This window comes from Euprymna scolopes, chromosome 7 (genome assembly GCF_053919585.1).
Source record: "Euprymna scolopes isolate OS-2025 chromosome 7, ASM5391958v1, whole genome shotgun sequence".
Taxonomy (NCBI): domain Eukaryota; kingdom Metazoa; phylum Mollusca; class Cephalopoda; order Sepiida; family Sepiolidae; genus Euprymna; species Euprymna scolopes.
In genome coordinates this window covers 12,133,659-12,205,747 of record NC_136488.1, presented here as the reverse complement: position 1 = coordinate 12,205,747, position 72,089 = coordinate 12,133,659, and positions in this window count along the sequence as shown.

The following is a 72,089-nucleotide window of genomic DNA, read 5'->3' as shown; positions in this document are numbered from 1 at the left end:
GGTCGGTTTTGTTGTACAGAAGGAGGATAGGAGACGATTTATTTTTATTATAGTTCTATTCATGCGGTACCAATTTATCCAACTTTTTTGACTACCTCAACTGCTTTACATGGCGAACGGCTGTTAAGTGATCGACCTCGAGTTCAACAGTAACTTCTGTGATTTTGCGAGAATGGCTTCAATTAAGGCTTTCTAATGTTTGTTACTATCCGCAGTCGGCCGGCCGCGACCGTCTTTGAGGTTCTCGACACCATTGTGAAATTTCCTGAACCGCCGTTGTGTCATACGTTCATTAGTGGTTCCTGTGCCAAACGCATCATTGATACTACGAGCTGGCTTGGAAGATTTTCGGCCTAGTTTGGACTGAGACAGAATAATAGTGCAGATTTTAATTTTGTCCACGCTTTTGAAAAGTCTGCAAAAGAAAAAAGATTGAAGAGTTTGAGAACGGTAACAAATAACACGATTTAGTAGAGCAAAAAACGTGCTTCAAAATAATATATAACATGGCTATATATATAATGAATTGATTCAGAAAATAAAATTAAAAAAGTGACAAAACGATATTGTTTTTGCACCAATCTCATATTATGACGTAGCAATCGCATGCAAATCGGAATATTTCAAGTTACAAAATTCGGTGCTAAACAGCCTACCTACCGTAGTATTTATGCTTTTTTTCCGCCTTTAGGTAACCTGCACATTATTATTATTGCTTATTAATGATGGATCAAAATTATTTTAAAACATTGCATATTTGGAAATTAATTTTATGTACCCTAAATTAATTGATAAAAATAAATTTACTGAAGAAAATACTCCAATAAATGCCATGCTGTGAATGGAATAAATTGAAATTTCGGAAATAGATGTACAATATGAAATATATTGTTAGTAGTGAATTTGGCATAAACTTCCATTCGTAGTTCGTAACACATCTATCTATCTATATATATATATGATTGCAACGTCTTGTCAGACGAGTGCCACTCCCTCAGACATTTAAAATCGATGAGCCCAAATGTCTGAGGGAGTATCTATACAAATATGATGTTACAGAGTCTTAGCTTTGTACGACAGCTAAGTCTCTCTCTCGGTTCAAAATGTTGAGATCCAGCAACAAGCAAGAGCAAGATAGCCAGCAACAAATTAAACTGCAGACCAGCTTAATGCGGGTAATGATCTTCCGCTTTATGGTTTTTAAATCAGAGATTTGCTTCTCCCAGAAAGGTTGCCTTCACCACGGCTTAGGGGAGCCTTCTCTACCCCAATACACATATACACACACACACACACAAATATACACGGTGCTAGTTGGCCGTTGACCCAGAAAAAGAGTTCATTCGCCCTTTGTATATATATATATATATATATATATATATATATATATATATATATATATTCATTCGCCCTTTGTATATATATATATATACATATATATATACCTCTATATATACATTTATATATATATATATATATATATATATATATATATATATATATATATACAATATATACATGGATATCCGATGCCTCCATTTAGTCTCGAAAGACAAAGGATACCCCCGTAGGGGCAGCTGCGCGTGTTATTGTGAGGCAACGATTGCGAAATCTCTAACCACACCTTTCCTGAATCAGCACTAAATTCAGTAAATTTGTTAATTTAAGGGGAACGGCTTAGCAAGGACTTGTTTACGTTGGAATTGAAAACAACCATATTGTAGTCAGATGGAAAGCAGGAAAACGGAAGACTAAGAAAGACGCTTTGTTCATGGAATCTAAGTATAGGTTTAGGCACAGATAAAGAGTGGGGGAATTATTGATAGTGCTTTCAACTAGACGAGTGTTTCTTGTGTAAGTTTGGTGAGGGGGACCATAGATTGAAGTTCAGTCAAGCACTTACCATGAAAAAGATAAAGCAAAGACAAACTCGCTACATCTCTTCTGTGAGATAGAGGTTGCAGGGAAGAAAAAAGGGCATCTCTCATGAGGCTACGAAGTCTATTTTGAACGCTACCAAGGCAGGATAAGTCCTTTCTAGCAGCTCCTGCCCAGATGTGGCAACATTACTCCATCTTTGGACGAACTTGGATCTTCTATAGATAGAGAATTGCATCAGCACTGAGATATCTTCTGGGTAGATAGAAGGATCCCACTATTTTTCCACTGGTTTTGGCAACAGATTTGATGTACGTGTTCCATTTCAGATCAGGAGTAAAGGCCAAGCCCAGAAACTTGTCAAAACTTGGGGCCTCCCCAAGACGCGAACTATTCATTTACAATTGGTGTCAGCCAGATGGGGATCAGAGCGTTGATGATGAAAAGATAGGAGCTTGGTTTTAGATGCATTTAAAGTAACCACCCACTCCTTTCCCATACAGTAGACCGCAGGTTTAAACATGGCGTGCTCAAGATCAGAGTGGAGGGAATCGGATATAACTTGGTCGTTTACGGTCTTAGATGTGCTACCATAGATGGCAGTGTCATCAGCATAAATGTCTACTAATGATCTAAGGATGTTATATGGAAGATCATTAATGTAAATCAGGAAGATAGTTGGGCCCAAGATGGAACCCTGAGGGACTCCAGCATTAATACTGTGAGCTTCTGATTTTTACCCATCAACTACTACTCTTATGAACCTATCAAAGAGACATGATTTAATAATTAAGCAGATATTTCCAGCCATACAATAGCTGGAGATCTTATGAAGTTAAGCTTTATGCCATACACTATAAAAAGATTTTAATATGCCAAGAGCAATTGCCCTAGAAAGGTTGCCTCCGTCCATAAATTCGCTTATCCTATGATATATAACTGTAAGCACATCTGCTGTAGATCTAGCAGAACAGAAACCATATTGTGTGTCATTAAGAAGGTTATTTTTGCTGAGATGGTTGATTACTTCTCTATTTAACACAGATTCCAGCAACTTACTCATGACGCAAAGGATATTTATTGGCCTTTACTAAGAGGAAGATGACCGATCACCTGAATTCTTAAATACAGGGCAAACTGATGAGATTTTCCAGAGTGATGGGAAGCAATTCTCCTTAGGACAACGTTTAAAGAGTTTTGTGAGCATGGGCGCTAGTTCTTGTTGAAGATTTTTGAGTACTATGATTGGAATACCACCAGGGTCGGTTGCTTTACTGGAATCAAGGTTTTTGATTATCTTGGAAACATGACGTACAGGTATCTGTATATCACATAGCATGTTTTCTGCTATATGAGGAAATATTGGAGGTTGATGGCCTTGGTCGCAAAGGGTAGAATTAGCTGCAAAGTCCTTGGCAAAGTGTTCGGCTTTGTCTGATGCTGACGAGATTACCTCAGGTCCATTGATGATAGTTGGGATAGAGCACACGTTTCTGTTCAGGATTCTGTTTGCTATTTGCCAAATCTGGTGGGAGACAAGCCGCTTCTCAGCTACTTTGGACTTGACAAACTAAGCATACAGCACTGTGCATTCTTTACTAATTTCTCAGAATTGTTGCTGGCAGTTCTGAAATCAGCTTTAGTCTCAGTACATCTATTATGTTTGAAGCAATGGAAAAAATGATTTCTGTGCGTAATGGCAGCAGCACATTCTGGAGTGAACCACAGCTAGCTGTTAGGTTTTTTTCTGGAACATTTTCGAAGGTAGGAAACGGTCAATACCTACAATTAACTATTCTGTCAGGTTTGATACTATAGAGGGCACATCCTATTTAAACATGGAACGGAGAGGTAGATCTGATATAAATGTACGGAAGCTATCCCAGTCAACCATAGTGTATCGATATACTGTACGATGGACAGGTACGTCTGAATACTTTTTACATTTCATTTTTATCTTAATTGATACAACAGAATGGTCGGAAGATCCAAGTGGGGACGGAACGGAAACTGAACATAGTTCAGCGCAAGTTGTGAGAAAAGGGTCTAGGAGACTTGCGTACTGGCTGTCAGATTCCGGCACACGGGTGCGTTCATGAGCAATCTGAGTGAGGTCATAAGCAATAGAGAAATCGTAACAGAACCCCCCCTCATCTTGTTTGAGTGGGTATACCATTCCTCACTGTTAACACTGAAGTCTCCACATACGTGAATGTTAGCTGAAGGATAAGCAGATAGGACATGGTCAATTTTCTCAGATATGCTTTATGAGATAGTAATTACGCTGTTGTGGAAGCGATAGAGAGTAAATATAAACGCAGTAATGTGAGCAAGTGCAACCCGAAAGCACAAAGAGAAGAAAAGTAAGAAAGAACAGAAACAAAAAATATATATCATATATATATATATATATATATATATATATATATATATATATATATATATGTATATATATATATACACACGCACACACATATGTATATATATATATATATATATATAATCAAATAATTATTAATTATTTCCTTTTCAGATTAAATGTTTTAACTCTTTTTCAAAGTGTTTTTAACATGTTTTCTTAACAATTTGCCCTTAGAAGTTTTTAGGTTGGTACTTGGGGGCGCATTAATTCACTAGGACAGATGCACCCCAGTCTTCGTTAAGACATGCATCTAGAAGAAGGAATCTCTGATGTTTAAACATTCGGTCTACTTAATACTCTGTCCTGACAGAGATTATCAGTAATACAAAAATAGTGACTGGTTCTACACAAAGCCTTCACCACTATAGACAAACCATCTTTTGGAATTTCTGAGCCACTTAGTTGTTGTAGCGGAAGCTGATACATCGAAATCGACGAGAGAGTCTATCATATATATATATATATATACTTCATTTACTCACATAAAATTAATATACAAAAGTATATATTTATGCGTAAACATTAAGTATTTACTTCAAAAGTGCTCAATACGTAGGTAGATCATGTTAGTAATTTATAAAGTATATATGGCGATTAAGCTATACTTATGTATATATATATATACTATATATAAACATATATATATATTTATATATATATCAGATTTTTGTGATTCAATGAATTTTAAAAAATTCATGACGTGAAATGTTTGTTTCATACCAAAGAGTTTTATCATTCTATGTAAAGCAAAGAATATATTAGAAATATTTTAACTCCTTATCGTATAGGGTGTCGATATCTTCCATCTCTTCAGGGGAGAAAATATAAGCAAACAAGTAGCTATAATGGTATACACCCTATTTGCTAAAGTCAGTGAGACATGGAAAGTCATTATTAAAAAAAATATTAAAATTTATGTATATATATATATATATATATATATATATATATATATATATATATATATATAGAGAGAGAGAGAGAGAGAGAGAGAGAGAGAAAGAGTGAAGTAATAGGGAGCTGGAGTAAAAATGGAGTTTACCATGCTGTTTCCTTGCGTTCTTTTTTAAATATAGTGCACTTAAGTGCACGTTTGTTCAAGAAAATATGTGTATCAGTGCATCGTTTGTTTTAAAATCTTTCTTCATGCCTTTTTATCTTTATAACTTTTATTACTAAGCGCTTATGTGTTATTCTTTTATTACTCATAGATATAACGGCTGATGCAAACGTATTTATAGCTCAGTGAAATAGTCGGATAAGGACGCCATGTTTATGCGGTCTTTAGTTTTTGGAACAAATGTTTCTGTATGGGATTATCTAGTACAGAACACAGCCTCGGTTTATTGTGAATTCAGTATAAAATGTTCTTTTGTTTATACAGATGACGTCTCCAACAAACAGCTAAATTGATTTAGAACTTTGGATAATAAAACAATAATCTGTAATGATTATTTCTAGGGTTTTATCATCAGAATTTAAGGGTTCTAATTTTACAAGGCCCTAAAAAAATTTTATATAAATAATTTCACGTTAGCCTATTCAAAATATCAGCTCTTTAATTGCGATTATTTTTTTATTTTTTTCATTTTTTCTTTAGTGTAACCTCATCGTTTTTGGTGGTAGTTAAAGGTTATTCAATTATGAGGTGGACTTTTTTCAGATTCATCTGTTGATGGCAGCATAAATTTGAACTTTACTCACATCCACCAGTAAACTTTTAAGTATTAATCGATGAATTCATGTAAGTTAAAATCTGAATAATCGTTTGTCGATCAAGCAAGTATTAAAAACGATTCTCTGGGGTTTCCGTTGATCTTGATATCACCGTTTAAATTTACTTGCAACCAAATTAAAATAGATGTCGTATATTGCCGGATTATAGCATTCAGGTCGGGTACAAAAATAGCCGAGATTCAATCTATATTTATCGAAGAGGAGGTAATGCTTGAGATAGGTCCTGCCGAAACATACTTGATATCGACAAAGAAGAATCTGGTTTATGTAGTTAAGAGCTACAAGGTTTGCCAACGCCAGACACATTATTCGTGCGTAGCAGTAACAAAGACAACCAAAAACAGAGAACATTATCATCACATTATAGTGCTTTTGCCAAGTGAAATATCATTCTATCTATCTATCTATCTATCTATCTATCGATCTATCTATATGTGAACTATTCAGAAAAACATAATACTCGCATGCACTTGTCTCAGTTTCTGAAAAAATATAAAAAATATAATAAAAATCAAATACAATGCCATGCAGCCACAATTTTCTGAAGTGTTATATATATATATATATTTATATATGTATATATTTGTGCATATATATACATATATATATATATATAGTTAGTAGAAATGCTAATTAATAAAAACCTGAAGAAAGTGCTCAATACTGTTGTAGAGCAAATATGCGTTTTATTTTTTATTACCGAAAAGGTGTTCTGTAAAAATCTGAGGAAGCTACCTGACGGCCAAAAAACCGGTCGTGTAGCTGAAACAATAATGTAACTACACAGAAAAATACGGTAACAAAAAATAAAACGTATGTATATATATATATATATATATATATATATATATATATATATATATAATTATGCATTTATTTACGGCATTGAAACATCCTTTACATAACAATAAGTTTGTTTATTGGAGGCACCTTTATTTTTTTTACATTTATCTTTTTTATATATATTGAAAATAAAATTTTCCTAGCTTTTTATTTGTTTTTTGTGTGGTTTTTGAGTATATGTTTTTGCAGATTTTACATATTTCTATTTCCTTTTTACCTTTTTCTTGTCCAAATTAATGTTTCATTCCATATAATAAATTTTCTAACAGATTACTTATATTAAGAGTAAACAGGTTTAAAAACTCTTCTTAAATATCGTGTCGTACTTTGCCCACAGTCTTTAGGTTTTGGTTTGCATTTCAGGGGATGTTTTCCTTCCTTGCAAGAAGAAAACTCTTTAAAAAAAAACATAATACTCGCATTTTTTTTATTTTATTGTAAGAATTTTTACGTTACGTTTAATACCTACGATATTTCTGTTTATAATAAATAAAAATTCTCCATTAATTAAAATATAATATTTATGCGTATTTTACAACCGAGTTCTCTGCTAATATATATATATATATATGTATCTATATATATATACATATATATATATATATATATATATATCCCACCTCCTTAGCAACTATACACCTATCTAAAACATCCCTTAGACAACACCACCTTAAATCCCCCAAATTATATATCCAATACAACCACCCACCACAACTACCATGACATACACTCAACCAAACCCACTCAACCAATTCCCCCACACTCCACACCACCTTACCCCCTTCCCCTAAGAATCCCCTTAAATCCAACAAAATAACACATACCCCCAATCACCACCAACTCTAAACACCACATAACCTCATCCCACATAACCACCCAATAATCGACATCAATTCCCCTCCCCCTAGCCAACCCCCTGCCCAACCCCAACACACCCTACATGCAACCTCCACGACTAAACAAGGAAATTGTTTGCATATAACTATGTGAATTTACACCTGCACAGGTAAGTGCGCATGGAAATGTACAACTAACCGATGCCTCATGTGCACAGACGCATACCTTAGAGTATGACACCCAAATATAGCCTTCCGCCTAAACTGATCGATAATACCCTTAAAAAAACAATTACCCTAATACAATGGGTGTGTATGTGTGTGTATGCATGCACGGGTATATCCACGTGTGCGTCCGTGTGTACATGGGGTACCGTTGTATATGTGCACGTACCTATGTATACGTGTGTGGATGTGAGAGTATATGTGTCCGCTGCCTGCTGCCCACATACGTGTGTGAGAGCGTGCAGCTGTGTATATATGTCGATGTATGTGTTCACGAGTATTGGTATCTGTATGTGCACGTGCGCTTGCATGTATGCGTGGGGTGCGGATATGCCTGAATCACTATGCGAATATGGGCCCGTATATACGCCTCCTTGGGGGCAAGGGCGCCGATGTGTATCTGTGTATGGGCGCATCCATGCCTGCGCACACGTACCCAATTTTAGCACCTTAAGGAAAATTTGACGTAAGCGGGAGCAACGCGGGTGTCTATGCATGCAGGCGCACATATTTGCATATATTTGCAGGCCCGGTCGGGGATGTATTTGTACCCGTGACCGTTTCTTTAAGTATATATGTGTGTACGTGCACATGTGCGTGCTCGTGCCCGCGACCGCTACCTAACCCTCTCCAAACAATTAACAACAAAATAAAAACTAAATAAATAAACCGAATCATAGCCCCCCCCGCCTCCAAACATAAGCGAACACCCAACAGGTCAAGACATACTTACCAAGAAATCATCTCACCAACGAGACGCCAAAAACTTTAACATTAAGACTCGAATTTTAAAGTACCCCCTCCTCCTACCCCCCACATATTCCCCTTCCCCCATGTATCCCTATGCCCTCAGCTACACCAGAAATAAACTCCCGAGACCCTCCCCCACAAGTTCCTTAAACTCCAAAACTAAAACATTACCGAAATACCAAGCGCCCCCTCCCACCTTCCGCCTTGTTCCCTTCCTCTCTTTCTTCCGCCTTCCTCGCACCCCTCTGACCTCGTTCACTCTTTCACTCTTTCATCCCATAATAACGAACATTTCTGTAAAAGTCTGAGGAAGCTACAAACGGCCAAAAAAACGGCCGGGTAGCTGAAACAATAATGTAACTTAACAGAAAGATACGCTAATAAAAAATAAAATATATATATATATATATGTATATATATATATATATATTTATATATATGGCTTATTTGGCCTATCTATAATTTTATTTAGATTTCTGCAACTAGGTGGGCGCGAATCTCTTTCTTGAAAGTCGAATACGAGTTTTGTTTATTAAAGAAATGGCTGTACCCCATTGATTAAGCGATATTTTCTTTGTCTTTTGTCTTTCCTGCATTTTAACGGGAATTAAACTGGATACCATCGCGTTGAATTTGTATAAGAAGACAGTCATTAAGCAAGAACCCCTGGATACAAATTTCGTCTTTAGATGATATAACTTAAACAATAAGTTTTAGACATTTTCAGAAATGATCATCCTGCAAATTAACATTAATCACAATTAAAATACAAATTTCAAACAATATAAATATAATATTTATAAAGAGACATAAAAGTGATGCTAATATAATCAACCTATGTGTAACAGGTATATTTCTAATTTCTTTTAAAGAAATGACAACTATAGTAAATACGTAATTCAATCGAGACGATTTCTTTATACATATGACAGTGTCTTTAGTTAACAAAAATCATACGAACTGGGATAAAGTATTTGTAATGGATACTTGACTCCATATAAAATCATAATTAAAATTACTCATAAGTGCATTAAAGGGAAATACTTCTCAATTATTTTTCTGTCAGTTATTAAAAATGGTCTAGAAAAATGTCTAATTAATTATTATTATATTCGGATAGAAGAAGGGCTAGTCGGACAGGTTGAATCTTTTTGTTGGATTCGCTTTCTTACAATTTTACGAATGAGCAATGAAAGGGGCTAAGGTTTCAGAATAGACATGTCTGATCAAGATATATTGAAAGATCTGTAAACTGTGCATTAACGTTCTTTAAATACTTGTATCTGATAGAAGGTTTATGAAATATTTTTTCAATGGTGTAAACATTTCAATAATACGAAGTAAAATCGTATAAAATATTACAGGATAAATTGAATGAACACAGAGCATTCAAGCATTTTACAAATAACAGTAAAAAAAAACAACATTTTCCCGAACGGCAATATCATTTAATTCTGTAGTTTTAGTTTTATTTTTTTCTGTTAATAGCTCTTCATGCTACAATAGCAGTGTAAATTATAACGTGATTTTTTACAACAGCATTGAAAGGATACGAGACACAATGACGCCGACTGCACAGAAAGCTTATTACATTATCAGCATGCTGTAAGATAAATTTAGTAACTCCATTAAGCGTAGAATCATTTGCCATCGTTAAGCCTAAATGAATAGGCGTGATACGGCGAAACAGCTGTCTTTTTAAATATATATATACATATATATATATATATATATATATATTAATTTTATTTATACAAACATTAATGGCTACATATGTGCATACATGTTTCTGTAATCACCCACGTTGGGGGATTACGTCTTCAGGCCAAGAATTACCTTCAAAAGTCAGGTAATTGAAGGTAATTCTTGGCCTGAAGACGTAATCCCCCAACGTGGGTGATTACAGAAAAATGTATGCACATATGTAGCCATTAATGTTTGTATAAATAAAATTAATATACCTGCTCTGTTCACTCATTGAGCACTATTTTGGTAGACACATGTTGTTTCATTGGATGTACTTCTAGGAAACTAAACTCTACTGGCTATATATATATATATATATATATATATATATATATATATATATATATATATATATATATATATATATATTGATGTATATATATATATTCATATTGATAGATGTTTTGTTTTGGTTTTTGGTGATATATTTTGAAAATAATTCAATCATTTACGAAAGTGCATTTTTTACCTAAATGCGAGTTGGGAATAATTTTCCCTTTGAACCAATTTGGTACCCCCACATGGGGAGCTGTATATATATATTATTTTTAAAATGTAACATATATATATATATATATATATATATATATATATATATATAATAAAATAGGCATCAAGTGCGCTTGAAAGCCAAATCACAACATAATATTAGAAAAATAAACAAATATTTTATTTGTTTGAAATTTATCACAAATATATTTCAGAGGTATACTCCATCTTCAGTGTGTTGTTTCTTATTTTCTTTTCTTCTTCCTTGTAAATTTGGAGAAAGAGGTATGTTTGTAAAGAGGTATGTTTGTAAAGAGCCGCGCGTTATTTCTAGCGGTTATATTTGGAAATGTTTGAACTGTGCGTAGCCAACGTGAGAATAACGTCAAGGATGAGAGTTCATATGGAACCGTTGTTTTAATTTGAATAAAATAAATATTTGATGCATATTTTATTTTATTCAAATTAAAACGTTTCTATATGAACTTTCATTCTTTGATGTATATATATATACATATATATATGCATACACACACATATATATATACACACATATATATATACACACACATATATATATATAAATATATATGCATATATATACATACATATATATATATATATATATATATATATATATATATATATATATATATGGGGGAGCATTCATTTCCACTTGACGATATTTCAACGTTTTTCATTTTTAAGATGATTCGTTGGTCCCTTTTCTTATGTAAAAAAAGTATATTCTCGAAATATAATGACATCCACCATCCCAGTTACATCAAATAGTAAGTTCATATTTACTGATTTGTATTGTGATTATGTTGAAAATTAAATGGATATACGAATTTAAAAAATAACAAAACAATTGAAGCCTTTCGTTTGTCTATTTTTGTTGATATATCGCATCAATACAACAATCGGTTCTCTACATTGCTGTAGTCTTCTTATACTCCTCCATACGTGTTTAGCAGCAATGCTTCAAGCAAACTACCTTACACTTGTTCTCACTATATATATAGTGCCAGTCATGTCTACACCGGGGAGAAAAAGCGACAGTACTCCACTGCCTAGCTGAGCGCTAGTCAGTTATACCCGTATTCCTACCTTTGTACCTGTGATGTTAATACACTTTGTTTGTTAAACCAACCTCGACTTGATTTTCTTCTTTTACTATTGTGTTACGACATTGTTTATAGTGCTGCGAAAAATGACCAGAATATTATTTTATTTAATTAAGGTAAAAAAAATATTGTTTGTTGCGATAATAAATGTACTGTCTTATTCTGAAAAGATTTCATCATGCGACAGATGCTTCCAATGTTCATCAAGGCCAGTTTTTTTTTAATGAAAAGAGGAAATTTGGAAGGCTTTTTTCAATTACGCACGTATGCGTAGAAATGATATGTTTAGTCGACTTACGCCTACCAAGTATTTTTCTAGTTTTGACCTATTTGCAGCGATTATTACCAGATAAAAACAAATCGAATTTGTTCCAAAGTTAAAAATTAATATGTGCATAAAGTTTCATGTCTGTATGACAACCAATCACAGAATAGTTTGGTAGATACCATTTTGCAAGCAGATTAGGTTAATTATATATGCATACATATAGATAGATATATAGATAGATAGATAGATAGATAGATAGAAATATAAAGAATGTTTTAAAATTCGTATTAATACTTTATATTGGGACTTATCAAGATATATGAAGCTCAACACGCGAGGGTGGAGCATGACAAAATATCAGTGATCTACTTCATTTATATTATTTATCCAGTCTTAGACTTCTCTCTGAAGAATATGACCTCCTTCCCTACTTGCCAGATACGCATAAGCTATTATCAGACGTATACAATCTTATCTAACGACATTTTGGCTCTAAAGATTTTACATCTTATTTATTGCTTTTGTATATATCTGTTTCTTTTCTATTCCCTTTTTCCACTATTATTATATTATGGCCTCGGCGACGTCAAATGTCCAAGGTAAAGATGTGAGCGACCGAGAGCTGAACTGTTGAGAATGTTATGGAAATACCAATGTGTTTTAGTGAAACAAAAATGTAGTAGGCAAAAAAAAATAATGTTCTGTCAGCAACAGTACAACTTCAAAATAGCCAATATCGCCCACCTCCAGAAGAGAGGGAATTCCTGTCCGTGATAACCGTGGTAAAAGAAGACACACTCCAATAACCAAAAACACCCACACACACAATTTGCAGGACACTGCCGACTCGTCTCTAGCCTCCTGCTTTTATAGTGGCCGGGAATTATCCATTTGCATAATCACATGAGAAAGAAACGTGATTTTCCGAGAGTTGCATGGGGTAAACGCTAATAAAACCCCCCGGACGCCATCTTGGAATTCTCTTTTCCCCCCCAACCGGTGACACAACAGACGTACCCGAGGTAAGCTCTTTTTCCCCTCATTTTAGTTATTGCTACTTCTGCTACACTCCCCCCTGATCTCATGATCACAAATGGGGCAGGGGGGCAGTCGTCTCTGTCTGGTACTTCTCCGAAGAACCGGAGGCAGCACTTCCTCCCTGCCATCCTCCTCATCGCCATTATTGCCACCAGTCTGCTCCATAGGCGGTGTTTCACAATCAGGGCAGGGGGGCAGTATTCGTCTCTGTCGGGTACTCCTTCGTAAAGGCAAGACGGGTGGTCCTTCCTCCGCTTCTTCAGTATGTACATTATATGGTTCAAAATCCTCTCCGTCGTCCTGCATCATACTCTCTGTCTTTTCAGAAGACATCATACTGTCTGAGTCTCCCTCTTCCTCCGATGTAACAACATAATGGCGAGGGCGTAAATCCTTCACGTGACGAGGCACACCGTCCACCAAAATCGACTGAGGGCTGATCACCTTGGTCACCTCACCCTTGCCGAACCTCGTGGTACATCGATTTTGCGGTCTTTTGACCCATACGCGATCTCCAACCTGGTAAAAGCTGTTCTTGGGACCTGGGGACGCAGTTGCGAGATTGGTCTCCTTTACTCGAACTTCGTATTGATAAATCCTGTTGGCAGGCGCAGTGGAGGGAGATGTGTCGTCACTTGGTGTGATGTTATACCAGTAGACAAGCTCCTGTATGGGACAACACATTCTAGCCGCTATTCGTTTCACTGTACGGTGACATCGCTCCGCTATGCCATTCCCGGCTGGAGCGTATGCACAACGGAATCGCAAGTGAACTCCCCATTTACATGCAAATGCTTGGAACATATTGCTGCAGAAAGCTGTGTCATTGTCTAAAAGGAGTTCATGCGGCGCGCCACGCTCGAGGAACACTGCCTCCAACTGATGAATCACGCTTGCCAAGTCCTGCCTTGCCAATTTCCTCCAAATGGAGAAACGCGATGGACCACAGTCTGTTAAAGTTAAAAAATGGAAGGTGCCATAATGTGTGATATCCATTCCAATTCTCTGCCAATTCTCGTTAACTTCCAGCTTTCCCTTTTCCCACCTGACTGGCGCTGGGTCAATGGACTGACATTCCTCGCATTTCTGTATGACCGTTCTGACAGTTGCTTTTGTCGTGGTTGGACATCTTCTCCTGACAAAGTAGGTAGTGCGTCGCACCCCCGGATGTCCACTATCTTTGTGAATAGCCATGATTTGACTCTCATCCAGCTCGTCTGTGTGGACCGCGCCTATAACTGGGTCAATACCGTTTTTCTTTTTCATTGCCTCAAACCACCGCTGTGTCACTCGTGTCAGTCAGTAAGCAATGTTTCGTGCTGATGGAACCAGCGTCACATCCACTGTCAGCCCGTACTCTTTTACGAGCTCCTTAAGAGTGCTTAATCGCCTCCTAATAAGCATCTCGCTTGCTGCTTTGGTGCGTACTCGCGCCTTTCCAGTTAGCGTGTCCGAGACCCAATGGTATACGCAAACAGAATCTGTCTTTATGTGTAGCACCTTGCTCTGCCACTGGAGAGCCAAATTGATGCCTTTCAATGCGGCATCCAGTTCAGCCAAGTTGATATGTTGAGAGTCATCTTCAGGTCGCAGCCAACATGCATCTTTCAACACAGTTTCACACATCTCCAAGGCTGCTCCAATTGCTAGGGAGCTAGCATCGACCCATACATTCAGCTCTTTGCCGTCCACACACCAATTTCCCTGTGCCGGATCGTTCTGCTGCGCAGATTTTAAGGTTTCGAACATCATACGATGTAGTACGGCGTCCCTTGCTTCATCATCCCAGCCCTTCGTTACCGAACTTACTCTCCTTCTGAGTATTCCGCAAGCCACACGAAGCCAACCGCACACCGGAAAGTGCCCGACAAGTCGACTACACAGGGAAAAGATTGTTCGTCGCGTAACAATACTGGGAGCCTCCGGAATTGCATTTCCTCGATTCCACCGCAGTTCATTGCGTTCCATCCTGACTGCCAATCCCAGCACCCGTGCACCGTCTTTCAACTGCTCCGGGTTCTTGCACTCCAACCCGAACTGCGCGAGGTGTTCTCTCACACGGGTCGCGGGCACCACGTCTTCATTGACAAAAATGTCATCAATGTAAGCAGATGCTGCGCGGCTTATAACTTCTTCCTGAGATAGTACTTCGCTGACAATTGCTCTAATTATCAAGGGAGCCACATTCAAACCAAACCCCAGACGGGTCAGACAGTATTTTTTCACATCGATTTCCACAGTCTGGTATGGCCACAGTGTCTCATGGACCCGCACTTGTAGGTATGCTCTTCTGAGGTCCAGTAGAGACACGTTAGCACCTTTTTGTCTCCACTCACGCAGCTTAGCCGCACAAACATCTGCATTGGCCGTAAATGCGTCTACGTAATGATTTAGCTCCCGGTAGTCCATCACCGGGCGCACTTTGGCTTTGTTCTGCTGTATCACATCCATCAGGGGAATTAGACCTTTGGGGGCCCCAATTTATCCTCGGGGTATGGCACGAGCCAACCATTATCTATCCAGGTGTGGAGCTCCTGCGTGTATTCTTCACGAATTTCTGCTGGCACTGGGTACTCTGACACTCGATTATGCAGCCTTTCAGGGGGGTGGTCCACAGACCATTTCCACGATGCGGTCCACGTTCGGTTTTGATGGTCAAAGGTAGCAGTGAAATCTGGTTCATCGATAGAAATGGCTGCGCATTTAATACTTTTCCTGGCGCCCAGCCGCACTGATCCTGTAGGTTTGACAACGACACCTCCTAGAGCTTTTATGGCGTCGATCCCTAGAAGCAAGTCAAATCCCAGTGGCTTGCCATGCACCACCAACACATCGACTCTGGCAGACACACCTTCATCAGTGGATACAGAGACCGTTCCAACACCGCAGCACGCATGGGACATTCCACCAATTGTGTTGACATTTACGTTTGTTTTTCTCCAAGACCGGCACCGGTCTGCATGTAAAATTATCCTGGAGCATCCTGTATCAATAAGCGTCAAACATCGCGTCCCGTCAACATGGATGCTTATCACTGGGAGCGTCGTGTTCACATCTTGGTTGGGAAGGAGACTGGCGCTTATGCGTCCTCCCCTTGCTCGTTTCCCGAGCAGTTCCGAGCCCAGTGTCCACTCTCACTGCAACGGTAACACCGTGTTCCACGTTTTCGACAGTCCCTTGCAAGGTGGCCTTTAACATTGCATTTGAAACAGGTCACGTTAACAGGATTATTCTGGGCCCTGTTGTTGGGTGAGCGTGTGGCCGCAACCACATCCTGATTTTGTTCGCCAGTCGTCGTCAAAATTCTCGCTCTCGACATTAGCTCCCCCATGGTCAGGGCTTTGATGTTCGGCACCTGTTGAAGAGCAATTGAGATGGTGTCAGGGAATCCAGTGACAAAAATTAATTTTGTGAGTCTCTCTAAGCTTTCTCCTGTGAATCCGGCCAATCCAACCAACTGCCTGATTTTGTTGGCGTACACATCCACACGTTCACCAGCCCATCTAACCATAGTTATTTTTCTATATGCTGCAAACGCGTCATCAGTAAATGCCTCCTTTAATCGAGCCTCAATCTGGTCTATTTTCTTTTGATCGTCCTCCTCCATTTCCATGTAGAGGGCCAGCGCATCGCCTTCCAGGTATAAAGGTAGCAGACTCGCTACGTCATCCACCTGCTGAAGTTGTGCGACAAGTCTCACTTTTTTCAGCCACGCTACAACGTCTCCCTCGCCAGAGAACGGCTTGATAATATCACTGCTTATCCGCACCTTCGCCATATTCGGGCCGAAATAGCTTGAAACAAAAATGTAGTAGGCAAAAAAAAATAATGTTCTGTCAGCAACAGTACAACTTCAAAATAGTCAATATCGCCCACCTCCAGAAGAGAGGGAATTCCTGTCCGTGATAACCGTGGTAAAAGAAGACACACTCCAATCGCCAGAAACACCCACACACACAATTTGCAGGACACTGCCGACTCGTCTCTAGCCTCCTGCTTTTATAGTGGCCGGGAATTATCCATTTGCATAATCACATGAGAAAGAAACGTGATTTTCCGAGAGTTGCATGGGGTAAACGCTAATAAAACCCCCCGGACGCCATCTTGGAATTCTCTTTCCCCCCCAACCGGTGACACAACAGACGTACCCGAGGTAAGCTCTTTTTCCCCTCATTTTAGTTATTGCTACTTCTGCTACATTTAGTAACAGAAGAATGTTTTGAAATACAACTCGAATTGAATGCAGAAAAAAGTAAAGCAAAAATACATAAATGTTTAAATGGACATTTAGTAATGTAAGAGGGAATATTTGGTTTTAATGGGTAAAGATGTGTGGCGGGGACCGGGCAGCAATCTTTGATTTCGTGTATGCATGACGTAGCGAGTTTGGAGACACCTTGGAAAGTTAGTTAATATTCAGTCTGTAACAGGCGGCCAAGAAAGACGGTCAACAGACGGGATGACACCAAGCAGGAGCGAAACCGATAATTAAGATGTAGACAAGGTTGTAGCAGCGTTCGACTTTTCCAAGACGAAAATAACGTTCTACAATAAATGTTGCCGAAATAAAACCGATGGCTGTTGTTCGTAGAAGAATTATCGTTGCAGCTTTCTGTCTAACAAGATCAAAAATGGACCAAATGGACCTTATTGGGTAAACGCTGTAACCCCGTATAGTTCATCCCTTTTATTTAAGGCATGTAGTCCTTTGACTAACAAGAAACAGATATGTTTATTTCGTTTCTTATTGTGTGTTATATGCGAGCATATAACAGGTAAGTTGTTTCATGATATTTTGAAAATTAGGCGATCACATACAATCACATGTAAATACATCTATGAAGAACAGACGCGCAGTCAATAAAATCTCGTTACATACACGTGTATGTATGTACAGAATATATACACAGTAGCAGGGGAATGCAACACTATGTCAGATTAAATTTTTTTTATTACTTTCTTTCTATTTTGACATGCTTATCTAGTTTCCATATTTCTTTTAATTTAAACATCTGTCACTTATTCTTCTAGTAGAATTCACCTCATAACCATCGTCCAGTTATATAATTCCTGTACTATCATACCTCATTTTGTTTTATCATTTTTATTTCCTTGGTGTTTTTAGCCTATTTTCTTATTTTTATCCTAATGTAACCTAAGCTAGATGTAACATTTATATATATATATATATATATATATATATATATATATATACATATATATATATATATATATATATATATATCCAAATGTAACCCAACCTAGATGTTTCATATACACACCAACACAGGCAGCAAGTCATAAAATTGCCCCACCGGAAAGCCCGGTGGCAAGGCCTGGGAGGGTGGACCTCCTAGGTATTATCCAGGCAGTGTTCCTCCGTCCACCAGGTGCTGGGCCGGTTCCTGGCCCCTCACTTGTTGGGCTGAGTGTCAAGAGACGAATCCTTGACATGTACTACCCTGTCTCCCTGCAGCCGAAGCCGCTAGGAGACACATCCCATCAGATTTGTGTATAATGGGGTAAATATTTTATTGCTGCCCACATCAGCAAAATGTGGCACAAGGCCGGATAGAGGGAACCCCACAGGTTCCCCTAAAGGAGAGGCACTCCTGCAATTTTAAAAATTGCCTGAGTAACCCCGTCGGCATTCCCCGGTCGGGGCGCCTCAGGCAGCAAGCAATAAACTTGGCCCACCGGAAAGCCCGGTGGCAAGGCCTGGGAGGGTGGACCTCCTAGGTATTACCCAGGCGGTGTACCTCAGTCCAACAGGTGCTGAGCCGGTTCCTGGCCCCTCACCTGTTGGGCTGAGGTGTCAAGTGACGAATCTTTGACATGTACTACCCTGTCTCCCTGTAGCCGAGGCCGCTAGGAGACACATCCCATCACAACAGAGTGGTAATGGGGTATATATTTAATTGCCGCCCACATCGGCAATATTTGGCACAAGGCCTGGAAAGTGGGATACCCGCAGGCTCCCCTAAAGGAGGGGCACTCCTGCAATTTTAAAAATTGCCCGAGTAACCCCGTCGGCATTCCCCGGTCGGGGCGCCTCAGGCAGCAAGCAATAAACCTGCCCCACCGGAAAGCCCGGTGGCAAGGCCTGGGAGGGTGGACCTCCTAGGTATTACCCAGGCGGTGTATCTCAGTCCAACAGGTGCTGGGCTGGTTCCTGGCCCCTCACCTGTTGGGCTGAGTGTCAAGTGACGAATCCTTGACATGTACTACCCTGTCTCCCTGTAGCCGAGGCCGTTAGGAGACACATCCCATCACAACAGAGTGGTAATGGAGTATGATCCCACACAGTCGGACGATTCTATTTATAAACGATGCTGCTAAGAACTGACGAATCAAATTAATTCACGTTCTGCCACCAACCAATCAGAAACCAGAATTGCTTCATAAATATTAAACCTTTTCTGAAGCAATTTCACATGTTCTTTCCCGGGTTTCGACACGGTAAGAATATTTTGTTCTGTGGAACTGTCTACTACGAACAAGTCACCTCCCAGGACTTGTGTGTAACAGCGAACCATCTGAAACTGTTCTGAAACTTAAAATGGCTTACACTTCTCTCTCTCTCGCTATATATATATATATATCTATATATATCTATAAAAACAGAGATGTGTGTGCCACAGACGATTTCTGATTGGTTAATCCAATAATCACATCTCCTAAAAAACTATGGTTCGTAGGCTCTTAACTTTACCATAAAATATTATGGCTTTATTTATTGTCCATCTTGGAAGGGTTTAATTTTTTTCTAACTTGTTATTTACAAATTAAAAAAATACGAATCTTACACAATCTTACAATCCAACCTACGACATCCACGGCCGCCATTCTGGTGCTAGCCGCAGACACGTACACAACACGAAAACAATGTTTTAAAAATGTAGCAAAAATTAATTTTCCTGAAATTTTTCAATATTTAAAAATAAATTATGCCGGGTGATAAAATTTTTAAACTTTTTTTAAAGCTAGAAAGATAAAATTTAAAAATACTTATTTTTATGTAAAACGCGCGTTCCCTCGTGGTCGTGGTCTTTTCATTTCGGGTTTGTATTACTGTACACATAGATTCGAAAAAGTTGTCAAAAAACAAATATATAACAAATAAATGTTATCAAAGGCAAGATAAGTTACTTTTCTACCAAACTGGATACATTTTTCGTGTTTTTATTCAATGTAACACATTTATTCGGCTCGAAAAACGGGTTTGTATTACTGTACACATAGATTCGAAGAAGTTGATAAGATACGAAACAATACAGCACGAAAACACACGCAAACACGCACACACACTCACGTCCACTACCGTCCTTGGCTACGTCACGTTGTTATGGCAACACGATAAATACACAGTAAATTTGATTTTCTTCATTTCTACGCAAATATTACGCAAATATAAATCATATAGAATTTCTGTATGAATATAATTACACGTAATAGTTAAATAAAGATGATCATCGTATAAGAGAACCGAAAAAAAACTAATAGGGAATTTGTATAAAGTTGTATTTTCTTTTTAAATAAATAGAAAAAAGGGGTGTTGATAAGACTATCGATACTTATACAGTTTAGTGACGACATTAAAAAATGGAAATATTGAAAAAAAATTTTTATTGTACGTAACTGTTATAGACTGAAGTTCTCCGAAAAAAAATTTCACTTCATTTGATCAAGTAGTTTTGTTCTTACAGCGAAAAACAATTATTTATCACGACGACGTCAACGTGGCCATTTTGGAAATGTACCTAGCAGAATACCTCCATTTTAGGCCAAATTTCGCAATCTAGCCTTTTTTTTCGCGCCGTATTGAGATGCGCACAGCACATCTGCAATTTTTTTACGTTTTTTTTCTTTTTTTTTTTTAAATCTGCAATTTTTTTGCGTTTTTTTTTAAAATAAGAATACTATTGAATATGCAAAGAAATTGAAGAATGCAAAGAATTGAAGAATTTTTATACGAGATTATTTTCGAAACATGCTCAGTTGGACACGCATGGATAACTTCGAAACTTCGTTTATTTACTTCTGTTACAAATTTAAAAAAAAACACCCTAAAAGTGGCACCCGTCTTCGCAAAAAAAAAAAAATCTCATTCTGGTGGGGAAAAAAGGGCTAGATTGGCCTAAAATTGAGGTATTCTGCTATGTACAGCAGTTACCTGTCCTTGGGGAATTCCTGGGCCTGCAATAACATTTCCAAAATGGCCACGTTGATGTAGCCGTGATAAATCATTGTTTTTCGCTGTAAAAAAAAAACTACTTGATCAAATGAAGTGAAATTTTTTTTCAGAGAACTTCAGTCTATCACAGTTACGGACAATAAAATTTTTTTTCAATATTTCCATTTTTTAATGTCGTCACTAAACTGTATAAGTACCAGACTATCATTACACACAAAAAAATATAAATTTATTTTTGGGTAAAGTTCCCCCGGGTTTTCCTTTCACTTCAGTAAATAATGGTCTTTTGTTATATATATGGCATACTATTATCCTTATATATATGATGTTTATGTTTATATATATGTATAAGTGATAGTGTCTGTGTGTGTCTGTGCGTCTGTGTGCATTTCCCTATGCTAAAACTCTGTCAATTTTAAGCCTACAGATTCGAAATTTGATACTGAGAAGTACGTGCCTGCGCGAGAGAGACATTTTAACCACGTGACGGCATGATAGGACTTTTAAGTACCTACCCGTTCAATATCAACTTTTAAAACAAGATTGAATCCGAGCTTTTAACAAAATTTTCGGACAACCGTGGAGTCGTAGCAGCTGATTTTAGCTGCGGATTAGGAAACTGTTAATTGACATCTAAAGAAAAAGCAAACATGCGACCATGTTATTACCGGCTTGGAACATACGTTTCAGTTATTTGATGATGAAACGACCGTTAATAAATGCCATTTTTTAACAGAATATACTTGATTTGGATTTATTTCCTCTGTTTTTTTTTTCTTTTGCAAGACTTTCGTGGCCAACGTCGCTTCTGTGTAATAATGTAGCAGGCACTTACATGAAGTTTATTTGAACCGTTAGAAAGGTTTTATAACGTTATATTTCAAACCTCACTAAACAGTGTTATATCGAAATTAAAAAATTACAATTAAAATATTAGATGCAAAATGCGGCAGCGGACAAAAAATAAAAAAAACGTGGGGAAAGAATCAAATAGAAACAAAATTAAGTTTTAAAATATTTTTGTTTAAAAAGCGTAAGTCTCAAACTCCTAATGTAAATGTGTCTGGTATTTTCAAGTGAAACGAAGAGTGTAAATTGCTAAGAATGGAAAACAAGCCGACACTGAAATTGGAGACATAAGCACGGTTATTTATAAAATGCTCACCGATGGCCGAACCGTAGGTATTATTTAAAAAAAAAACAGCTTGGTGAATAATCTGCATATCAAATTTTGATAGCAGGTGTTGTTTTAACTAGAAGTCCAATCTTTGTGACAACCGCTTGACCTACTGCAAATCGCAACTACATTTAAATAAATAAACAATAAAATTATTATGGAGGTGAAGAATATATTTTCTAATTGGGTCTAGAGAAAACAACAGCACGTGGATTTGATGCAAAATAACACTGCTGTACAGACAGTGATGTTTGTTCGGCAAATATGTCACTTATTTTACCTAGCCAAGGTAGACGAAGGAAAATATAACACATGCCAACTGAATCCTTTTTTGTAAGATTTAGAAACTAGTTGTTATTGTTGATTTTACAATGCCTAGATAATAGCGATTGTCGCAAAGGGTCTTTGTAAATAATTTTATTTCGTCATCCAGATAAATCATTAGAACAATATGTGTAAGGGTGTTAATAGAATTGAATTTTTGTTTTACGAAAAAAGTCCCACCGTGTGTAAAGCCCAGTAAACATGTATTCGATAGAGAAAAGTGGAAAACCTTAAAATGCCTTGGAAACAAATACATCAAAAGTGGAAGAAAAGAAATAACTGCTTTGTCTAACGTAAATTTAAAAGCTCGGTAGATGTTATTAAGGGACGTAAAAAGCGTCTGATTTTGATTTATTGTCAAACAAACAAATGACGTCGTCAATATAACGGAAGTAAACGTCTTTTTTTAAAAGCAGATAGTAAACCAAAGCCGATTCTACAGGAGAACGCATGGATGCACCATCTATTTTTGTGAAGATTGTGTCATTAAAGTTGACTTCCACCGAAATAGTGGTGAATCCTGCAAAAATGTTTTCGGGAATAGGGTGAGTCCAAAGTTGACTGCGATATAAGATGTCTGAACATATACTAATATTCTTGAAGGTGCGACACAAGTTAAGAGACTAGGAATATAAAAAACATATCAATTGGTCACAGTAAGTGTAGTTTTGCATAAAGTAAGCAACTATAAATATCTCTTTAATGCAAAACGAATTATAACGTTGCAAAACGTGCTACAAGATAGTTGTAAGACATTGGGCTAACTTGTGTTGAAAAGACTATCTTTGATAAATGGGTCTTAATGATAGCCCGTTCATATGGGGTTTAGATATATCATGGAGACAGAGAGGAACAGAACCAACAGGTCTGATTAAATTTAAAATGATAGCAGGAAGAACTTTTAAGCCATTAAACAAAATGTTTTGGAACTTGGTCTCGGTAGATATGATAGAATCATACATATCTGTCAAATTAACTGGACGAAATTAGAGGTGCCATTCAGAATGGTCATTATTTTATTAATCTTGATCGACCCTGGAACGTTTCTCAGGTTTTGAGTTGACTAAGGATCTATTATTGCAAAGTGCTTTGATTGTGCAAAAGTGTTTATTTCGCCATTTTGATTAAAAAAACGAGACTAGCGTGCGATGTCTTAATTTCATCGTATGTTTACTAATTATAGAATCCGAAGTGGATAAAAGTTTCGCTATTCGAGTAAGTAAAAACTTCGAATTAAGACTATATCCCTGCCTTTTCGGCGATGTGGGAGGAATACCGAAGTCCAAACCCTTAGAAAGAACATTGATTTTAAGTTGGGACAACTACGCCAAACCTTTTGAACAACACCAATGTTCCTCGAAAAACCATATTTTTTTTAAAAATCTATTGCTTCAAATTATTCGCAATTTAACGTAAACTTGAATTAATATGATTTATTGATTAATACGGTTGAGTACCAATTTTTTAAATATCTAACAGAATTAAATAATGATTATATAAAGAACAAATTTGTTTAACGTTATGAACTAAAGGACTCAAAAATTGAAACGGCTGGCTAATCGGTTTCAAACCCTTACTAACAGTACTAAATCTAGGTTACGAAATTACGATTAAACAATTTAAAAAATGAAAAATATAGCGTGGACAAATCCATTTTGAAAAGGAAAAATAATCAAATATATATCCACATTAAGTCTTGAAATATTCTCTTTATTTAAGTATTTAAGAATCTTTCTTTGTAAGCTACAAAGAAAGATTCTTAAATGCTTCATGTAAATAGTTTCTAGAATTTCAACACTGAAATCTGAGACGCAATATGCATATAAATATACACAAAGACAGGTATAGAGGGTGAGATATAGTATAATTACGTAACGGATATTATTAAGCGCACATACAAGCATGTATGCATGTATGCATATATGTAGCCAATAATGTTATTGAGCACCATCTCAAAGCCACGTTGTTTCATTGTATAACACTACCGAATTATAACCATACACACCCTAGGCATATACACACACACGTATATATATATATATATATATATATATATATATATATATATATATATATATATATATATATGAGGGGATATCTATACGCATGCCAAATAATCTCTTACGTGATTTGTTCACGCAACGCATAAAGAATTGAATCGGTGTCTCTGGAAAATTTATTAGTCGAGATATCTTAGAATTTACGAGACGGAGTTTGTGTGTTGCGATTTACCGAGCCATCATATAAAAGAAATTAAGATTCAGGACCTCCTGCAGACCGAGACAGATTTGCAATCAGTAAAAAGTTATCAAGGCTCCACTCAGTACACATACCAAAGTTAGTGGGAGAAAAGTTAAGGAAAATATAAAAAAAAGAGGAGGATAAGACGATGGAGGTGAAGGGAAATGAATAAACACACTTGAGGAAGGCGAATACACAAAGTGATTAAAACGTAATCAATTACAAAATATTCTGTAGCGTCATATTCGCTCTTAAAGAAAGTGTGCGCTTAGTCTGCCATGATTACGGCATATCAACCTTTTTGAACGCATGTTAAACCAAACGTTATATCTGTTGTCATCGTCAATTAGTATGTATTTTATTGTTTCGCCCAAAACAAAGCTTATTGCAACTGTGTGTAAGAGGCTATTATGCACATTTGGTAGGAAATTAAGCAGCGGGATACTTGTTCGTACAACACTTAAATTTCTGCATGGTTTTACAGTCGGGGAAGAACGATTCAGGAGGAGTATTCCAAAGTCTAGCAGTTTTAGAGAGTAGAAAGCTCTCTGGCATTTGGGAATCCTTACAATAGAAGATTAAGATTTTGCTGTTTTGAGGAGATTTACTCCGAGGGACACCAACACTACGAGTTCGTCGCAGCATATTCGATTGAAATACTTGTAAAACAACTCTGGAGATTGTGGCAATAGGACAAGGAGTGGATCCTGGTTAACAATTATGAAACTAGCAGATTAGGGATTCATTTTTGCACCCTGTCTTGACTAGTGAAAAGAGAGACTAACTGTTAATGAACCATTTCATATCTGACAACAATATTTTACACATAGGCCAATTTTTTGCTAAGACACGATTGTGGAATCATATATGCATTTGCTAACAGTATTAATGCACAATTGCACACAATAAATTAGATGAGATTTAAACTTGATATAGTGTATTTGATATTTTTAGTCGGTAACGATTAGAAAAAACATCACAAATATGGTACAAATAAATTCCTGATTGCAAACGAGAATTGATTAATTGAACTGCGCAAAGGATAAATAGTTGGTAAAATGATACAAAACTTAATGCACAGATCAAAACTAAACCAGGAAAGGAAAGCATGCAAGATATCTTAGTCAGAATTAAGGTTTGACTCGGATGTCTAGATTAACGAAAAAACAGAAAATCTGTAACTATTCAACTCCACTCCTAAACAAATATAGATCACCTGAAAAAAAAAACCCAAAACACTTCACCCTAACTTGTGATTATTTATTTTTACACATTATTTAATTATCAATAAAGCTGGATCGAAACAAATGTTCAAACAAACTGACATAATGACTTCGGTTATTGTGAGATGTTGATATTTTATTATCTGACGCAGTATTCGAGAATAAAGAAATTTTAATTCCTGATCGTATTTGGTAACGCAATCTCAATCTCCTTTTAGTTTACAATTAAAACAAGTAAACTAATTATTGGAATAAACAAAAATAAAAATCAGCGTTATTTCTACATCAACAACAAAAAGGTATTTAGTTCTCTCCCAATACAAAAACATGGACACCACAGTCGGGAAGTGAAATTGAGAAGTCAGCGACTCAGAGGCGGAGCACTGTGACCTGCAAAATGTGATTGGGCAGCCCCATCAACATTAGGGCGCCTCCGACGACCAGCAACAAACCAACCCCTCCCAAAGGGAGAAGGCAAAGCATAAGAGGGTGGAAGTCCACTAACAAAAATATTATAAAATGACTTTCGGCGGACAATAGACGTACTTAAATTTAGAATTTATAGTGTGGAAATATATTTTAACGTAACATGTTGCTATTGTTTGTTTTTATTTTACTTCCTAAGATATAAATAATAGCAAAGAGACACGCCATTGATCACGACTTGATGAGGATCAATTCAGATCCTCTAAGACCTTTTCGATGGGAAACCTACGAACAAACAAGCATATATATATATATATATATATATATATATATATATATATATATATATATATATATATACACACACAAATATTCTAGGTTAGTGCAAAAATAATGTCGTTTTTGACCAATTTAAAAGATCATAACTTCTTTCATAATAAACTTTATGAATCGAAATAAAAACCATTAGTATCGATACATTTTTTCCAAGGATAAGCAAGTTTATTCATCCCATTAGCATAGAAATCCGGAGTTCTAGAAGCGATGAAGCCATTGAAGGCGGATTGGGCATAATCTCGGCTTTTGAAGTATTTTTCGCACAGGAAGTTGTCGAAACGCTTGAAAACGTGATACTCCGTTGGCGAGAGGTAGGGAGAATATGGCGGATGAGGCAAGTCTCGAAGCCCAATTCGGTCAGCTTCTGCAGGGTTAGTTGAGCAACATGCGGGCAAGCGCTGTAATAGAGGAAAAGGTGTCCGTTTATATCGACCAATTCCAGGCGCATACCTTGCTCATCACACGACACAACACGCTCGAGAAATGGGTCGTTTTTTGAGCGTAGAAGATCCCTTAAAATGACGATTCATGTAGCACTCATTTATTACATTTTTGACATCCCTATTTGCTATAAAATCGCGTACGACTGTTGAGTGGTCGACTTCGAATTCCACAGCAACTGCTTGTGTGGTTTTGCGAGGATCGGTTATAAATAAAGCTTTCAAATGTTCATGGCTATTATATATATATATATATATATATATATATATATATATATATAATATCAATGAATTAATTCAAAAATCCAATACAAAAGTAACATATGTGAGAAACGATATTGTTTTTGCACTAACCTAACACACACACACACACACATATATATATATATATATATATATATATATATATATATATATATACATATATATATACAACTCTTGTTTAATATTCACGTGTGAAAATTCTTGATTTAATATACCTTCTGCACAATGGCTAAACACGATTCTCGATAGTTATCTATACTATTAATACCATTCTAAATGTTTATTTATTTATTTGTGTGTGTGTGTATATATACCAATAACACTTTCGAATTGATGCACCAAATTGAAAAATTATCCCCCCTTCTGCACACTGTGAGTTCGTAGATTGTCCTTATTTATACATGGTTACGCCAAGTCACACAAAAAGCCCGAAATAAGGGCTTGGGGGGCGTTTCGTGCGAGACGAAAAAGTTACCTACCTATGTTAACGGAAAGTAGCACTGTCTGTATAGAGTCGCGGTAACATCTCTCGTTACACTGACAAGACTTGTGCCGCAATGGATAATGCGTCTGGCTACAGATCAGAAGAATCCAGGTTCAAATCCTGGCAAGTTCGCAATAATTTAAACCTTCAGTTATCCAGCGTTTACTCTCGTCCTTACCCTTAGTTAGGGTCTTTTTGTTTTTTCGGTGATTTTGTTTTGTGCATATGGGGATTTCCTATACTCCGAGTTCACAAGCTAAGCGTTGATGGTAAGATGATGTTGAGTGTAATCGATTTTGTATTAGAATTTGTTCCGACGCTGCGCAGCCGCTAGTTTTTTTATAATTATGCAATAATTAATTTTTATCGGTATGAGAATAAGGCCTTTGTGGTTATATATTTAATAAAATAAATTAACATGTTTCCATTTAAAATTAGTATAGGTTTATTCTTATAAATTTATAGAAAGATATTTTCAGCACAAAAAAGCTGAGAGATAGATGTGTAGAACGAATACAAGCCCCGTACATAATTTTCATCGTACTGACGTATGTCTCCTACCTGTAATCTAATCCTTATTTTCATGAATTCATAACTCCATCCATATATTTTGATTGGAGCCTATAAGTAAGCTATCAAATTGGTTAATCGCTTCCCTATAAATGTCAGATATTTTGTCAATGGATTTCATATTAATAAACTATTTACCATTTGGGCAAACTTTTTTGTTACATGGTAGTCACCATTTATCAAGGCTCGGAAGCCACTCGAGGATAAGGATTATTGCGTGTACAGTAATCAATGTAGCAATATCGTAGTAAACGTTAGTAATGGAGATTTGATAAAGTGTCTTACTTTAGGGGGCGGTTTATCAAGAATTTGTTTATGTTGGACTTGAAGACATCCAACATGTAGTCAGGTAAGAAACAGGCAAACGGAGGAGAGTACCACAGGTATGCACTTTTAATAAAGAAGCTTTGTTCATGGAATCTACGTTTTGATTTAGGCACAGATAAAGAGTGGGGAAAATTATTGACAGTAGTTTCATCTAGACACGTGTTTTTCGTGAAAGATTTGCGAGGGGAGACCAGAGATTGGGGCTTAGATGAGCACCTGCTATGGAAATAACGATAAAAAAGAGAGTCTCGCAGCGTCTCTTCTATGGGAGAGAGGTTTCAGGGAAGAGAAAAGAGAATCCCCACTAGGCCACGAAGTCTATTTTTTACTATGCCAAGGCAGGATAGGCTGTTTTTAGCAGTTGCTGCCCAGACGTACTTGGCTTTTATATAAGTAGAGAATTGCATCAGCAGTGAGATATCTTCTAGAGCGGTAGAAGAAATCTAACATTTTTCCAGCAACCTGGGACTTGATATACGTGTTCGATTTTAGGTCAGGAGTAAAGGTCAATCCCAGCAGTTTATCAAAACATGGAGTCTCCCCTAGACGAGAGCCACCCATTTTAATTGATGCCAGATGGGGATCAGAGCGTTGATGATGTAAAGATAGGAGTATAATAGAAGTATATCATCAAGAGTGATAAAGTACAACATTAGTTCCATTCGCACACACAAACTGATTTAAAACTAAAAATGGTTGGATTTCTTTCATTTTCCGAATTACGATGATCCTTAAATAAGTTTACAGACTATTTTTGCAAGCATTTTTGTACAGGTATTTAAAATTGTTGTATACTCTTTAAAATTCAGTATGTTATCTTCATACATCGTATATGATGACTGACCAATTATTATGATTTCAGGTTTAAATGTTCAGTTACAGAAAGAATTGGAATACACCCTACTAAAGCCTGATTGTAACAGCTGGGAACATTCACAAATACAATCTGGACAAGAAGACACTTTAGAAAACGATATGCAATTGAATTCTGTTTTAAACTTGGAAAAAATGACAGAGAAACGTAGAGAATGCTTAAGAGTGCTTTTGGATCATCTTGCATGAATCGAACATTAGTTTTTGAATGACATAAGAGATTCAAAGAAGCCAATGGGTCTGTGATGAACTATGCGAGGTGTAGGAGGAGTAAGAATGATTGACTAAATAAAGAATTTCATGGATAAGACCGTCGTGTGTCTATATAGACAATAAGTCCACAGTTTGATGTCAGTATGGGAACTGTTAACCAATAATACGCGAGGAACTTAAGATGCGGAAGATTTGTGAGAAGTTTGTCCCAAGGCTGCAGTCCACAACTACATCCTTGTCTCAGACTATTTGACCAAGATGGGTATCAAGACAATCCCTCACCGTCTCTATAGTCCAGATCCTGCTCTCTGTGACTTTCGGTTATTCCCTAAACTCAAGGAAAACCTTAGAGGCTGTCATTATGAGACAATTGAGTAGATGAAAAAGGCTGTAACGAGAGTCATTGACACACTCACACAAAAAGGACTTCCATATGGTTTGCCATAAGTTGTTTGAGCAATAAAACAAGTGCATTATAGCCGAAGTGGATTTCTTTGAAATGAACTAGAGTTTTATGCGTGTCAATAAAAATGTCTATATGAAAAAAAGTCTGAAAACTTATTGAAGGCATCTGGTAAATATCGATGAGACACCAGATTGTCTGATTATCGTTAAAAATTCTGGAAAAATATTTTTCCAGAATTTTTAATGGCAGAAAAGGGGAAATTACTAGACACTTTCCTAAGACATCAAAGAAAGACGCTATTATATTGTGTATTTTTTCATTTTAATGAAACAACGCCTAGATAGCTAAATGCTGTTTTTATAGCAATCACAACGCTATGTTTAAAAAAAGCGAAAACGATAAGCATTAAAATCGATGTTGTGTAAATCAGTTTAGGTTTTAGTGGTCATTATATAAACCCAGTTTTAATTGACTTTATGAAATCGTTTTCTAATTCTAAGCTGTACACAATAGATTACTTTATTTAAAAACTTCGGCAAACAAAAGCGAAAGCTACAGGTGCAAACAATGCATGCCAACTTTTTTTTTAGAGAAACAGTTAACGTAATAATAAGTATTCATCTCAGATATTCAAATAAATATTTGTATGGTTTTCTTATCAAGGTTGATATTTATATTCATATAACGTTTCGGTCAATGCGCTCTATAACCTTCATCGAGTGTATTGTAAATTTACAGCAATGATTTTTATGCAATGACGGATTTAAATATGTAAGATACATTCGATTTACACAAATTATCTCCTTGAACTATTTGCACCTAAACTATAACTCTAGATTTGTAAAGCAGTAATATTTTTTACAATAAAATAAAAACCTTCCTTATACATACAATGGCTGAGTCTTGATACCATCTTTTAGGTTTGACACCGCTATTTCTGTTCACCGCATTTAATGAGTGACCGTTCATCCGCTAGACCGTGTTTTATTAAGACGAATCAATATCTTTTAATTTCGGAAAGATGCAAGGAGATGTTTGCTGAGAGTTTTTTAAATGATTTTATTTGAAGGGAATAGACTTGGGGGAACGACGCAAATATTATCTTAGCTAGTTATTTACTTCTTAAATTTAAATTTTTACTTAAAATGAGTGACGCATAGAGACAAACATCGAAGTTTGATTAGTTTAGATTATAAATGTTCTACATTATTAGAAATGATATGTTCACGGCGTTTAATATTTAAGAAATATAAAGTCGTTTATTCCAAAAACGAGGAATTAAACTTTCATACATAACTAGCGTAGGTGTATTGCCTATCTTTAACCGGGACAACATTGATTTATGGATCAATTGGTCTTTCTTGTAGAACGTAGGGTACAGGATAAACAGTCCATATTAAGTATTTAAACTAAAATCCTATCCAAAAATATTTGAATAGAAGACCATACTATTAGTTCAATATCCCTGCTCTGAAATCTGTTGACAACATCGTATAGAGTTCTTAAACATTGCCTTTATACCTACTCGACCATCTAGCTTATCGGACCTTATATATCTTGAAATAAAGATTAGCAAACTTAACACCCATTAAAACTAGGTACTTTGAACTTTGACAAACAATACCAACTGCCGAAAAAGCACCTCGGTTCTGGAGCTGTACTTGGAGTATTACTGCGATAATCATACAATCGCAGTTTTAACAGTAACATTGGCCACGGTCAGCCTTTCTTTTCAGATGCGCATAAACAATTTTCACCATTGCAGAGTGCGACTCGCCTATGTTGAAAACATAATGAAATCCTCGATCATCATCTGATAATCTCCATACGAAACGTTCTGGGTTTCTTCAATCGCAGCTACATATATTCTAAGGAAACAAAATTTCACCGAATGCGAACAGCACAACTTTGGAACCTCATTTATTTAGCATTTAAACTAATCAGATTCAATAATAGGTTTCTGTTTTCTTGCCTTTTCACTGAAACAAAGATAGATTTAAAGTAGGTTTTTAATATGGGGAAAATTCAGAACATGAGCACTCTGGATTGGAACGATAACAAAATGGTTTAGTTTCAAAAGTCCTCACCTTCACTGACCGAGAACATAATATACCAAGTGTATCATTAGAACAGATACTACATTTTGTTTTTAGCTAAAATGCTATATTGACTGATCTTACTCAGTGTCACACATAACTCCAAAGTCATCCGGAACAAGGACACCGCAGGACTCTACAAGATTGCTGTCACATGCAGCAGCCCTTACGACATGTGAAGTTCAGTGAATAAAAAAGTGGTCGCATGTAGGTTTATATGTTGCTACTTGAAATAGGGTGCCTATTTTTCATCTATTTCAGGTAAACGTTGAGTAGCTATATTGCGCGGCCACAACAATTTTATCAGCAAATACGCCGTTTTAATGCTTTGGTGATGTAGACTATTTGAATTTCGAACCTGAGTCTGAAGCTGCAGTGTTCTAGGGGGTTCTCGTCAGCTGTATTGTCTGATCCGGTATCGCGTGCATTTGATCTTCTAGTTATCAGATAAGAAGATGGGCGTGCTTTTATTTGTTAGTGGGAAGAAATATTGATTTGCTTCTCACCTGCCCTAACTCCTTTTCTCTTTTATCGTCAGTTGCGTGTCTCACATTCGAGTTACATGGACGAAAAGTTAATTTGAGCGTAAAGAACCAACAGGAAGACACCATATTTAAACAGCATTACTCCCTCAAAATAACGCAAGAGGTAAGTAAATATTATATATAATAACAAACATTACGCTTATTATTCATTTACTTAAATAAGGTTTGGTTTAAAAAATAAAATAAAGTTAAATGTTTCCTACTGTAACAATAGAAGGAAAAATTAAGGTTGAACAGTTTGGAAGCATGCGGTTGTGTTACACGATGGACGCCGGATTTTCATTTTAAGAAAAAAATTTTGTTTGTAGAAAATTTTATATAGGTGGCTTTTATTTCTGAATGAGGAGAAAAAGTGAGAAAGACAGACAGTTGAATGTTTGACCACTGAGAGGAAAATAATAGAGCTGGCATTTGTCGGTATCCATTGTGGTGTATTGAAGAGGTATTCCTGTAATTTATTTAAGAAATTACATAGATAGACAACTGATTTTTTATCGCATTATTCAGTTACATAATACGGGATCTAATTTAATTGATTAATAAAAATCACATGTTAAATAATTTCTACTAACTTAAATACATTAATACGTTTTGTTTGTGAAATTGTAGAAAGTTGTTGTACTTGCTTTGACAGTTCAGTCGAGTAGAATATGAAAGTAGGATTTTTGTGAATTGAGAAAAATGTAATCCAGTGCTTCAGAAGATTTTCTTATTAAGAAAAATCTTGGGGAATCTACAAGGGATCTGACAAAGGAAGATACTGATACCTTGTGATCATTTGTTATGATCCGCCTATCAGCATAAAATCAATATTAACAACATGAAGACATGGCAATTGCAACAGACAAAATAATAATAATAATAATAATGATAATAACAACAACAACAGTAATAATAATAATAATAATAATAATAATAATAATAATTAATAATTCTGATTTCGTTTATCAACGTCTCTCTGGAAAGGGATGGGATTGGCTTCAAACGAGGAGATTCAAAGATCAAGGGTTTTCCTAAGGATGTTGGTTGCACCTATAATTGCAGAGGTTTGAAGGCCGCCTAAAACATCGGGGATTGGTAGTATTTTCAATTGCCCTTCCGGACAACTTGATACTACTCCTAGTGTAACAACTACGACCGAGATTATTTGTGTTTTAACCCCGTGTATTCGCCTTATATACAAGGCCAATGGAGCATAATTGCTCCACTTCTCATTCTCCTTCTCTTTCACATTCCTGTCCCAGGGTACTGAGAAGTCTACAATCTGCCAGTTTTTGAGACCTTGTCAATGACGACCAAATCCGGATGATTATGTTCCAATTGCTTGGTCCCACCATACCTCTACCTTGCCATCCTCACTTGTTCTCACTTCATCAGGCACCTCCTCAAACCATTTTCTAGCACACTTCACCGCAACCCGCTTACACACCTCCCAATATATCCGGAGTCGCATGCGATCGTGTCTTTTGCGGTACTCTCTGCGCCAGTCCACTACACCCTGCTGCAAGATGTGCAATTGACTCTGAGGTCTTACCACAAATCCGGTAATCTGCAGCAACTTCCTCTCCTAGAACCACTTTTTGAACAATCGTGTTCCTAATGCCTGCTCTCGTGCTGTACGAACAAAAGCTTCAGTATTCCTAGCCAGATACCCAGCTCCAAGCCATTGCCATGATCTTTCATCAGCCACTACTGCTATATCCTGGAAGAACCTTCCATGAATTTTCTTCCTAGTCAGTTCCTCTGCCCTTTCACATAATCAGCCTTGGTCTCACATTCCTCCAGTTCATTGGCTACAACCTTAAGCATCTACTCCTCACTTCTAACCACATGCTCTTTCAACGACATCTCCTCAGTTCTAACACAATCTTTTACACTTTTCAATCTTCTCCCACCATCTTTCCTCTTTTGATACAGCCTTGCTACGCTACTTCGAATGTGAAATATACCAAACATTGCTAACATCTTTCTTGTTTTGATATCCATGACATGCAAGTCCTTGTCAGACCATTCTAAAATTCCCGCACTGTATCTCAAAACACTGACTGCCCATGCATTTACTGCTTCAGTAGGTGTTCTCCATACAGTTTTGGCTTTGCGATTAGTTTCACTCTTCTAAGGTACTCTTTCCTAATTTTCTACTTCATTTCTCTGTTCATGATGCCTACACCCTCCAACACTCCCAAATACTTATATCCTGTATCTTCTATTTCTTTCATGATTTCTCCATTTGACAGCACTATTCCATTCGAATGAACCTTTACTCCTCTTTTGATCACCAGCACCGCACATTTGGTAATCCCAAACTCCATCCCAATGTCTTCTGGGTATATCTTCACAAGTTCTATCACTCTCTCTATTTCCTTATCATTTCTACAGAATATTTTCAAATCATCCATAAACAGTAGATGGTTGAGGCGTCTGTCACCAGATCCGAAGTTATACCCCGGATTTTCTCTTTTCAAGAGGATGCTCAGTGGCATCATTATCATTACAAAAAGAAGTGGCGATAACAAATCTCCTTGCAATATTTCACGTTTAATGCAACCTGCGTCATCTCCTCTCTATTTGCTGTCAGCACCGTTTTCCATTGAGCCATACTTGTCTCCAAAAGCCCTTCAACATTCTCAGCATCATTCATCATCAATAGTGTTTCACGTATCCATGAATGAGGAACCATGTAATAAACCTTTTTGTAATCGATCAATACTACGCTCAGATTACTCTTTTTCTTCTTCGCATCCTGCATTATTGCTTTATCAATTAGTAGTTGCTCTTTGGTAACTCTCGAGCCTTTCCAGCATCCCTTTTGTTCGTCAGGAAAAACACCATTACTCTCTAGATGTTCATAAATTTTATCCGCAAATATTCCAGTCAACAGTTTCCACATCAATGGCAGACATGCAATTGGTCTATAATTATTGGCATCTGTTCTGTTTGCAGGATCTTTCCTAATCAGTGTTATTCTTCCCTTCAAAGGTCAATAAAGGAACTTCTCCTGATTCTACACCCTTTGCAGAGCACTAAGTATAGGTGGATAAAAGCATGGAAACAGTTTAAACCAGAAGCCCATCACTCCATCTGGACCAGGTGCCTCCCACTTTGTCATCCTTCTTATGCCAGCCTTACCGTTATCAATGATTATCTCCACGTTATTCATCTGCTGCATTTCTGATAGTCTTTCTCTGACCTCTCCCAACCAGCTAGCCTTCTTATTATTTTGTCCTTCGACAGACCAAATCTCACTCCAAAACTTCCTGACATCTTTTGCATTTGGAGTGTTATTTCCCGCCTGATTACTACCATTTAATTCTTTATAAAGCTGAGGCTGATTGTTCCGGAAAAGGATGTTCTACCGAAACGCAACACTTTTTCCAACAAAGTTCCGAATTTTCATACCATCAGTGTGAACCTTCTCTTTCCACATTGTTAGAACGCTCATGGTTCCCTTTTCCAGCAATCTATACTTCCTTTCAAGCTCGTCCTTAGCCTTCTGTCCTAGTTTAACTACTTTTCTTATTTCGTCGATAGTACCAAAGTCTTTCCGCCACCGTTTAATACTTTCTTCAAGCCGCCTCTGCCAGTGTGGCCTTCTATCCTTCATTTCTCTCTTTTTATCCTCTGTATTAAGCTCAGACGAATCGCAATAACGTATGACTCTGCATACAGAAACCTGTTAAGTTCCATAATCGATATATTCTTTCTTATGATGTTGTGAATTACTCCTTGAACTATTTTTACCATGCTTTTCACCTTCCGCCTATCACTACTCTCAATACTTGGAATCTCTATGATATTGTCTCTAAGAAGAACCTCTCTATACTTCTGAAGTACTTCTTTTTCTACAGAAGTCAAAGTTTGAACTTCATCACACCTTCTCCCTACATCTGCTCCTTTCACTGGTTCCATTGTCTCAGAGTCAATGATTTCATCTGCCTTAGATCCTTCAAACTCCTTCTCATTACTTCCCATAACAATAACATTCCATTCCTCCTCAGTTGCCCGCCTCCAGTCATCGTTTACATTTCCCTTCTGCACTTCCACTATCTCAGTTATTTCATCAGAGCTAGTTTCATCAATTTTACTTTCGTTATTCATTTCATCTCTAACCATCCATTCAATCTCTTCTCTTGCAATCACTGAAAGTAGGTTGTTATTTTTAATTTGTTTTAAATAGGATACAAAACTAGCGACACTTCTAGCTCCTCCTCCTCTCGATTCCCATTCTTCCTTCACTTTTCGGATATATCTACCACATTTGGTACTTTTACTTCTTACAAAGCATTCCCACATACACAAATCATACTTAAATCATTCGTTGACATCTATGCTGATGACACGACCATCTACGGTAATACATCAAAGGCTGTAAATGACAAAGTTCTCTCTGATTCTCTCTCCTCTGATCTCGAGCGCGTGGTTCAGTGGGGGAAAATATGACTGGTTACCTTTAATGCATCCAAAACCAAACTCCTCTCCTTACATCATCAACGCTCTGATCCCCATCTGGCATCAATTGTGATGGATGGCTCTCGTCTGGGTGAGGCCCCGTGTTTTGACAAGCTTCTGGGTTTGACCTTTCCTCCTGATCTGAAATGGAACACATACATCAAGTATGTTGCCAAGGTCGCTGGAAAGATGGTGGGATCCTTCTACCGCTCCAGAAGATATCTCACTACTGATGCAATTCTCTATCTATATAAAAGCCAAGTACGTCCAAGGATGGAATACTGCTGCCATATCTGGGCAGCAACTGCTAAAAACAGCCTATCCTGCCTTGACAGAGTACAAAATAGACTTCGTGGCTTAGTGGGGGATGCCATTTTCTCTACCCTGCAACCTCTTTCTCCACAGAAGAGACGTTGCGAGCCTATCCTTGTTTAATCGTTATTTCCAGGGCAGGTGCTCGTCTGAACTCCAATCTCTGGCCCCCCCTTCGCCAATCTTTCACGAAAAACACCCGTCTAGCTGAATCCAATGTGAAAAATTTCCCCCACTCCATATCTGTGCCTAAATCAAAACGCGGATTCCATGAACAATGCTTCTTTCTTAGAACTGCACGACTGTGGAACTCTGTTCCGTCTGCCTGCTTCCCACTGGGCTACAACTTGGATGTCTTCAAGTCCAACGTTAACAAATTCCTAATGAACCGACCCCTTAAGTAAACACTTCATCAAATCTCCACAATAACGTAATGTACTTGCAATAACTCTTATCCCTGAGTGGTTTTCGGGCCTTGATAAGTGGTTATCACTGTGTAAAAAAAATCCCACAGTACTCTTCTTTCTTCATCCGTCCATTTTTTTTTTGACATTTCCTGTTCCATCTCCCTTCGGACCCTCTCTGGCAATTCTCACCTCCTCTATATCCAGCCACATCATCAGAATTTCGAATAGTTGTATGATGACGACAGGACCAACCCTGTTGACTAGTGGGACACCTACTGGACGTGAGACAATCGCAAGATGTTCCAGCCTCATTCACGTCGTTATTTTCAATATTTTGATTTGACATTCTCCCTTACATGAGGTTAGTCAGTTTTAGGTTACACCAGCACCGATAGTTTTATCGAGACATCATCTCTAGGAGGGTTCCCCACCAAGGTCAAAGATCCCCTCCCCACCTTCCTCCTCCACCACCACCACTATTACCATTACCACCACCAACAACAATAGAAATAAAATCTAAAATGATAATGGTAACTCTAATATCGGTAGCAATAATAATATCAACAACAACAATAGCAATGACAGCAAAAACAATACCTACAGTTACAGCTACAGTAATAATAAAAACGTACCACAACTACTACCACCACATCTACTAGTACTAGTAATAATAGTAATAATTGTAATAACCAAGAAAATATGTTTTTCTTTTTTTAATAATAATAATAATAATAATAATGATAATAATGATAATAATAATAATGATAATAATAAAAATAAAAATACTACTACTACTTCTTCTACTACTACTACTACTACTACTACTACTAATAATAATAATAATAATAATAAAAATAATAATAATTTTAGTTAGAAACGCTTACTTTGTTCGTCTGCTATATATTTTTTTAAAACTCCGCTGATGATGTGGCTGATGGACAGAAAAAATGTACAGAAAACAGAAACATAAAACATCCGAACATGTGAAAGAAAATTCCTCCTTTAACCGTGAATTTAAGGTTTAAATTATAATTTCAGTTAAACACGCTTAGTATTTTTTTCGTCTGCTATATTTTTAAACTCCGTCACTGATGTTACTGATGGCCGGAAAAAATGTACACAAAACAGAAACATGAAACATCCAAACATGTGCAAGGCAATTCCTCGTTTAATCGTGAATTTAAGGTTTAAATTATAATTGCTGTTAGAAAAGCTTACTCGTTTCGTCCGCTATTTTTTTCATAAAGTCCGCCGCTGATGTTGCTGCTGGCCGGAATAAATGTACACAAAAACAGAAACATAAAACATCCGAACATGTGCAAAACAATTCCTCGTTTAACCTAGAATTTATTGTTCAAATTATAATTTCAGTTAGAAACGCTTACTTGTTTCGTCCGCTGTGTTTTTAAATTCCGCCGGTGGTATTGCTGTTGGCCGGAGAAAATGTACACAATAATAATAATAATAATAATAATAATAATAATAATAATAATAATAATAATAATAATAGCCACATGCGCGGACCAGACAAACTACTGCAGAAACAAAACATGAAGAAGCGTTACATGAAACCAAGAGCATTGAAGATGCATATCTATAAGTTTTATATCTCCCATCCCCTATCATTATCCAATCATCGCCCCTCCTTAAAAGAATGATAGCAAATATGAAAGAAGGGTCAAGGGGGAGAGTGCACTAACCAGACCTTCGCTGAACAAGTGCAAAGAGAACTGGGACTTTGAGGAGACTTATTGCCATTCAAATTTCAGTGGTGAATAATGGCTACTGCTTGCAAGAAATCGATGGTAAGCGACTGTCGCGATAATGAATGATATCAGAAGAGGTGGAGAGCATTGATCAACTGGAGAGACTTGTTTTCACTCAGCTTCCAGAGAACACCACAGGCTGTTTTCAAGGTGATATCCTTTATAACCTCTGTGAAAGCTCCTTGTGAGACAATAATAATAATAATAATAATAATAATAATAATAATAATAATGATGATAATAATAATAATAATAATAATAATAATAATAATAATAATAATAATAATAATAATAGGGGCACTAGGAACAATCCCGAAAAACCTGGAAAAAAGAATGGCAGAAATTGGAATCAGAGGAATAGCTGCAAAAATACAACGCCTAGCGATAAGGAAAACGGCTGAAATATTAAGGAAAACCCTTGAATGCGGAGAATAACACGAGACAATATAACGAATATTGAACACGCCAATCCTTGTTGAAAAACGGCAGCTGAATACTTTGAACAATAATGAGATTAGCTTACACGAAGTTACTTTTATACGCGTTTTGTTATCAATTCAAGAACATCTTGTCATACATTGCGTGTGCAGTCAGCCATCAAAGCAACCAGCGACATGTGTCATTCATTCTGAATGGATTTTAAATCAAGATTTGTTCAGGTTGGTGCTATTAAATAGCGAGTGACAGGAGTCATTGCATGTATAAAACAGGTAGCAAGAAATAATGAACGATGAAATATATCTAGCAACGAAGAAAAAAAACAAGAAAAAATTTGAATAAAATGCAGAAAAAAATAAAACTGCACAAAATCGAAATACGTTATAGGATGGAGTACTGTTGCCACATGTTGGGTGGAGCTGAATAGAGCGCGCTTTCCTGACTTGATAATGTACAAAACCGTTTCTCATTCTTAGTGGCCGAGGGATATTCCTCCTTCCTACTGACCTTTTATCATAGAACAGATGCTGCGAGTCTATTTTTGTTCCATCGTAATTTTTTATGGCAGGCGATCTACTGACCTTCAATCTATGCCCGCCTTCTCCTGCATTTCCCTAGCTTCAACATCTGTCAATAATTTCCCTTACGCTTTTTGAATGCATAAAACTAAACGCAAATTCAATGACCAGGATTTTTTTTGCTAGAAGACTATCTCCAAAAAACGACACCACAGAGCTGCATTCTAACTGACTATAACACGGTTGTTTTCAATGCTAATGCAAATAGTTAACCCATAACCGAGTGGCCCTTTGGCATTCATAAGCCATAACCCCCTTGTAAAATATAGAAGAAATACGCAAACATAGGGAAATAAAGAAGACTGCAAATAGATGACAACGAAAGATCGATATAAGTCTGATAAATGTTAAATATACGCATACTGTAATATACGTATACTATAATGTGCGTATACTATAATATTTAGTTCGCTGTAACTTATAATAAAAAAGATAACAAAAAACAAAAAAGAATTTTATGTATATCAGCTCAGTAGTTTATGAGAAAAGTAGAACGAATACAAAAGCAGATTAATATATATATATATATATATATATATATATATATATATATATATATATATATATATATATGTATATAATACGAATATATTAAATTATTAAATATTAGCAGGGCTACCCGGCGTTGTTCGGGACCCTATATACAATGAGAAAATTTAAGTTGATTTTGAATATAATTGTTATTGTTATTCATTGGAGCGAGGAATTTTTTATGTCTATGTATCATTTGCTATTTCGAGCAAAAGAATATTTTACCTACCCTAAGACGGCTATTACACATGTATGAAATAAGTGTACCTTTTCTAGAACAGGTAATTCACAGAATGTATATGAAATAATTTTACCTTTTAGGGACGGCTAATTTAGAACACATTTTTAAAATATGTTTGCCTCCCTTCGGACGAGCAATTTATATACATATATGAAGCAATTTAACATACTCTCGACAGGTATTGTGCAACATATATGAACTAATTTCTCTTCCCACCAAGGCTACCATAATTTTGAGAAAATTGAAATCATTTTTAGAAGATGGATCATTAGGATTTCCAAATTGATACATAAATACAATGTGTTGGTTAATGAGTTCGCAACACTTGCTTCACTGTAAATTTCAACATTACTGCGTTTTTCTTCCTCACTATCGGCACTATTACTGTAAGAAAAAATGATGTCATTTTTGGAAGATGTCTCAGCAGAATTTTCAAATTAATGCATAAATACATTGATACAGTTAAGTGATTTGACAACCTTTGCTTCATTATCGAATTCCACATTACTCTGTTTCATTTTTCACCAGTATCGACAATAACTTTTTTTTGAAAAAAGACGTAATTTTCGGAAGATTACTCAGCAGGCTTTACAAACATATAAATAAATATGTTGAAAAGCTTGATGATTAGGCAACCCTTGCTTCACTACAAAATTTCACATTACTGTGTTCTTTCCTTCCCTACTACTAACACCATCATTTTAAGGGAAATGATATAATTTCTTGGCCATAATTCAGCAGGTTTTCTAAAAAATTACATAAATGCATTGACGCGAATGATGATTAGGCAACTTTTACTTTACCACAATTTTCAATATTAATTTAGTTCTCTCCGCTTCCTACCACAACCACCAACAACACATTAATAAGAGAAACGATGTCATTTCCGGAATATGATTCCATAGTTATTCCATATTTTTAGAATAAGACATTGTGGGAGATTGCTTAGTGATCCCAAAATGGACATTACTTCATCCAGCCTACCCCCAAAGTGAAGGTTTGTTAATTGCAATAGAATTCCAAAGCACGTTTAAAAGCAACATAATCATGTGTTTTTCTACTCCCCGCTACAACTGTGACGTCATTCCCCGAAGTTAACATTGAAAATTAAGAAAAATATTGTTGATCACCTACAGAGACTGATAAGATCAAAGTGTAGTATATGTTATGGTGTAGCATTTCACCGACCTCATATCTCCCCCCACCTTATTTGTTTCTAAGGAGGAGATAATGTCTGGTGAAAACAAATTGGTTGCTTGGTCTTCATGACTGAGACAATTATTTTAAATTCTTAGTAAGAATAGTAAAAAAAACATACCCTACACTACCCATATTAAGAATGGCTTTCTAAATAATAACGCTATTATTTCAGCACCGCTCGTATTTCAGTTTCTTATTTAATAAATTGTTCGGTGAATATACATAATAGTTTTAAAAATACCTTTCCCTCCCCATATGTAGAATGGCTTTCAAAATGTTATTATTTCAGCATGGTTCGTATTCCGTATATTATTTACCCCTCCCATCTTATAAATTTATTTGAAATAAATATGAGATCGTAAAATAAAAGATATACAGGCTTACAAATTCAAAACCGCGAGTAAAATTTACGTATTATTTCATACAAGAGTTGGTGTGATCAGCTAGAATTTAAATCAAAACATCTAGCGTTCCTGCCTAATATTGGGTTCTCTATCAAGTGTGCGCATGCGGATGACCGCAAAAAATGTCTGCTCGATGTTAATTTACATTTTACGTGTGAATTTGCCGATGACTTTACGCGTTATTCATGCATGTAAATAAAAATATTATTCACTATAAACCATCCTTGGTTAATGAACATTATTTCCTGCAAATTTCAGTGTTATGTGACCAGTAGTTTAAGAGTTTATCTGTTAGATATTTACACACGTACATGTACTGTTTTATTAAATAATTTCACTTAATGAAGTCTATATTGTATTACATAATATTGTAACAGACTGAATAATATTATTTTACTTATTTAGATGTTCACTCAATAAACTGCCAACGAGATTGTTGAGACCCAAATAACTTTCGTTTTTCTTTTTTGGAAATACCATTTGAAAGTGTTGTTCACAAAAATAAGTAAAAATATTTTTTATAATAATATTGACAGAAATATATATCATAAACAAATTATTAATATTAGTTGGAGCCTACATGTCACAAAGTATTTTATTCAAAATATTTACTCATGCGAATCTAAACATTCAAACCAGTATAATGTGCATTAATAAGTATGAATGGAAATTTTACTGAAAGTAATAAAAGTGAAGTAACTTTAACTTTCATGTCAGGTATAGTTTTCAATCCGCTTACGATATTCCTAAAACTAATATATATATATATACATACATATATATATATATATATATATACATATATATACATATATATATATATGTATATATATAGTGTCACGCAAAATATTAGATCCATTTCATTTGATAACTGTTATTAGGGTTCAAAATTTTACTTTAATATTCCTATTACTATTCTAACTTATATTTAAGGTAGTAATTAAAAATCAATATTAAGAAAGTTTATAATTAAGGAAAACGCAAAAGTATTGAATAAACTTAAAAAATCCCTTTTCTAAAATAATTTTAAATGACTTTTGTTGAGTAATCACTGACTAATCACAGAGCTTTATATTCAAATATTTTTTACAAAATTTTTCCGGTTTGTGTTCACTTGCTTGACAGTCAGTTAGTTCATTTATAAAAATGTCTAAAACTTAAGAGTTGTCAATAAATATCCGAGAAAAAATCACTGATAAGCATAAAGAAGGAAATGGGTATCGAATAATATCCAAGGAACTTAATCTACTACTTAGTACAGTTGTAAACGCTATTAGAAGGTTTAACCCCCCCCTGGGGCACTTGTTGCAAATCTTCAAAAAAATGGTCGATTTAAAAAAAATCAAGATGGGTAAGAAGAAAGCTACAAAGAAACACTTTTGTTCTCGTGGTAAAATTCAAACCGACCTCAAGGAAGCTATGGTTGATGTGAGCAAATATACAACCAGTAGAGCTCTAACCGTACAGGTTTTCTTTCAAGATTTTCGAGAACAGTCCTATTGCTGTTCATATAACGTTTGAATTATGTTAAAACATATGGGGAGAAACCACAAGAATTTCGGAGCATGTTATCTGGTCAGACGAAACGAAAATTGAAATCTTTAGAAGAAACACAGCAACACAGTTATGGCGGAAAAATGGCACCGCCTACAACAAAAAGTTCTTTTTTTTTTACATTCCTACAACAAAAAGTTCTTTTTTTTTGCATTCCTACAACAAAAAGTTCTTTTTTTGCATTCCTACAACAAAAAGTTCTTTTTTTACATTGCTACAACAAAAAGTTCTTTTTTTTTAATTCCTACAACAAAAAGTTCTTTTTTTTTACATTCCTACAACAAAAAGTTCTTTTTTTTTACATTCCCACAACAAAAAGTCTTTTTTTTGCATTCCCACAACAAAAAGTTCTTTTTATACATTCCTACAACAAAAAGTTCTTTTTTTGCATTCCTACAACAAAAAGTTCTTTTTTTTGCATTCCTACAACAAAAAGTTCTTTTTATACATTCCTACAACAAAAAGTTCTTTTTTTACATTGCTACAACAAAAAAGTTCTTTTTTTTAATTCCTACAAAAAAACGTTCTTTTTTTGCATTCCTACAACAAAAAGTTCTTTTTATACATTCCTACAACAAAAAGTTCTTTTTTTACATTGCTACAACAAAAAGTTCTTTTTTTTATTCCTACAACAAAAAGTTTTTTTTTACATTCCTACAACAAAAAGTTTTTTTTTTACATTCCTACAACAAAAAGTTCTTTTTTTTGCATTCCTACAACAAAAAGTTCTTTTTATACATTCCTACAACAAAACGTTCTTTTTTTACATTTCCACAACAAAAAGTTATTTTTTTTAATTCCTACAACAAAATGTTCTTTTTTTTAATTCCTACAACAAAACGTTCTTTTTTTTTACATTCTTACAACATAATTTGGCGGTGGTTCGCTTAACGTATGGGGTGTTTTTGATGCAACGGCACTGGTGAATTATAATTCGTTGATGGTAGAATAAATGGGCGTATGTACAGGGATATTCTGGAAAAAAACTTCGGAAATCTGCTGATTTGTGGAGACATAATAGCAGTTTCGTGTTTCAGGACGACAATGATCCTAAACATGCTGCCAAACTAACCAATAAATGGTTTTAAAATAACAAAGTTGGCCTTCTTATTTGGCGGAGCCAATCTCCAGACCTGAACCCTATTGAAAATTTGTAAAAAAATTGAAGATCAATGTTACTAAGAGGAATCCACAAAATATTCAACAACTAGAATATTTCTGCAAAGAAAAAAAGCGCAAAATACTTGCAAACATGTGTGCAACTATAGAAAGCGACTAGAAGCTGTTAAACTCAACGAAGGCTACACAACTAAATATTAAATCAATTTATCCAATACTTTTGCTCTTGATAATTTATATTTCCCTTTCTTTCTAAATTTTGATTTTATAATTACTACCTATAAATATAAGTTAGAATAAACTGACTAAATTTTTGGTAAAATCTTGAACATTCGTTATGGTTATAAAGAAAAATTTAATGCACCCAATAAGTTTTCCTGGCCCTATATATATATATATATATATATATATATATATATATATATATATATACTAGACGTCACGATATTGTAGAATTAAATTCACAATATTTTATTCAAAGCAAGGAATACAAGAAATTTTTTTTAAAATCCTTATGCCATGGTGTTTCAAAGATAGGGTCTTCTCCTCAGAGGAAAAAACATTAGCAAAAAGAAAATATACATAAAAATCTAATTTCGTTGGTTAGAGCAATTTTTATACACGATAGTTATAAAAGCTTTTTAAAGGAAGGTCAAGGTTTGTAGGAAAATAAAAAAATACTCAGCAATATCCAATAATTAGTGTTGCAGAAATCCAGTGTCAATATAAGGTTCGTATTTATATATATTAGGCATACAAAATTTTCCAATAGCTTAATATAGAATAAAGTTTAATATAATGAATTAAGCAATAAAAAGAAAGAACTATTGGAGCGGTTTCGTAGCTAAATAGATGTATAATATATAATATAGAATATTATAGTGCGGGGAACACATAAAGACGAGGAGAATAATTTAAGCAGGAAAATATTTATTTATTATATATTAAATATTATCTATTTATATGGCCGAACCGTATGTATTCAAAACATTTGATGATGAATAATTTGCATGACGAATCTTAGCTGGGATGTGTTGGACTTAAAACAGAAAACCAAAAAACAATCTAATTATAACCCTTTAACGTAGGGCTTTAATGATGTGTTTTCAGCCCTACCTGGAGATCTCTGTAACAATGACTATTCTTTTGACATTGCGAAATAAACGATAAAAATAATGTCTTTAATTTTTATAAAGTCACAGAAACTACAGTAGGTAAATGTCTTATTTACGTCCGCCTACCTTGGCCAGGTCATGTAAATAAAGGATTTGCCAAACAAACATCATTGGCTTATTTACATTGTAATTTTGCATCGAATCCTCGCATTTTTTCCTAGAACTATGTTATCCTCAGTCTCAGTATATATATATATATATATATATATATATATATATATATATATATAATTAGTTTTTTTACTAAAATAATTAAATACCTACAGACACTAGTGTTTCATCCTTTCGGGAATCTTCAGTGCAGGGTGTCACGACTAACACCAGTCGAACAATTCGAACTCCGAAACACGAGACATCTCTGGCTCGATTAGCAAAGACCGTATACATTCGGCTACCATAAACCGCGTGAAATAACGTTGTTCTTTACGTCAGTCAGACAGTGATCTAATCGTTATACAATGATATATATATATATATATATATATACACGCATATATATATATATATATATATATATATATATATATATATTGGAACAGAGTTTACCAGCCTAATAAATTGGATTAAACTCCTCATATTAACTATCGCATGAATGATAACAAGGCCAACTGATTTTGTAACTAAAATTAAATATAGTGTATGCCTCAACATTTTGAGGAAACAACAGGAACGATCCCTAAAAATTTCTAACACGGGGTCACCAAGAGATGAAAAACAATAGTAACATAAAATAACTATATTTCAAGTCAAAAGTAAGAACGTCTCCAAGAGGCAATAAAAATGTCACTGCTTAGACCTTTCAATAACTTTTTATTTATTTCTAAAGCATTAACCTTGCGTCTTGTGGTACAGGCAATTGTAGTGTCATTGTTGATAGATTTATCTCTAAATCAGTAATTATGCTATGCAGTTTGCACTGATGAAGAAAAAGACATAAAAATATGAGGTGGCAAAATTATATTTCTCAGAATTTATTATTTATATTTTTTCTTTATATTTTATTGCATTAGTTTTGTCACACACGCATACACACACAGACATATATATACATATATATATATATATATATATATATATATATATATATATATTATCGACTTTTTCTATCGTGAATCTCGGTGTGAGTTACGCCCCTCCAACATTTTTAGTAAGTTATTTCTCTTACATTAAAGCCGCTCACATTTTAGGGACGTAGACCATTATATGCATATACATACCTACATAGGAACATATATATATATATATATATATATATATATATATATATATATATATATATATATAGTCATTAGATATATATATTATTCCTTAATTGGAATTCATTTTTCAGATGAGCATTGTATATACATTAATTTTTTTTCCGGACTATTATTCTCATCTTTATTAGTTGTTGTTTTATCTTCATTGGTTGTTGTTTTTCACGACGTTTCGGCCAACTATACCTCTGGCCTTCGTCAGGTGGTAACCACGACGGATAGGAACTTCGAATCTCCTAACTGCATTCTCAGCAATCACTTCCATCCGTTGTTGTTGTCGTCTTACCAAGTTTTGGCCAAGTAAACCTCTGGCTGGCTTTGGGTAGGATTGAAACCGTTATCTTCAGGCAATGTTCATCTGGAACCGTAGAGATTCAACGTTTCTATCAACTGCGCCACGGGCCCCGAAGGGCGATCAAGGTTAAATTCTTTGATCTTATAAATCCACGTTTATTTATTATCTGATCTTCCATAGTCGGGTCCGTACCGATTGGTATATATATATATTATTCCTTAATTGACGAAGGCCAGAGGAATAGTTGGCCGAAACGTTGTGAAGAACAACAACCAATAAAGATGAAACCAACAACTAATAAAGATGAGAATAATAGTTCGGAATAAAAATAAATTAATATAGTCTTCGAAGTTTTTAACATTTAAAACAAAAAAATATTATTTATCATTCGTAATAAGTTGTTTACTATGAAACACTGTTTCGGGGATTTAAAAACAAAACAGTATATTGCTTCATGGATCCCCAGCAGTGTTGATTAAACACCACATAATATATATATACATATATGTGTGTGTTTGTGTGTATATATATATATATATATATATATATATATATATATATATATATATATATACTAGCAGACATACCTGTCGTTTACTGGGTTCAAAAACAGTCTACCGAAAATAGACTGTGATTGATGAAAATATGATAGGTTATGAAAAGGAGGGGGTTGTAAAGAGATAGGTTTTGATACTCAAAAATTTTACCCTAAGCAAAATATGATGAAAGTAAGGATAATTTTCGCGAAAATTGTTTTTTATATAAACTTTGTTTCCATTCGTAGCCAAGAGTGACCAACACAATGATGTTTCCTTACAAAGAGGAAATGTTATATATATATAATAATATAAATATACAAGAAATAAATATTACCATAGTTAATAAAAGTTACTTTTATGGTAGAAAAGTTCTTTTGGTGTGTATTTTTAAGTAGTTTGTAAAAAACTTCTTTTTTTTTAATTCACGAACCAGTTTAAAAAAATCAAAATGACAGCAACTTTTAAATGGAGAGCCCCGTTTTCAATTTGAAGGAGGGGAACCTGAGAATTCTGTGTTAACAATTTAAGAGAGTTCCATCAAGGTAAGTAATATTTCTAAACATATTTTAATTTTTTCCGTTATTTCGTGCTTGAGGAATATTCGATTATGGCACGTGTAGTTTATATAAAAATTCATTTAAGTAGTTATCGCCTCAAATTTAGTTTTAATTTCGGTTCGCTGAAATTATTTCAAGTAAAGAGCATTAAAAACTATTTCAAAAGAAAAAAAATCATGAACTGAACGTTTATTGACTATGGTAACACTTATTTCTTGTACATGTATTCGGGTAGTCGTTTGTTGGCTTTTCTGCTAAACACTCTTACGAAATAATATCGACGAAATATCGAAAAACAAAGAAACAAAAACGGTTTTGAAAAATAATGAAGCTTTACTTACTTTAGTAAAATAATCCGAAACAGCAAAATGGTATATTAAAAAGTAAACACGTAATTACTTTAGTTTTCTAAAGCAAAGAATCGATATAAATATGAATAAGAAGAAAATGGCGCCCTTTTGAAGCAGAACAGCTTCGTTTCAGTTTTACAGTATTGAACGATGTAGCATTGCGCCGTTGGATTCAGGGTTGTACTATTGTAATGTAAATGAAAACGCATAAAGGGTTGTAATCAACTGAATTTACATTGACAAAAAAGCTTAAACAGATATATAAATAAAAAAGGTGATGTAAATGTTTTTAAAAAGAAACGTAATCACGTGAGCAGGATGTTTTCCTCCTACAAGTAACGTTCTTACTTTTTATTATTTATCTATTTATCTTTTTTCGAAAGAGTGCCAGGTGCAAGTGGAGAAGGAAAAAACAGAGTTATGCAAAATGTGTGTCGAGAATTATCTAAAGTTCTGACTTTTTTTTTGTTTTGCTTTCACTTTAATATGAACGTGAATTCATGAGGTGAATTTATTCGACACAATATGATTCAACTCAAAAAAATAAATAAAAGCTAACGTGAATTAAGATTAAAGTTAAGGTGTTATTGTGGACCCTCACCCCTTTTAAAAAAACTTGTTAAACTTTGTGACATATTTACATTCTATGGAGATCAGGCGCGAACGAACACCCAATAATTTTATTATGCCATATTTCTTCAAACTGAAACATAATTATCGAAATATACTTACGCAAATAGATATGAAAAGTCTTTGTTAAAGTTTGTGCCATATTTCCATGGAGTGCAGGCGCGAACGCAGCCCCAACAATTTTATTATACCATCCCTATCTAAGTTGAAGCATACTTATCAAAGTATTTTATGTACATCTATATCAAAAACCCTTGTAAACGTTTTTTTTCATTTTTTATTTCCATACTTTGGGGGCCAGCCGCGAACGCAGACCCAACAATTTTTATGAACCACCGTTCTGCCAAATCAAACATACCCATTCCTGATCCTCGGTACATCTTCTATCATTATATGCAATCAGTTTTTTTTTAAATAGTCAACCATATAGGAGCCTCTTCGTGACCAGACAAACACCCCCACATACACACACAGACGTTCAGCTTTATATTATAGATATGCATAAATATATATATATATATATATATATATATATATATATATATATATATATATATATATATATATATATATATAGATACTTATTCGTTGTTTTATGTTTTTTAATTTAATTATTATGAATACAAATTGCTCAGCGACCCGTGGTTAGCTGAATCTACGGCCTATCGGTGGAAATGTCTGTAAATAATTCTAAATGTCTTCACGGGTTTGTTCCACTCCTACCCTTCTAATTGGGGTCAGACCGCTCGGGAAACACGTAACAAAAATAGACTGCGAAAATGCTTTTATGCATTTTGAGCACATTTTAAATATATTTTAAATATTTTACATTTGAATAATTTGTGAAGAGGATGCTACACAGAACGTCTGAAACGCGTAAAAAAATATGATACCTTTTTATATGAATAATCAAAACACGAAATAATGAAATAATGTTAAAAAATACACATCAATTGTTGGTGACCTTCCTTATTTTAATATATATATATATATATATATATATATATATATATATATATATATATATATATATATATATATGAACACATATCCTGGGTAATCAGTCTATATGTTCTTAACCGTCTGTCCTCATATAATTTAACAAAATAAATGAGATAAAAAAAATTAAATGTGCATGTGCATATGTATTTGAATAATCGTTTTAATTTGTATATATAAGTATAGAATAATCCAACTTTTCCGAACGCACATTTATAATTTCGTCCTGGAATGGGAAGGACTTTAGGATTTTTCCCCTTTTTTCACTTGCATGTGGTCTGTAATCGTGTGTATTTTACATTTTTTCTACGAATTCCTTATAATGTCCGCTGAAATAGGGACGAAACGTTGATTACTATTTTATTAATTCTCGGTTTTCCTTTCCAAATAACATATATATATATATATATATATATATATATATATAAGTGTATATATATATATAAGTGTATATATATATATATATATATATATATATATATATATATATATATATATATACACTTGGTAACACAAATTCAGTACATTTTACCCTGACTATTTTTTTTAATAATAAACCACCATTTATAAAGACGAAGAGGTCACTGAAGGTAAAAGGTTGAGTTAGAATGCGATACATGATCGGTTTTGGGGGTACCTGGGTAGGGCTTGATTTTTTAGAAGAGGGTTCAATAGAAATTCATTTACATTATATTTGAATGTAATCATTTTATAGTCAGTCGGCAAACAGACGTTCTGTATTGAGTTCCACAGACGGAAGTTCTATGCAAGAATTTCCGCTCATGGAATGCCCGTTTAGTTTTAAAGATAAAGAGTGGGTGAATTTGTTTGCTGTTTTTGTAGCTAGTATTTGTTTGAACGTTTTATTAGGAAGGACCATCGACAGGAGCACTAAGCCTAAAAGTAACATTAGAGCAGAGACAGACTTTTGTGTGACGAAGGGGGCAAAAAGGTCATCGAAAACAATTCGGTATCCTGCCAGGGTAGGAAAGAGTACTTTTAAGAGCTCCACCCCAAATATGGCAACAGTGCCGGATTTCTATAGGTAGAGAACTGCAAAGGAGTGAGATACTTTCTGTGATAGTAAAACGATCCCACTATTTTCCCATTTCTGACAATGGAGCTCATGTAAATTTTCTATTTAAGGATATGGTTAAAAGATAGGCCCGAAATCTTGTTAAAGGAAGGTGCTTCTTCAAGACGAGAGACGTTCACCTTGGAAAAGTAAGGATATGAGCGTTGGTGGTGAAAAGACAGAAGTTTGGTTTCAAGGCAACTAGCAATTTTTTTACCATATTGCAAGACACGCTTCAGGTGTTAGGGGTAAGAGAAAGAGAAGAATTTTACTCCTTTTTTCATTTGAAGCGTTGCCGTAAATGTAACATTATATAGGTGGTGTTTATAAATATGTGTCGTATTATTGCGTGTCTTATTACTAGTCTCTATTTTGGCTTCTTCGCTATCCGAAACTTAAGTTGCAATTTATTTACGTTCCGTGATCGTCTAAGTGTGTTGCGTGCGTGTGTGTCATATAACATAAACATATACACGTATTTCGACATACCTCATCAACTTTCAACTGCGTCGTTGGTCTTTTAGTCCACCTGGAAATTTCTGGACGAATGTATTTCAACTCCAAGACGATGGTTGGTTTTTATATAGTTTTTATTACTTCCCCTGTGTCGACCGCAGAAGAATGGGAAGTGAATATGTTTGCTTTGGTGGTTAATACTAGTCTCCATTCTGAGACACGTCAGCTCCCTGCTTGACATCCTCTTTTCAACTCATCCATTCTTTCGGCTAACTAGAACATGTGATAACAGACACGTACTTCCGTTAATCAGATGCTATCGGTGCATTTGTCCAGTTCACACCTCAATATGTTTTGACAACTTTTATCAAAACATAGTTTCACATCTCATATCTTCTTTACTTCCAGCTCGATAGACAGATAAATCGATAGATAGATAGATCGATAGCTAGATAAACAGATACAAAGAAAGATATATCGATCGATAGAGAGATGGATAGATGATAGATAGATAACAGCTAATTTCTCTTCTGGTGCACAACTATATAACATAAACGGTATTATCGTTTCATAGATGTCAACAAAAAACGGGAAATGTAATTTGAGAGGTTGTTGATAAAGATCAGGAAGAACGGTAAGTCCAGGGTGGATCTTTGAAGCATGCCAGCATTAATACTGTGAGATTGGAGTTTTGCCCATAAACGACTTCATTAAAAACTATTCAGAGAGAATCGATTTTATTGTTGAGATGACATTTCCAGATAATTTGTAGCTGAAAATCTTATGAAGTATACTTCTGTGCAAAACCCTATCAAATGCCTTAGATATGGCATGAGATATTGCTGTAGAAGTGAATAGATTCACTGATCCTGTGTAATATTTCTGTTAGCACATGAGCTGTTGATAGCTCAGAACGGATACCATTTTGCATGTGGCTGAATAGGTTTTCTGGCTACGGTTGTTGAAAACTTCTCTATGTATCATCGACTCACGCAACTAATTCAGAACGCACAGGAGTTTGATTTATCTTTACTGAGATGCAGAAGATCTATGCTTGTATTTTTAAATACTAAAGATTGACACGGTTTTTTCAAGTGTTATGAAGGAAATGATTGAATAATTTTGTTAGTATAAGAGCTAGTTCCGGTTGCAGCTGTTTAAGTTCAATAATTGGTATGTTGTCAAAGCCAGTTGTTTTGCTGTAATCAAAGTTCTTGGACAGGTATATTGATGTCGCTAACAGTATTATCAGTCATTGGAGGAAATTTAGGGTATAGGCGGTCATTATCACACAGGACGAAGTTTGATGCGAAGTTTATCGCAACGAGTTTGAGCAAGACTATAGATTCTGACGTAATCATCTCAGGTTAGTTGATGATATTTGTGATAGAAGAAACATATCTCTGCAGAACTTCGTTTGTTATGCGCCAAAACTTGTGGGAACATAGCGTAAACTCAGCTACTTAAGACTTGACGAGGCGATTTTCGTAAAATTAAAATGTTAATTATATAACGAAGATTTTCTTTTCAAATTAACAGGCTCAAACGATATCCAAATGCTTATCTGTTAACGTTATCCGTACATCCATAAAACAATGATAATCTCTACTTACATAAAAAAATATCTTTTTAATAAAATTAATCATTCTTCTGATGGTAATGAGATCATTATTGGCAGCCTAACACATATCTTCTAAGCAAACAATCCCAAAACCTTCATTGTCATAATATGATTCAAGTAATCATAGGCGCAACCAGGCTCCAAAATTACCTGACAAATATACCCGATGAACCAGTACAAGAAATATATAAACAAGTGCGAATAAAGGGACGGTCGGAATCTGCAATAGACCTCTCGGTTGGAGTCCTTGAAAAAGCAGATGACTAAAATCTGTCAGCATCCTCCATCCCCAGCAAAAACAAAACAAGGAAAAAAATAAACTCATACTAACAAAATATTTATTGCCGCGGCAATTCCGTTTCCCATTTATAGATCCATTATGCGTTAAGAACTAAAATTAATACAGTTTGCTTGCTGTCTATCTTCTGATTTTCTACACTCCTTCTCTCTCTCTCTCTCTCTCTCTTCCTTTTTCTTTCTCTCTTCCTTTTTGCTTTCTCTGTCTCTGTCTCTGTCTCTGTCTCTCTCTCTCTCTCTCTCTCTCTCTATATATATATATATATATATTAATACATTTTCTCTTAAAAATGCAAAGCTCGCTTTATATGCTTTATGTATGAGATATTAGTAACAGCTCTGCATACATATGCACACGAATATACACAATCCCTCTCTCTATCATATATATATATATATCTATATATATATATATATATATATATATATATATATATATATATATATATATATATATATATATATATATACCAAGACGTAAATATCATTTTTAAAACGTAGTTACATAACTGTTGTCCTTCCTGTTAAATTACACGTGTATTTTTCCATTTCGTAAGTAGCATTAATTATTGCGTGGGATTTACTTTTGACATCTGTCGAGAATATGCGGCCATATCCACCGTTCTTTTAAACTAGAAAATTACGAGTTAAAAACCCAACAGAGCTTGATCGCTAAATCAAATATGAAACGACCATTTAAAAAATGGCTTCTTCTTATCTTCCTTCGTATTATTTGTTCTTGCTTGACACTTTCAAAAGTGGACGCCTATCTTGAATAAATGCGAGTTACGTCTGGCGGCAATCTGTGTAATGGCTGAACCACTTGGAGTAAAAAAAAATGTATTTGTGTTCAGATTCATTAAGAATTTGTTTTTTTTAAACGAATGGAAAACAAAATCGGCAAAAAAAAACATTAGCAAAAAAAAAAGTTGTTATAAAAATGAATATTTTATATTTATCTTTATTATATTTATTATCTTTATTATATTTATTATATTTATTATCTTTATTATATTTATTATATTTATTGTCTTTATTATATTTATTATCTTTATTATATACTTGCAGGAAGGTTCATGATTGAATGAAGATTACTACAGTGTAATTTTTTTACAAAAACTTCTTTTCACAAATGAGGCTTTTCTCTATGTCTACAAATATATTACCAGACAATGTATGGAGGATTCCTGTCATATTTGGACTATTTAAACTCTGTCCTTGTTTTTGACAAAAGTTGATTCATATCGATTGTTGATTAATTGTTCTAAGCCTTTCTTATTCACGGCAACCCGTTTCTTACAGACATAACGGTGCTAGTCACAGTCTTTTTATAAGTGCTATAATGGTATATGATCGAAATTATCTTAACTATTTCCTGCTTCCTTTTTTCCAGCTCATTTGACTTGTATATCTAGTAGTCTCCATCCGTCTGCTTTTAATACCTCCTTCTGATACGGTTTCTTATTCCAGTAGGTTCTTTCCCAGAACTTCTTTAAATCCCACTAACAGCGTTGGTCTTTTCAAGACTAAGGCCAATAAGCCTCTCTTGCCTTTTCGATAATCCTTGTTCGTTAGCAATTAGCTTCTAATGTGAACTGGTTTCACACATGCAAACCCCCCACACACCCACATATATATATATATATATATATATAAATATATATATATATATATATATATATATATAGCGTATTTGGAGTTAAAAGAGACGAAACGAAATAAGACAAGAAGGTAGATTTAACAAAATATTTTTCCAAAACAACATATAAGTAAGGTTTTGTTAACGATAGTTTTTGGATTAGTCATACTTTTACTTTCATTCGTAGTGTTGGGAAGAGTGTATGTATTACACAATGACGTAACAAAGTCAAGACTATCCTCTAAAGTATATAAACTACTTAATTACGTCATAACAGTTTAGCTCTTAACCGTATGAAATAAACAGTTTTAATTTAGCGAATGATAGTCATCATTCATTCACTTACGTTGTAGACCGCTTTTGTTTTCAAAACTTCAAACTTGTCGTCTAAGCCATCTATTAGATTTTTCTCTTTTTTTACATTCGATGCAGGAGCCATTCGGGATAAGGGTTATTGTGTGTACATTAATCAGTGGGATAGTATCGTATTAATAGTTAGTATTGGGGATTTGATAAGGTGTCTTACTTAAGGGGGCGGTCCATCAGGAATTTGTTTGTGTTAGACTTGAAGACATCCAAGTTGAATTCGGTGGAGGGGGAGGGAACAGGCAAGCGACAGAGAGTTCCACAGCCGTGCAGTTCTAAGAAAGAAGCTTTGTTCATGGAATCTACGTTTTGATTTAGGCACGGATAAAGAGCGGGGAAAATTATTGGCAGTGGTTTCAGGTAGTCGGGTGTTTTTTTTTGAAAGATTGGCGAGGGGGGCCACCAGAGAATGGAGCTCAGACGAGCACCTGCCATGGAAATATCGATAAAACAAAGACAAGCTTGCAATGTTTCTTCTGTGGGAGAGAGGTTGCAGAGAAGAGAAAAGGTCATCCTCCACCAAATCACGAAGTCTATTTTGTACTCTGTCAAGGCAGGATAGACTGTTTTTAGCAGCTTCTGCCCATATGTGGCAGCAGTACTCCATCCTTGGAGGTACTTGGCTTTTATACAGATAGAGAATTGCATCATTAGTGAGATATCTTCTGGAGCGGTAGAAGGATCCCACCATTTTCCCAGCGACCTTGGCCACAGACTTGATGTGTGTGTTCCATAATCTGGACGATTATCTTCAAAATGTTCATGATTTTGACAATGAAACTGGATATATTGCTGAAATCTGTGTACCAACTAAACACGGTTTTAAGTAAAACTTTTTTGTTTTAGAACATTCGAATAATATTTTGTCGCAAATCTTAAACAGACATTCATTACTTTAATTCATTCCAGTGTCGAATGAGTTAATAAAAATCAGTAAACACTATTTTTTACTTACTTGCAAATAGTATCTCTTGTAGCGTCATGGAAATTCGAGCAGTGTTATGTAGCAGCTTATGTTTATCCTCCGCGTCAAAAATCAAAATGCGTAAACACGTTTGGATGCACATCCTCTGCGCCTACACCATCCTGAATAAAATCAAATAATCAGATTTTGACTAATCAGAGAACTTTCTGAACTTATTCGAAAAGATACTTCTGGGTACCAATTTAATCCTTTAAAAAGTCAGATGTTTCTTCAAGAAACCAGTAGAACACTTCACCTGAGTCTACGGGTCGGTGTCGCTGGCGCTCTTCTTTTGTGTACTAATCTCTGCAACATCTCTACACTCACACATACAAACATTAGTGAAAACACAAACAAACATAACTCATTGACTCATTATCGTCTGCCAATCTGTATAAACTTTATATATTGAAACATTTCCAATCTTTTACACTAAACTTCTTTTAAATACGAAATCAAATTTACTCTTCTAAACCACTTTCATTTAATTATAATTTATATAAATGAATAGAAAAGTTTTGATTACAATTTTTCTGACCACTGTAACGTACATCTCTTAATATATCGATTCAGACTTCTCCAATGTTTCAGCAAATATAGTCTCCTTGTTCCTACAAGAACTCTAAAAATATTTACGAACATTCTGTTTTTCTATTGCTTTAAATTTCCATTTAAATCATATATAAAATATGTTTTATATATGCCATCTGAACTCATTATTTTTAGTTTATCGCACTACATACCTCTCGTATTCTCACATCTAACGATAAAAAAAGCTTTTTTTACTGAAAATCATTCTAGGAATTCACAAAAGGTACCTCTCCCATTACAAAACAACTAAAGTAATACCCCAAAACTGGACGAGGTACATCAAAAATTATTAGGAGTCATTTTATAGACCTGTAAATAATGTTTCATAGTCCTTTCAGTAAGAGTAGGGCCCGCTTTCCTTAGAACTCTCTAAACCGTGTCACCCTTGACGCTTTACTTGAATATACCTTTTCTGTTTGATACGCTTCACTAAGAATGGTTGGCAAAATTGAGTCGCCAGGATTGGATAAGTTCAGTTTTCTGACACAATGCAGAAAACGACACCGAGTCTAGCGATTACGAACGAAAAGGAATAGAGGTTTTCACTGTGGTTGTTATTTTAACGTAAACGCTTCTGAAAAAAAATCTAAGAATCATGTGGTAAAGACAATCTAATGGGCAACAAATCAATATGAAGTTACCAGTTTAAAGCCAGCAGTTAAATATCTGATTTACTGGCAAAGTATATACTTTATATAGCCTTACCATATTCTTATTGTTTCTGTCTATAATTGCAACATATATTTAGATTCTCATTTTTAGATCGCCGACAGGAAAATATTCCAATATTGTCTTCTGTATTTAAGTATAATATTCATACACGAGTCGGTGATTACATATTGAGTAGAATTCCAACATATGTTAGCTTTTATGCTTTTAATTTAAATTGTATTTTTATGAATTAGCGCCTTTTCTTTTATCACTTTAAATGTAACAGGAAACTCACTAATAGTGTTATACAATAACTTTTATCTTGACGTCAATTCGTAAAGAGCCAATCACCGTGTCACCAGTAGACATAATTTCAAATAGTATCCCCTTACGGACAAGTAACACTGTGACTTGTTTGGGTGTATAAGAGTTGAAAAATGTGGTGTACGACATTACCCTCATATAGTACTTTTTAGAGATTTTATAAACTATTATGAGTATTCATACGTTTACGCATTATCCGTTCATAGGCAATTAAATAGAAACATAACTAAACTAAATATTTGATAAAATTCTAATGGCAATAATACACTCGTTTCATTCATCCGAAATGAATTAATGAGTGATGCCTACTCACTGTACTCCACGTTTTAAATATTAAGAATCGTTGTAATTCTTCCTCGTCAATATGTATCAAACATTTCTATTATTATTATTTTTAAGCGGATTGTATAAGTTTTGTAGTGGAAGTAATCTATGTTACTTACTAATAGACTATTTTAATCTCAATAAATACAGGAAGACTAAGCCGTAAGGTGTCAGACGATATCCCTTTACGCTTGTATACTGGACTGGTGGCTGAAGGGTTGTGTTTGCAGGATTTTATTTTTGAAAACTGCCACAATGACCTCTTTTGTGGGGGCTGGTATTCTCCCACATTAAAAACGAGTTTGTGTCACATTTTGTTTTACGTGAGGAAGCTTATAGATAGTATTCGATATCCAGTTACGATCCTATACTGGACTGGTGGCTGAGGTGTGATGTCTTCTCAGATGCTGCACCCAAATTAAATTGTCCTTAATCAAACTGCCAGAGTGCCCCTATTTTGGGGGAGCTGGTTTTCTCCCACATTAAAAATAACCTTGTGTCACATTTTGTTTTACGTGGGTAAGTAAATAGATATCAGTCGATATCCGGTTACGTTCGTAATCCGATCCATTGTTCGAGAGATGAGTCTTTTGCCCAAGTAAAGGTTTTATCCTCTAAAGAACCGAACCCATTCTTTGAAATTTCCCATATTGAAATTTCCAACCAACAATGAGGAGCCGGAAGAGGCTCCGGTACCAAAAGAGGCAGAATTTCCTCCAGCAGGCTCTACAGAGGAACAACAAAGAAAACATCCTTTTGGGCCAAGGGAAAGACAGTATCCATGTGATCACGGACCTGAATAGGAGCCAGAGGTATTATATTAAAATCTTGGAGGCGTTCAAATAAGCGATAAGAAAATAAATATTGAACCCCAGAAACTTCGAGAATGTAGCCAAAATAATTATGTTTGTGAAAGCAAATAGGGGGGAGAGAGCGAAGGCATAAGGCAGATGATTGATGCCGGGAAAAGGGCATTCCCTGAGCTAAAATTAGTCGAAGAGGAGCACCCATCCTTAACGAATTTAAAGGTAAAGTGCGATGGAAGGGTTCCACTTTATGTTCACCCTTCATTATTTGAGGTACTTAAACTAACGTTTCCCCTGGACGTGGGAGGCCTATCAAGACATGAACGGGTTACGTCCGATCTGCTCCCGTGGAGTCTCGGCCAGGCTTTCGACGTCCTTATTCCTGAGGACATTAGACCGGTATACGACGAATAATTCTAGATAGAAACATGAACTTGAACCCCGCTAGTTTGAATACAAGGATCAAGGCTGCTCACGTTCTGAGGGATCTTGTGGCCTTTGAGGTAGATGTAGCTTCTCTCCACCAGACCCACTTTGTTTCATACGGGGACAGCGGTGTGCTGACGAACGACTTTGACGTTTTCTCAGCATATGACAATCTTCGTAATTATAGGGTTTCTTTGCTAGTTAGTAGCACCCTATCTGCGATGGTAAACGTAGTTAACGCGGACGCCTAATGAAAAGTGGTCGTGGTCGATTTTGCCGTTAAAGCGGTAAGTTCTGGATTGTGGCAGTTTATGCGCCTAATATCGCTCGATTTTACTTTTTCGGTGGATGGAGATGTTCTCTTGGGTTTGGAGCGTGTAGCTTTAATGGGGGACTGGAACACCGTCCTGGACCCCAAGATATAAGGTCGGGTATGGGGAATAGAGGGTCGGATAGGTGTGAAAGCAGTCTGTCTGACCTAATGGCCTAGTGCATTCTTGTCGGCAGGTTTCTTCTGGATCTCCCGGGGAGGTGATGTGGACGTGGCAGACTAATCTATATGGACATAATCTTAGTTAGAAGGGGCGACGTAGATTTTCTATCTTATCTCAGCATCCACTAGCTTGGTCATTCGGGCCATAAATTAGTTATGAACCGTGTGAAGTTAAGCAATAGGTCTAGATTGGATGGGTACTGGAAGTTTAATGCCTCCTTGCAGGAGATCGTCGAATTCTGGGAATAACTGACCACACTAATTAAGCGGGAGTTAGTGGGGGTGGTTATCGGGAGTAGCTGCTAGGTTAAACTTAAGACTACAATTAGATGTGTTTGCGTCCAATATAGCCAGCGCCTCGCCGTAAGTAGGGCTCGGACGAAAAAGCACGTAGAAGGTAGGCTCATTCGGGCGATGGCTGAGGGGGGGATCCCCGTGAGATAGCGTTAGTTAAGAAGGACCTCAGCGATATGAAGGTAACGTAGAGCTAGGTTAAATGTCTCTAACAAAGCTGTTAACGTTGGCGATGTTGAGCGTAAGACCGCCCTACGCCGCGGCTCGGATGGGTACATTCGGAAAGTGAAAAACCTGGAAGACCGAATATTACCATGGGTTCCTGCGGTCGAGCCCTCCCTTCCCCGACTCATACCTGACCCTGGAAAGTTGTCGAAGACTGGGTGCGGAGACGATTTTCTTCGGCGAATGACGGGCCTCTCTTAAGACATTGCAGAAGTCCAATGACCGTGCTCGGTCTAGGAAGAGAACGTATAGGGATTTAGTGGTGGGTACCGCAAAGGATCTGCTGGTCGAGCGGCTACGCTTGTCGAGGAAGGCGGATCTCTTGCAGTGGAATTGGGTGCCTGGCTAAAGTTATTTAATTTATTCAGATTTTTTTATTACGGGATGCACTGCCACTCTACGACAAACTTGCCAGAGACAAAGAAGAAAAGGACGGGTTTCCCTTCTTTCTGCGCTGCAACGAAAACAAAGATGAATCGAGAGAGCACGCATTTTTTTCTTTGCAGTCGACTTCGTAGTCTCTCGAAGTATGTCTTAATTTATTTTTCATCAGTCACTATTGTCGTATGTTTGTTTGTTTGTTTTATCAGTGGTAGTTTGTCTAGTTTTTCCCATGAAGATTCATAAATGATTGAGTTAAACCGAGTCGTTGTAACTTTATTTTTTATTCAAAATTTGCTCACGAATTGTTTTAACGCTTTTTTATGTCTATATTTTACTTTGTAATCCATACTTTTATATCCGACATTGTGTGAGTAATATTTATTTAGATTTAATTTAATCCTATACAAAAGAATAAAAAGATGTGAAACGTTCATGAAAATTCAGAATACTTCGATTATTGTTAATTTATAACAATAAAGATTACACATTTATTTATAACAATGAATGTCATACATAAGTATTATAAATTTATATATAACAATAAATATTACACATAAATTTATAAACATCATTTTAACTTCAGTCTCTTTGTAGTCTGTGAAAGAGTATCCAAGGTGCCTGATCCCGTAAGTATCTTCCATGTAAAAGAGATTATATATATATATATATATATATATATATATATATATATTTCATAGAAAAAATGCGAGCTTTAAAACTAATATGGTTAAGATTAAACTAAAAAAGTAAAAGGACTAGTTGTAAAACATGGTAAAGAAAAAGACGAGATATTCTAAATATAATAAATTCATAACTTAAAATATTGCAGCATTGATTGCTTTTCTAGCTCTTTGTTTTTTTTTGTTTTGTTTTTTGTTTTGTTTTGTTTTTTGGGTCTTCCGAGAAAAGGAGGGTGAATCTGTACATTCACCCTTGTCCGTTCGTCTCTCCGAACTTTTCTCAATAACAACGCCTTTGAATTTTTTGAAATTTTGCACAAACGTTAAGCATTATATATTAAAAAAAAAACGTTAAACATTATATATTATAAAAAAGTAACCGAACGGATTTTCTGGGGAAGCCCCGGTTGCTCCCAAGGGTTTCTTTCAGGTTAAAATGGCTAAAATTGATACTTTTGTGCTTAATAATAAAAAAAATGATGCCTTGGATTTTTAGAAAACTTTCTGAAATGTTGTAACTAACTGATTTCTACATAATTGTGTTTGTCTATACTTCGCGATAACTCTTGGGTGTGCCCCAGGGGCTCTTTTAGAGCTAATAAAAACACTCCATTTTTGGGACTATTTAGCCATATTTGTCCAAAATTTTCTGTGTAGGTCTATTTACCAATTTATCATGGTGCTGAACTCAAATTTAAATATATTAAGGCCATGGCGACTTTGGGGCCTTAATGAGGAGGGCATTTTTTTGAATGTTGCAGAACTCAAATTTACATATGTTAAGGCTTAAAACTGCACCGTTCATTTTCACCAGGATTTGACGTCCCCTGGGGACTTTTGGGGCTAAATGGGAATGGGGGGAGTCAAATGCTGAACTTAATCATCAAGTCTGTTGCCAAGGTCGCTGGAAAGATGGTGGGATCCTTCTACCGCTTCAGAAGATATCTCACTACTGATGCAATTCTCTATCTATATAAAAGCCAAGTACGTCCAAGGATGGAACACTGCTGCCATATCTGGGCAGGAGCTGCTAAAAACAGCCTATCCTGCCTTGACAGAGTACAAAATAGACTTCGTGGCTTAGTGCGGGATGCCCTTTTTTCTTCCCTGCAACCTCTCTCCCACAGAAGAGACGTAGCGAGCCTATCTTTGTTTTATCGTTATTTCCATGGAAGGTGCTTGTCTGAGCTCCAATCTCTAGTGCCCCCTCGCAAATCTTTAACGAAAAACACCCGTCTATCTGAAACCACTGTCCAAAATTTTCCCCACTCTTTATCTGTGCCTAAATCCAAACGTAGATTCAATGAATAAAGCTTCTTTCTTAGAACTGCACGGCTGTGGAACCCTGTTCCCTCCTCCTGCTTCTCACCTGACTACAACCTAGATGTCTACAAGTCCAATGTAAACAAATTCCTGATGAACCGCCCCCTTAAGTAGACTTTTTTTTTATTATATTCCCACACTAACGTACGGTACATGCAATAACCCTTACCCCTGAGTTGTTTCCAGGCCTTGATAAGTGGTGATCACCTTGTAAAAAAATGTTTTTTTGGTGCCATGTCACTGTGCACTCACTAGGGACCATGTATGCTTCACGTGTTTGTTTTGCGTTTTTGCTGGCCACTATATATATTTTATATAAGCAAAACCTGAAAAAGCAGCATAGAAAAAAGATCGAAATTGACGTGTTATTGGTTATTTTTCAATGTGTGGAAAAGTCAATCAAAATGTGTGGAAACTTCGATTTGAAAAATAGTTTGAAAAAAATTTAAAAAACTTGGAGATTGGAAAATAGGGAATTATTTCTGTATATATGAATCATACATTTAGTTACATAGTGTAAGTCTCCCGCCTTAGGTCAGCAGATTTGGCCTCTGGCCCTGTTGAAACTGCAATGGCTGATGATCGTCTTTTTCCGTGTGTGCTTAAAAGCAACGCTGCCTTCGTGTCGATTTCTGCTGAAAATCAATCAGCTTCTTCTGCAAGCCGAAAAGAAAACAAACTCAGGCGATTTTAGTCCACAAAAGTTAATTCACAAAAATTGCATGTGTTTACGTATGTACATTTTTTCAGTTCGATTTCACTAGAAAACAGTCACGATCTTATTCTTCGTTCTCCACGATGGCGACCATGATGGAGCAAGAGGGGTATGTAGCGCTTTTTGGATGCGTGTGTTTCTCTCGAGATTCGGCTTTGATCTGATAATTTCATCTCGGGCATTCGCTTATATTTCAATGGAAAGGGTTGGTTGGAAAAATCCACTCAAGCTATCAGGATTCATACGTCACTCGGGGAATTCCCGAATTCTTTGCGTGTGTGCACCTCTATAAGGCTTGCGAATCTAGGATCAATACTCAAATTTATTCACACGCTCAGAAGGTTAACACTCAGAAAGACAGACATCCTGAGCACGGGTTCGTCAAGCCAAAACGAATGTATGATTTCATTATAACTTTAATCTGACATTTAGTTTCACTTTTCTCAAAAAATAACATATATGTCTCTTTTACAAAAACACAATAAAGTCATCCCTTCAAATAGGTTACCCGCCGCTGTCCGGGAACCAATTAACGCTTAACAGACAATATCAGCATAATTACCCTGCCTTACTCCGTTTTTTTAGGGGTGTTAATCTCCACAATGGGAAGCAAGATCGCTCCCCAAGGCGGTCACGCCACAATAGTAGCTGTAGCCTTATTAAATTTTATTGGAAGACATCTGACTCAACAATGCTCTAAAAATTTATATAAATAACTTTCAATAATCAAACAAAAACTGTTTGTAAGTTAAATGAGTATTTATTGTTATATTTAAATTATATCGAAGTTAATTAATTTTGAAAGTAGGGAGTATTACATGTAAAGTAATGCATTAAAAACAAGAAGAAATTTTAAAAAATCAAAAAAGGCTAAAAAAATGAATTAAATAATGAATAAGAAAGTAAAAAAATAAATATATGAAATAAATCAAAAGAGAAAATAATCTTTTTCTGATGTAAAATAATATTCTAAATTTTAATAACGTTCTTGTTTCTCATGTTAAATTTTGCCCTCGAGCAGGATGTGTCATCTATAATTCACTCTGTTGAAGTAACCCAACTGGAATATATATATATATATATATATATATATATATATATATATATATATATATATATATATATATATATACGTGTGTGCCTCTGTGTGTGTGTGCGTTCGGGTGTGTATCCATACATATCGAGGAAGAAATGGAGAGAAAGGAGTTGGAAAGAAAATGTATATACGTGTATAAATATGTATAGACAAATCTATGTATCTATCTATATCTATATATATGACTACAAATAAATAAATATATATATATAACTACTTAATTTACACAAAATTAATATACGAAAGTATAGATTTATGCGAAAACTTTAAATATTTACTTCAAAAGTGCTCAACACGTAGGTAGAGCTAGTTAGCAAGTTATAAAATTTATATGGCGATTAAGCTACACTGAATATCTCGCGTTTCATCCACTCTAGGATTCGTCAGGCTTATGCGCATAAGCCTGGAGAATCCTAGAGTGGATGAAACGCGGAATATTCAATGTAGCTTAATGGCCATATACATTTTTTAATATATATATATATATATATATATATATATATATATATATATATATATATATATATATATTACAGAAGGTTGAAATATCAGTACATCGTTTTTAAATCTAAGAAAAGATCCTGTATTAAGTCGAAAAATATCAGATTCTCTTAAGCTTCTTTTTTATATCTGTCTCTTACCGATAACGGTGATCGCACATTCTAAAGTTTCGAATTGTAAGCTATTTATTTATTTATTTATTATTCTTAATGTTATTATTATTATTATTATTATTATTAGTAGTAGTAGTAGTAGTAGTAGTAGTATCATTATTATTATTAATATTTATATATTTTTTGTTATTATAATTGCTGTTGTTGTCATTGTTATTTTTTTTATTATTTTATATATTTGATGAACTTATATTTTTAAGTGGCTTCCTGTTTATAGGTCATCTATGTTTTCAAAGATTTTTCATTGTTTTCATTGAACGATTTTTTTTTCAAACATATTTTCTCGAATTCAATCAAATGTTTGTGAGTCCCATTCTATTAACACACACACACACACACACACACACACACACACACACATATATATATATATATACATATATATATATATATATATATATATATATACTAGCTGCCCAAAAATTATATATTTTATACACACCTACTTGCGACTCGCCGACAAGAATCAAGCGAAACATTGGACCATTCCTTAAGAGCATTCGGACACTTTCAAAGATTTTGCCTCATGACAGCATTAGAGGCCAAAAAACGACACATTTTGGACGACTTCATTAGCAGCTTACGTAATGCTCAGGTAAGACAACGTCTTCTTGAGATTAAGACCTTTACACTTAAAACAGGTTACGAGCAAGCTTGTAATTGTCTGTATTTTTGAGATGAGATGTTTTCATTTATTGAGATTGTCGGACTGACTTTCTCATCTTGGTTATTATAGTCGCAACGTTTCGCCGTTTTGCCCTCCGGCCTTTCAGTCCGACAATCTCAATAAAAGCAAGCCTGTACTTCGAATGTGCTATACAGCAGTCTAGTTCTTATTTACAGCCAGGCACCGTGGGCGCCGCGTTAAACCACTCTGTTCCTATTGCCCCCCATGACGATATTCTGACGAAGCTTCAAGAACAATCGGTCACTGCTACTTTAGAAAGGGACACCTGCCATTTTTCGGCTTATCTACACACCTACGAGTTTCATGCCCTGCCGGAGGTACTCGTTTTCATAAATAGGGAAAACTTGATCATTTCTCCAAAGTATGCAAGTCTTCTAAAACCCTATACAAAACCACTCATCAAAATACATTTGCATTTTAACCGCCTCCCCTGACTGCCTTTGAAATCCTATTGCAAAAGTGAAAATTAACGGGAGATCTACGAATGTTCTGCTCGATACCAGGAGCTCAGAAAATTTTATCAAAAACGTTTGGCAAAACCCAACAGATTGTATTTGTATCCTCTCCCAGCAGATTAACAATGGAAAACGCGTCATTGTCTGCACAAGTAAGTGGTTATTGTTTGTGGACTTACTATTTAACAATGTCTCCTATAAAATCACTAAATTATCTGTAATAAAAACACCTTTGTGGCGAAATAATACTGGGACACGATTTTTTGCAGCAACACTCACAGATTGAAATTCAGTTTGGTGGTTCGATTGAAAATGTGTGTATTACAAAAAATCCTGTATCCGTCACTTTTCGGAAACCTAACTGAAAACTGCAAACCCATAGCAGTGAGAAGCGGACGTTTTTTTCATGATAATAAAATATTCATTGACTTTGAGATGAAAAGACTACTCGAAGAGGGTATAATTGAGCCTAGAAAATCACCCTGGAGGGTTATGCTAGTTATGAACACTTCTGAAAACGATAAAAAGAGAAGGGTTATAGATTACTCCCAACCCATAAATAGATTTACTCTTTTGGACGCCTTCCCACTACCCAGGTTAGATGAAATGACAGGCAAAATAATCAAATATCGCATGATTTGGACTGTGGACTTTAAAAGCGCGTACCATCAGATCGCCATTAGACCCGGAGACAACTATACACAGCTTTCGAGCCGAACGGTCGACTATATCAATTTGGCAGGATTCCTATTGTGTAATGCCACAAATGCCACCCCACACGAAACGTTTTTAGATTTTCAACGACGGGGTTTGGGGGGGAGCTCCGCTTCCATTTTGGCTCTTTCGATCTGGTATTGTGCTTTTGAGACGACATGCACGTTACACCAAGAACGATGCTTTGATGGACGAGGTAGATCTCATAGAGGTGAACACCCAGTACGCTTTAGTACGAAATGCAAATGGTAGAAAGTGCAATGCGTTTCTCAGAGACCTGGGACCTGAAGACAGACAACCTACCCCTGACACTGAAGCCCCTAAAATAATAATAAAGATCATGGCATTGAAATTGTTCCTGACTCGTCATTAGAGTTCCGTAAGATACTTCGGATGAGCCAACAACCGTATCCCTGACAGATAAAGGACTAGCACCGAAAAAAGTGTTCATCCAGAAACTGACGCGGAATGGCCTGCTCTTCTGAGAAGGAAACATTTCGGAGCGAGATATTTTAGAGCCAACGGACAGGTTCGTACTGAAAAGCTTCCTCGTTTAAGTACTCCGTCTCCGAATCATCGACTCACTACGATCTCGTACGGAGCCTGTACATGTAAGTTATTTTTTTTTTTCACTTCAAATGAGAAATTTGTTGGGGAAGAATGTTGTGAATATGGATTATCTCATCCTTGATAATTCGAGCTATAAAAGCTGTATATTTCCGCTTATATATATATATATATATATATATATATATATATATATATATATATAATATATATATATATATATATATATATAGAGAGAGAGAGAGAGAGAGAGAGAGATGCGTCTGGGATAAATGTTTTTGCATGCTTTATTTCCTTTAAGGGAAATGTCTTTACATAATGTTCTATTGTTAAAGTGTTTTTATTCAATAAGTCTGAAAGAAAGGCTATTTATGTGAAAATTTTCAAACGTTTGAATTCGCCCAATTAGTCTTGAAACAATTGTAACTAACAATGAAATACACTTTTTGCTGCTATCAATTCTTTTTTTGAAGTCTTGGTTTTTGATAATATAGTACATATATATATATATATGTATATATATTGTCACACACCCGCACATGCGCTTTTGGTGCAGATATGTTTATATGTGTATGCAAGTATGGCTGCATGCATGTATATACATGCAGACGTGCATTCTCGTACATTTTTATATATAGATATACATATATGTGTGTGTGTTTTGTGTGTGTAAATGCATGCGAATGCAAATGTATACACACAGTTATTTACATATACAAATATATGCATGTACATACGTATAAATATATGTATATATGCATATATTTCATATATATAGACATATATATACAAATATATACATATGTGTACGGTGGTGTGTATATGTGTGCATGTGTGTCTATAGAGATAGGAAGCAAGGTAAGGTTACATGATAAATCTAAAACGCCTGTTTAGCATGGTGAACTATAGACGACAAGAAAATAAATCTTGGTAAAAAAAATACTGAAATAAAAACAATTAATAAGAAAACCCGTTGGATAATGGTGAGGTTTCAACGTCGAAAATGTTTTAAGTATGTCGTACTTCAAGCGGAAACCTCTAATTCATCGAGAACAACACCGATAGAGGAAAGTTAATATAATCTCCTGATGCCTAAGAGATTCTGTTATGAAAATTCTTAATAGGGGGAGAAAGGAAGTATTTTCTCCTTACCTGTGCGAACATATTAAATATAATCTAAATCCAAGTTGAATATTTAACGCATCATGTATTTAACAAAAGTATTACAAGTCAGAAAAGCATTTTATCCAAGGCATGAAAATTGTTAAACAAAATGTTTTTACTATAGGCTTTAAAAATAAAGGTACAAGATTCAATTTGAAATATTTATCTTCAAAGTGTACTTTTATGAATTTTACAAAGTAAGGTATAAGATTTAATTTTAATTGAATCAAAAAATTACCTTGGATTTATTTTATGTAATGTACATTCTGTTGCACTTTAAAAAAAAATAATTGAAAATTTTATATCAATATCATTAATTTCTAGATGAAAGATAATGTTTTAAAATTGCAACAAAAGTACATTACATAAAAGTAATCCAAGATAATTTTTTGATTCAATTTAAATTAAATTTTTATACCTTACTTTGTAGAATGTATAAGAGTGCACTTTGAAGTTAAATAAATTTCAAATTGAATCTTGTACTTTTATTTTTAAAGCCTATAGTAAAAAATTTTGTTTAACAATTTTCATACATTGGATGAAATGCTTTTCTAACTTGTATCTTATCTTTTTAAGATTATATTTTAAAAATCTCCTTCTCTCTATTTCAGTTTGTATTTCTCTTCACACCACAACTCATTTTTTCAACCCCCTCTTTGTATTATTACAAGTCCGAATATTCTCTCTGTTTCAGTTTGTATTTCTCCTTTTGTATTTTTAATCCTCATCCTCGAATGGTACCTGGACCTTGATATGCGGTGACCTATTAGCAAAAATGA